General features: G+C 48.0%; 2 protein-coding genes across 2 annotated transcripts; both read right to left on the bottom strand.

Moving 5' to 3' along the window:
• Positions 1-32119: 32119 nt before the first annotated feature.
• Positions 32120-62248, bottom strand: LOC144173190 (uncharacterized). The gene is made up of 4 exons (XM_077701699.1): positions 62117-62248; positions 44178-44255; positions 37574-37868; positions 32120-32481 (listed from the first exon to the last, which is right to left on the bottom strand). Exons 3-4 carry the CDS (start codon positions 37806-37808, stop codon positions 32333-32335), a joined length of 384 nt encoding a protein of 127 aa, XP_077557825.1. The 5' UTR covers positions 37809-37868; positions 44178-44255; positions 62117-62248; the 3' UTR covers positions 32120-32332.
• Positions 48764-50065, bottom strand: LOC144173817 (vacuolar protein sorting-associated protein 4-like). The gene has a single exon (XM_077702073.1). It carries the CDS (start codon positions 50063-50065, stop codon positions 48764-48766), a length of 1302 nt encoding a protein of 433 aa, XP_077558199.1.
• Positions 62249-71887: the final 9639 nt, after the last annotated feature.

Here is a 71887-nt window from a genome sequence, read left to right as displayed (position 1 = left end):
CGTTGAATATATTGATGGAGAGGGGAAATGTACACAAGATGTTATTTTTTCAAAGCATTCATGAATGATTCGACCGTCCTACATTCTACAACGTCAGCTTTAAGCCGATTCCACTCGCGTACACTACGAGGGAAGATCGAATTTTTAAAGTTGTCGGTTTTGCATGAAAATTCGTTCAATTTCTTTGAGTGCAGTGAACGAGTGGAACGCCTAATCACGGGTTCAATATAACCATCCCTACTAATCCCTAGTTTGTCATGGTACAGCAGGTACATGTATTTCTGTCTTTCATAGTATCTTCTTTGCTCTAATTTGGTTAACTGTGCTTTTTCCAAAAGTACACTAGGTGAAATACGCCAACTGTAGCTAGCATACACGAAGCGAATAGCTTTCCTCTGAATGTTTTCTAATTTAGTAATGTTCAACTTAGTATAAGGGTCCCAAACTATAGACGCGTACTCAAGTATGGGCCTAACGTAAGTTTTATAGGCTAACAATTTTATTTCCTGCGTGGATTTTCGTAAAGTTCTCCTCAGGTACCCAAGGCTGCGCATGGCTTTCTTTTGAATGTAAGCAATATGTTGGTTCCACTTCAAATCGGAGGAAATAATAACGCCTAAATACTTGAATTGATCCACACTTGTAAGCACATGATCTTTGATGCAGTAGGTAAATTTTAAAGGCTCCCGTTTTCGCGTAATGGTCATTGCTACAGTTTTTAGGATGTTAATTTTCATTTGCCATGTTTCACACCACTGAAATATACTTTCGAGTGATGCGTTTAAAAGGGCCTGGTCAGCAGGGCTGTGAACTTCTTGATACAGCACGCAATCGTCTGCGAATAGACGTACCTTTACGGGCAGGGCATCTGCTATATCATTGATAAAGATTAAGAAAAATAATGGCCCTAGGACGGACCCTTGCGGAATACCGGACTGTACTGGTTGGGGACTTGAGCGGACATCTTCAATATCTACACTTTGGCACCGGTGTGAAAGATAAGCCTCTACCCAAGACAGCAATAAATCGTTTTTTAGAATAGACTGAAGTTTCAGGAGTAGCTTTTGGTGAGATACGCGATCAAACGCTTTTTCGAAATGCAGGAATATAATGTCAGTCTGCCCCTGTTTATCTAATACTGCAGCGAAGTCGTGAACAGTTTCCAGTAGTTGCGTGGTTGTTGACAGGCCTTTCCGGAAACCATGCTGACATGCACTAATTATCTTATGGTTTTCCAAGAAAAGCGAAATGTGTTTGAAAATGATGTGCTCAAAAATTTTTGCGCAAGTGCACAATAAGGAAATAGGCCTGTAGCAAGGAATTGAGGATGTGTTATTAGTTTTAGGTATGGGGACTATTTTTGAAAATTTCCAATCTATTGGAAGTTCGGATACAGTAAGAGATTTATTAAATATAATGCAGAGGTATTTGGAACACCATTCCGCATACCTCACAAGAAATGTATTCGGTATGCTATCTAATCCAGGAGTTTTCTTAACGTCAATTTTCAATAATAGTGCCAATATGCCTTGCTCAGATATTTCGATTCCGCCAATGGGAGGTATGCTGTCCAAAACATCAAAACGAGGTTTCTTGCCGTCATCTCTTGTAAAAACGGAAGTAAAGAAAGTATTGAAAGACTCGGCAATGGTTGTCTTGTCTGTAATTGTTTCATTGTTAATATCAACACTGAACAAGGTGCTTTTTCTTTTAGAGAAATGACACCAGAATTTCGCAGGAGAAGATAACAAAAAATTTTTCATTGACACACCATAGTAATACTCTTTGGCCCTTTGGATACTGTCGCTAAGCTGCGCGCGCAGATCAGCAAGTCTACTTATATTTTCCGCGGAAGGGCATTGCGTGTACCGCTTCCTTATCTTTTTCGCCTTGCGTCTGAGGCGGACTACTTCCCGTGTTGTCCACGCGTTTTCAGCTTTTGTTACTTTAAGCCGCGTTGTACATAGCCTTTCATACACTTGAAGACAAGGTTCTTGAAAAAACGCCATAGGTCATCTACTGAGCACATGCCCGTCTCAGAAAGAAAAATAAATTCAGAAGACGACTCGTCAAGAACATCGAGTATGTCAACGTCACTAGCTTGTGTGAACACGGGAACCAGACACGATTTTTTTGTAGATTTCGTTCTCTGATCTAGTGGTATGGCCAAAGATATCATATTATGGTCAGATATGCCGTCAAGAACGTGCACCTCAGGATCCCGAATACGAACGCCATTGCTCACGAGGAACAAATCTAAAATTGACTTAGTATCACCATGGACGCGCGTAGGTTCCTTGACCAGTTGAGTAAGGTCGTGAAAAAGAAGCACGTCAACAAAACGCTCGGCATCTGTACTAAGTGGTTCAGGAAAATCGGTGCACCAGTTAATTGAGGGGATATTGAAATCACCCGTAAGTATCAAGTTCCTAGAATTGGCTTTGCATGCACACAAGAATTCATTGAGTTTATCGCAAAAGTCGGGTTTCGCACTAGGTGGGCGGTAAAAACCACCTATAAGTAAACTTAGCTCATCTAGCTGTAATTTTATAATGACGCATTCTATTCCCGGAATATCTGCCAACCTGGTTACGTGGAAATATTCACGGTAAATAATCGCAACACCACCACCCCGCGAGTCCCTGTCCTTGCGATAGATTCCAGAACCTCTAGGTGTCACTTCTTCATCGTTAACGTCGGACTGTAGCCAGGTTTCTGTTATTACGAGTACATCGGGTTTGTAAGTTACTATGACACTTTCGAAGTCCGATGATTTTTTTAGAATGCTGCGTGCATTCAAGTGTGCGCATTGTAGGGATTTTGCTTTCCTGATTTCCGGTCATTTGGTTGGGGTTTGCTTCCTTGGTTGGGGTTTGGTTGGGGTTTGCTTCCTACCTCTACTACTGATAGGGACCAGCTTACTCGAACAGTCATCCCATTGAAAAAGCTCGTCGTCAATTTTGACCTTGTCGTGAACCAGTTTCACCTTGCGGTCAGACTTTCTAAGCTCAGATGTGCTGTCCCAAAGCTTCTTTCGTTTTATCCGCGTGGTCAAGGAAAAGTCCTCCGAGATGAATCTGTCGCTACCCTTAAGCTTGGAACAGTTAACGAGTATATTAATCTTTTCACGATGATCGATGAGCTTTAAAATGACGGGCCGAGGCCGGTCACTGCTGGGCTGCTTCCGTCCAATCCTATGCAGTCGCTCAACGGAGGATATATGTACACCCAGTATTTTTGTAAACACGTCCTGAATTATGCTTTCCCTAAGATCATCAACCATTTCTTCGTCTTTTTCAGGAATACCAAACACTAGAAGATTATTCCTTCTACTCCGATCCTCTAGGTCAACTACAGTATCCCTCAAACTTTGCACAGTTTTTTCAAGATCAGACACCTTTTTACCGACATCTTTCAGAGCCAGTGTTGATGCTTCAATATTCTTGATCTTTAATTCAATATCATTCAGCCTTTGCTGGATGTTGTTTTGGCCTTCGAGCAACTGCGCTAGCAATTGCTCGGTGGTGGGCCCTGGATTGGACTCAATGTCACCACAAAGCATCAGCAAAGACAGCAAGCTATTCCGCACTGTCATGCATGCTGTACAAAGACGCTGTGGGCACGCCAGCTGGATGAAACAACGATCGCTTGTTCTCACAGTAGAAACATTAGAACCAACCTGCGCGAAAAAGACCAGGGCATTTGACATGGTGCTGACACGAGGCCAGCCGGCGCGCCCACTGAATATGCTGGAGGGTGGCTGGGGCTTTATACGCTGTACCGTTGACGTCATCGAAGCCGGTCGCGCTGACACCCAGCGGTCGTCGTAGAGCATGGAAGCATGGACCCATGTGCGCAGTCTCCGAAGAAAATTGGCCCAGGGGTGACGAAGCTTGCTGTGTCGAGTCTTGCCGTATCTTGTAAGAAGCTGGCACTCGTCGTCGCGCAGAAAAGAATCTGCACGAAAAAGACCAGGGGATTTGACATGGTGCTGACACGAGGCCAGCCGGCGCGCCCACTGAATTTTGTCTTTGTTGGCTCAGTAAAGTTTACTTCTTTTCCTTCTCCTGAAGCTCGCAAGTGGGAATCGCCGGAAGCATGCGTAAGCCACTCTGCTTACTGTCTACACTGAGCACCTTTAAAGTCGGCTTCATTTTTGTACACAAATGAATGCAGGGAAGACATTTTGAAATGGCAATATGATATTAGAGTATGAAGGCCATCAAACGTACGCGCCCCATGTATCACCGTTACACATTACATGACTGCATTGATGGGAAGACATTTCTTTTTAGGGGCTTAATACCAGAACTGATGCGACAATTTGAAAGCGCAATGTTCTTTCATTATTAGAATTTTTGTAACATATCGAGAAAGAAGTGCGAGAGAACACAAGACGAACGGGAGAACTGCACCAGACGAGGGCCATGTGGATACCGTATTTTCGCGCATATAACCCGTCCCTGCATATAACCCGCACCTCTACTTTCCTTCGACAAATAAAAAATATATATATCCGCGCGTATTGCCCGCATATTTTATACATAAAAGGATGGATCAAAGCTACTACTCAAGCAACATTACACATTTGTTTATCCAAAAGAACTTACCTAGCTGGCTACGTAACTAGGTGACTTGCCGCCCACTTTTTTTTTAGCTTGGTATATTGTTGAGCTGTGAGTGCAAAATAAGCACTGTAAATGGGATAGCAGTGGCTTAGTAGCTACAGTCAAACCCGTTTATAGCGAATTGCAATATGCACCGCGATTAGTTCGATATATCCAATAGTTCGATATAGCCGAACCCGCCTATAACAAACTTATAGTTACAAGTTCGCAATCCGCGGGAGCCCCCCTCCCTCTCCTCAACTCCACCATCCCCGCATGCAAAAACGAACAAAGTAAAGTAGCCGTTACCATACCCAAAATAATCCGTTTATTGCAAGTATTAAAGCTCCGCCTGAACTTCCTACTTTGCAAAGGAAAAAGCGGTGATTTTTGTGTTCACTTTCGTTTTGGCGGCTTCAACTAGCATGGCATTTTCTACACGAAACATTATTTGCATCAGTTCGAGTACGTGTCCTCCAAAATCTAAGAAGCATTGGCGGAGCACATTGACTGCCGAAAGCGCTTCATTATAAGCGTCGGATGGCTTTCACTCGCGACATCATCGGGAATGGGGGGGGGGGGGGGGGGGAGCTTTTCCCACAGTTCACCGATGCTGCTGTCTTGGTCCGGACTCGCTGACTGCGCGGGTTCTGTCGTAAGTCCCGCGCGTCGGAAACAGTTACGGAAAGTATCGGGCGTCATGTCGCTCCGTGCGAGGCGCAATGTCTAAGTCGCAACTCTTGCTCCGTGGTCGCGGCCAATCCACATCTCAATCGCCGCTCCGAGACCATGCATTTCGGCGGCCATTCTAGGCGCGCAGAGTTCGATATATCGGATTGAACTTCGTTATAAGGAATATGTTTCCCATGTATTTCTGTAACTGAATTATTTTTGTTCGATATATAGCATAATTCGCTCTATCCGGGTTCGTTATAGCCGGGTTTGACTGTATTACTGCTGTAAGGGCATCACGGCCCAACGCGCATCGCTATGAGGCTGCACCAAGGGAAATACCTCGTGTATAACCCGCACATCTACTTTCGCGAGTGTAACCCTGAAAGTTTTACATTTTTGGTGCGGGTTACCCTCGCGAAAATACGGCATGTAATCTTTATATTTCACAATGTTTTCTGACCAACCTGTTCCTCTGACATTGCTTCTGCAGGTAGCATCTTCGTTTGCGGCGACAAAGTGACACATCAAGCATTATAGACGGGCAGACGGGTCTCCTCGTTAAGTCCACATAGAAATCCTTCAGCATCTGAAAAATGAAATGTCGCCTGGAATATATTTTCCGGAATTTTATTTAGGGGTCTCTACAGGAATATAGTTGCAATTGCTGAAAGTACACCCCATGTACGTCGTGCATACGTACGAATATTTGTTCGCAGGCAGAACATTAGAGGCATCCATCCACTACGATTACGAATCCTCTGCATTCTCTGCATCCTCTACACCGGCCCCCATAGCAAGAAAACAAGGATGACCTAAACGCGCTTTCAAAGAACGCTCACAAGGCGGAACGTATGGTTAAGCATAGCCAGGAGGAACAGTATTCATAACGGGGCATGCCAAATTTGCTTTCACGTCTGGCTTTCCTTCAGCTTTTTTTTTTTTCTTTTTTCCATATAAGCCGCCAGTGATAATCCCGAAGTTAGCTCCTTCGATTGGCGGACGCGGAAGCCTCTAGCCTCCTTGCACACCACTTCGTGAGGTCTTTGAAGCCACCCATACTGCGAAGAAAGCCCCCAAAGGAGAGTATAGCGGGGGGGAAGGGGGGGAGGGGATGCTCTACCAATACGACATCGACCGTGGCACAAACTCCGAGATGGTCGGACATTAGTGCTTCCTTCATCAAAGGAAACTGTGTGGGGTTCGTTAAAATGAACGCACATGAAAAAAAAAAAAAAAAAGCAGGTCGGAAGGGGTATTTCCCGTGTTAAGCCAACAAAGTCGAGTTTTACAATGCGTCTTAAGGTCTGCTTTTATGTCGAAGATGAGGCTCATTCCTAGATTGGAATATCACGCGGCCGTGTTCTCGATACGTGCCAGCGACACAAAAACAGCACACGCTTCATTCCAATGTGCGAACGTTTAGCGCGCAAAGAGACGGGAGGTGGGGCGGTATAGGCGGCCGAGCGAAAAGGGAGCATCCAGTGCTCCGTAAAAGCGGCGGGGAAGCAGCAGTCGAAGATGCGCTAAATAGAGCAGCCATGTCGCGACCGTATCGCACTTATCCGCTCCATCCGTGTTTATACACAGCCCGTACCGAACGACGGGTACAGAAGACGCGCGCGCTTGCCCGCACACCGCGCTCGCTGCGCTGCTTGCGCTCGCATAAGCGGCGTCCGTTCACCAAAATTGAGCGCCGAGCAGGCTGAAAGGCCGTCGGAAGAAAAATGATGCGGCAGATGGCTCGGAGTGCCTCGGCAGCCACGCCCCCTACACCCGTCCTCCTCTTGGAAACCCCCTTCTTCTCCCATCGCTGCGAAGAAAAGACAGCGATCTGACTCGGCTTGCTCGCACGCCCCTTAGTGCCATCTTTTCTTCGTCTTCGTTTTTTCACCATCGGCATCCCGGACGGCACCTGCTCGCCAGCGCCGAACCATTTGCTGCAGATGTCTCTCTTTCATCTCCTTCGCAGTCAGTCAACCGCCGAGCAACGAGGAGCCGATAATCGCGCCCGATATGCATATTGTATGGAGCGCGCCGGGCTCTCGGCGAGTATCGAGCGCCGAGCGGCTTACACGAGATGGATCTACGCGCGCCGCACACCGGTTCAAACACAGACTGGCTTTGTACGGGCTGCGACCCTTATACGCACTGAATGCTACACTTGCCGTTCTTTTGACTCTTAGCAAAATAAGAATCATACAGGAGTTCTCTCTCTCTCTCTCTCTCTCTCTCTCTCTCTCTCTCTCTCTCTCTCTCTCTCTCTCTCTCTCTCTCTCTCTCTCTCTCTCTCTCTGCCAAGTGGCGTCACTGTAGTTTGCGTTTGGCTTCGTTTTTTCTTGCCATAAGGACAAATTCAAGTACAAGTATAGGACACTGCGACATCCTTACGTATCGTTTCACTTCCTTCAGTCACATACGAAACGGAGGAACATACGTATCTATACGTATGTATTAAAAAAAATCAATTTCCAAAAGACCCTGCCGTGGTGGCTCAGTGGCTAAGGCGTTGTGCTGCTGAGTACGAAGACGCGGGTTCGATTCCCGGCCGCGGTGGCCGCTTGTCTGATGGAGGCGAAAAGCGAAAACGCCCGTCTGTTCGAGACTTCGGCGCATGTAAAAGATCCCAAGGTGGTCAAAACTAATCCGGAACCTTCCACTACGGCGCGCCTCATCGCCTGTGTCTCGTCGGCGCGTTAAAACGTCATAACCGACCATAATTTCCTGAGGATCTTATCGAAAACCCGAGTGATTTCTGCTTCGCAGCAATGGAAATGGTCCCGGGGTTTCAGCTGGGGACGCAAATGCGAAGCTCATCCCGGCCCGGCTGAGCACTGGCTACTACATGTCATGAGTTGTCGCTTCGAACAACCAATATTATTCTTCGAATATAAGGGTACACACGAAGGATTCACGTTTGTTGCGCTAGCCTCACTACAGCTTAAGCCCCAATTCTAGCCACCGCATGATTTAGTTCAATGTGTGCATTCGTAACTTGGCTCTCTCTGTGGCAAAAATGTCAGCCCAAAATTTGAGGCGTCCTGAATGCAGTCTTTCTTAGGAGACTTAAAGCCAGAAATTTTGGTCTGTCTGTCTGTCTGTCTGTCTGTCTGTCTGTCTGTCTGTCCGTCTGTCTGTGACTCGATTCAGCCACCCGGCCAAAGTGAAACAAAATCTGCGCAATAGTCTTATATATTCATAGCCAAATCTAAACGTCTAAGTCCGGTTTTAATGTTCATACTTGTCAGCGTTGTTAAACAAGAAAAATACATTACGCAAATATGACAGAAAATTAGTACATGAGTGATATTTGCAGTATTCCTTTAAAAAATTAATACAGGATTAATTTTTGCGAAATGAAATACTACATCCACTGAAGAAAAAAAAATTCCCTCCGTCGCCTGCCGTCGCCCGCGCCACTATAGCTTCTGGTGGCAGTTTAAGAAATCAAGGGGCAACAGTTACGAAAGGTTCCACTAGATAGTTTTTACGTTCAGCTTGGAACACATAGTTCTATGAACATTGAAGTAGGGCGCCTCGATTCATGCGCGTCTCCACCGTGCCACAGCGCTGGCATCGAGGCACCCGCCTCGGAGCAGTGGAACGCGGTTAATTTAAATTTACTTGAGCAAAAACCTTTAGCATGCTTACCTCGGGGGAAGCGCGACGGACTGAGAGGAACAGCACCAGAGGTGAGCGGGAAAGCGAAAGGATGCATTTACTTGGCAAATGTCGACACAGACTATCGTCTTTTGTGTCGGCATTCGCAGCGAAAGGAGCAGATACGCGGCCAATTTTTTCGTCTCAAATAAAGAAGGAGAGAGGAGAGAACCAAATAAGTGCTTAGTATCAGCGGCTGAGACATCAAAGAGTGCGTTCTGGCGCCTAGGCATCAAAACGCTAGATTGAGAAATGTAGGCTGTGCCACAAGAGTGAACTTGCAACGACAAAAGGCCATAGAAATGCGACTCATTACGCAACGTTTTATTTCAATCGCCACTTACTAATTATTAATGACATGTGCCAATAAGGCATAGAATGAGATTTCTTGAAAAGTTTCGTCATGACGAAATTGCCGCATTCATCGGTCCAGACAGGAACGATGTCGAGACCATTTATTTCCTTTTCGTTATCAACGAGCGATTCTGCTAAAGCGCGCTTTCACTTTGCTCAATCTCCGCATCAGAACCAGCGAGCCTCGCGAGATAAATGGAGCAATAACGGCCTTACATCAGCTACTGATTGCCTCACATACTGCTTCTCTTCTCTGTAATATCGTCTTTCGTAGTCTCCTAAGGCTCAGTAAGTTGCTCGAAAACCAGAAACATGGAATTATTAACGACATATTTCGATTATGCCTCGCATACAAAACGATACGATTTGTCCAGAACAACCCCTGCAAGTTTAGAAATATGTGGCCTCAGGCTTATAGCTGAGAACGTAGAAGCGAAATAAAATAGCGTTTTGCGGAACAGGTACAGCATGAAAACTTGAAGGAGGAGTCGCACAAATAGTAACAAAAACTTTCACCACACGCCGGTATGATCTCGCAATTATAAAATTTTGATTTGATTGATTGATTGTGGGGTTTAACGCGCCGACGCAACGCAGGCGATGAAGCGCGCCGTAGTGGAGGGCTCCGGATTAATTTTGACCACCTGGGGATCTTTATCGTGCGCCGAAATCTCGTACGCACGGGCGTTTTTGCTTTTCGCCTCCATCAGAAAAGCGGCCGCCGCGGCCGGGAATCGAACCCGCGACCTCGTGCTCAGCAGCGCAACGCCTTAGCCACTGAGCCACCGCGGCGGGTAATTATAAAATTTTCTTCACGTCGACTGCACGTCATCCCTGCAAAGGCATTTGTAATTCGTTATGCTCAACTTCAGTTCCACTGAATGCAGACAGTCGCAAACGAGCAAAAAAAAAAAAATGTCAGAAATGAGCAATAAATTGAGCACAAAAAGTGTACTTGGCCTATGCAAGGGCCTTTGAAACAGATAAAAAAGATAAGTGCGGAGTAAATGTGTTTTTTACCGGAAAAGAGGGGAGGGGAATGCTTATTTTGACATGGAACAGAAATCTGACGTGTGCGGTTATTCGGTAAGAATAACTGCACAGTACGGGAGGACAGTCAATTTGTTGGACGAGAAATTTTCATGACCTACGGGGTCGACTGTGACACTAACAGGTGGATCCGCAAATATCATGTACAGTGTCTGTGCAGTTTCACGGGAAGACCCGATACAACATCGAGGAAAACTCGGAAAATATTTTTTACGTTTATAGGCACAAAGATGGATGCGCTAGTCACCAACCCATCGCCATTTCAGGGGAAGAGATTTGCAATTTACATCGAGACAACGTGCGTGTTCTATCCGTGCTCGAGTTGAATTCTTTTAAATCCGTAGGGTATGTAGGGTATCGCAGCATATTTAGATGTGTGTTTTTTCAGTAAAATAAATTATTTGCTTTACGTTTCTTTTATGTTTCTTTTATGTTTCTTTTTAATGGTTCTTTTTACTTTCTTTTTAAGCTGATTCCAAGGCTTCGTTGTTGTTTTTTTTTTTCGAAACAAAAAGCACGTATACAGGGGGCAAAACCGACATTGGTTTAACATGAACTCGACCGCTCGATAATATTATTGCACGCATGAAACTTTGCTAGGCAGAAGACTTAGATAGCTCGCCTAAGCGTGCGGTACTGTCTTTGCTGTACATATTTAAAGGAATTTTCAAGCATAAAAGTCGGGACCAATTTAAAAATGTTTTTTTAGAAACTGGCCAGCGCATTTTTTTTGTTTTATAGCAGTGTTCTTTTTCAGGTTAATTCTTTCCGTTTACTCTAAAAGTGGGGAAGAAATTACAACCACGGCAATCATAACTGTTTTTGACGGACTGCGTATTCGGTTGTATCGCAGTTATACATGAATCTGGAGGCAATAACGCCTTGAAGGGTGGAAGCTGTTACTGTATGCGAGTACAAATTGGGAGTGAGGTGCAGGGGCCCCTAAATGAAACAGAACGACGCAGTGAAATTTCTTCCACACTTTTCCTGAGATATTAACCTGACACACAGAATTTAGTACGCATTTAGCATATCCCTTTTACGCGTAAAGCCTTTTGTATTGATTGTTTCAGTGCCGTATAAGATTAGAGGGGAGTTTCAATGGGAGTATTTGAACGGGCACAGATTAAATAATTATTTGCGTATGCTGTAGCACACTGCTCTCCCCACCTGTGTACAGCCAAGTAAAAAAATGTGGTTGATTTCTCGGTTATAGGAATCGGTAAAACACGAAATGGAAATGTCTAGCAAAAGCTGCAGCTGAGCATGATTTGCGGGTTGGCGGCTGTCTTGTGGGGGGTCTTGGTGAGCGACGTCTTGCTGGCGGCGTCGCTTCGGCAAAGGTGTGCTGGCGTCCTTTCCGTGACGGATGTGACGTCAGTGAAATCTTGGTGCATCCCGGCATAAAACACTTTCGTGTGAAACCCGAAAACGAACAACCCCAAGTAACACGTACTCTCTAGTACTAAAAGTTGCTTCGCCGCAAGAAGACCCTTTGTGCAGGGGTGCAGCACTTACAGGCCGCTTGCCTCGTTGTACCGGCGTCACTTCCGTGACGGATATGACGTCAGCGGAATCTTGGTGTATCCGGGAATAAAACACTTTCGTGTTAAAAAGTAGATGGTACACAAACAGCGCAGCTGGAAGAAACAGAAGCCCTCTACTTGGACTGCAATTGACTCTTTTAACGGAAATTTGTAGCCTCCGTCATTGCAATGAAGTCATCGCCCCACGCGCGCCTAAATGCACCTCCGTGAAGCCGAAGACAAGACAAATACAATTGTGCATTAAAGCGAGGGATCCACAGTGCCTGCGGCAGGAGCTACGACGTCCCTCCCTCCTTTTCCCCTCCATTGTCCTCTACGAGCTCCAGCTTTGCTTTTCTGATAAGTGCCACCTCCCTTCCCGTCCCAGACGGCTGCCGTATTGCATCGCCTGATTAAGATTGTTCGAGAGCGGCTTAATGTCACGCGACCGACTCCACCCGCGCTCGCACTCGAACACCAACATATTGATGTCCGAATGTTAGCCTTCCTCTTCCCTTCCCCCTCCTTGCGTCATTCACGCGCCCCCACCGTTCTCTTTCCCTGTCGACTACATTAACCCCGGCTCCGCTCTCATCCTTGAGAGCTGCCTCGGGCCAGGTTCGACCAACCCCGTCTGCGACGTTCCCGTCCTCGTCCCTAGAAAGCTTTCGGGATTTGTCGCTTTGTTCCCCGTTTTTCTTGCTTCTTCTCCCAGTGCGGTTGCTATGTCGACGCTTCGGACTTTGTTCGCCCCGTTACCACATCCTTTTGTCCCGTTCTCGCTTCCCCGTCTCCTCCCTTGCGCGTTCCTGCCGTCTCATTCCCTTTTCCTGCTCCTTCCGGCTGTACCCGAATTGGCCCTCTCTCGCTCCGTGTTTGCTTCTCGTGGCGGCAAGATGAAGTGTGTCGTTACAAGAACGTCTACGCGTTCCCCTTTTTCGCGTGCATTATTTTACTTCCCGCCGCCTTGAACTAAGCCCGCGGAGCCAATGGCGTTTACTTTTTTCCGAGTAAACACTGCGTGATGTGGATCTGCATTCTTAATGCGTACATCTCCACTACATTAGCGACTTGGACGTGTTTGCTGGACGTGGCTAAAAATGGAACTAGCGCCGCTTAAACGAGGACCACAGGGAGGCGAGACGCATGCACGTTCGTTCTTGTGTGTGTCTGGTCTCCTTGAGCAGGTTTTCTTCCCTTAAGTACTTCCAAGGCGGGGACGGAAACCAGTGTCGCATGCTTTCTGCTTGATTACAAGTCATTTCTTAAGGACGACTAGTACGTATTTACAACTCAAGGCCTAAATTAGGTGATACGGCAGGAACGCAGTCAGAAAGACATGAGTATTATAGCGCGGCTGATAGAGGGCCGGGGGGACAGCTGTTTGACATCACGGCCTTCGGGTTATAAACGTTGCCAATTAGAGGCAAGCACATGTCGATACTTTTCCTTTTATGTCGCCGAAAGGCCATATGACGTAAATACCTTAGACAATAAAAAGCAACAACTGAACTAAAAAAGCACGAGAAGTGCGCGTCCCCATGTACCCGTGCACAAAACCTGTCATGAAAATTCCCTATAGCCGGAAACCTCTGATCAGAATTTCCATTGGGAGCGAATGCACGTATGCGCGTCGCCCCGACGTCCCCATTGGCTGCTGCCAGCAGAGGCTCGTGACCGATTCATCAATCCACGCTGGCAGCGACGACAGCCTCCCCACTCATTCTTAAAAATGCTGCCACAATTCAACGAAGAATGATGAACACGCATCCTCGCACCGTAAGAGGAAGCTTACGTCTGCGCTCCTCGCACTCGACGTGGGTGAGCAGCGTCTTCGAGCGGGACATCTTGGCGGGGATCAAACTGCTACACAGACATAGGGGGCAGGTTTATGTTGAGACACATCAACTTCAACCTTTATTTTCCTCCACCTTCCACACCTCTGTGTTTTTCATATCACCTCCAACGTTCCAGCCCCTTCCCCAGCAGCCAATGTTTTTAGTGCGCAAGCACTTTAGCGGCCGATACTGGGGTTTGGCGATGGCAACGGCGTTGTAACCGAGCGACGTTGTAACAGATACTGTGGCGAAAGTGTAAGGGGAGAGGGCAGTATGCTGAGCCTGCACGAGACGCTCGTCGGAGCTCGTGGCGAAAGTGTCAGGGAGAGGGCAGCACGCGCTGCTATGGTGTCATCTCTCCCACTGCCTCCCCCTCACACTTTCGCCAGACGCTGCTAGAGTGTGCTAAAAGATCCAGACCACGTGACATTTGCGCGGGAGGTTCAAATACGATTTGCAACAGCATGCTCGCCGGCTGCGGCGACTCGCTGCGATATGAATAGCGTACGCCGCCATGAGTTCGCTGATCACGCGATCATTTTCTGAGATGCTGCAGATATGCGCCGTAACCGAGAAGACTGCAGTTCGCCCTACGCACAAATTTGGCATTAAGGACTATATTAATCGTCAGCGCTTTTTTTCAGCTTCCTCGTTACAAGTTCAAACCTTCCCTCCCCGTTCCCACAGTCCCACCCTCCCGACGTACTTCCATTTCACCTGGGTTGCAGCGTGATGTTGCTTCTTAAAGTGCTTTTGCTTAGTTCGGCAACTGAATGGTAGCGTTCGTTGTGTGTTGCCAAAAAAAATGAAGTAAGCTCACACTAACGCGTAAGACTTGAAGGTACCGAAGTTGTACGAAACTTTCACGACCATCACAAAGGTTGAAGTTTATGATTGCAGCCGATTTGCTTCTTCTTCGCTCTCGCGACGACCTTTACCCCATCATTGTTGCTGTCAGTGTGAGCTTCTTTTATTTTTCTGGAAGTGATAGTCATTGGCCATCACCCTAAAGGGGGGGGGGGGGGGGGGGTACGCCGTAACGTGTCTTTCTCGTTCCTAGCAAGTGTTGCAACGATTACGGCGAACGCTGGAGTTTTTGGCAATCTTGGCCGATCTCCTTAAGTTGATAAGCTTGGCTTTGCAAACATGCGCCGGGGACGCTGGGCGATCGCCGCGAGGCCCGCGCTCACGTACGTGCTCTCAGCAATTTCTTGGTATTTTTAATCGCGGACACGAAAAATTACGATTTGCTAAACAGCTTCGCTGTCAAAAAAACTGTATTCATCATCGCGGGTGCCCAGATTTGATGTTCTATCCTAAATATTTTTGGTCTTGTTAAGAAGTAATTTGCCTTTGCTTCTTTTTATAGCCTACCGTGTTCCTGGACCCAACAATAGCCTTGCGTAGTATGTTTATTTAGGGGACTGCCGCGTAGTCTGCTCATTTGGTTCTTTTTACAGAACAGGGTTCTAAAGATGTTTTTTCTGGGCGTAAAGCAGTCCCCCCCCCCCCCATTCCTATGTAATTTCCCGGGCCCTTAAAATAAGTATGTAAATCAATTAATTAAATAATCATAAGCTATAAAGCGAAATAGGTAAATAAAAAGAAAGAAAGGAAAAAAAGGTCAATTTGCGATCCCCGGCTCCCCTCCATCCTCGGCTGCAGCGCGAAAACGATTGCAAGCACCTCGGAATCGTGGTGAAGTCGAGAAGTACGCTTCGCGTTGAAAAACGAGTTTTCTTTTCGTTTCGTCGTAACCTTTTTCGGGCCACACGTGACACCTTGGCTCTGGCTGGCCCTACAGTGTCCTGGCCGCGTTGGATTGAGCCACCCGACAAAGCGGGCCCATATGCCACCCCACAATGCATCGAGGACGCGTCGGTCGAGACGAGGAAGGCGCTTATGCAGGCAGCTGGTAGGCATTCAGTGGGCGCGCGGAGGATGTATCCGAGAAGAGCCGGAGGGGCACGCGATAGCATACGTACTCACTCGGACGCAAATGCGTCCTCCCGGCGAATCGGTCATCGACGTGTTTTCGCAGACAGCACCCGCGGGCGTTTCTGCGTACGCATGTCTGAGAATCTCGAAAGCCTGAGAGGGAGGCGATAAGTGAAGAAAAAATACAAGGATAGCGGCATGTCGACGAACTGGTGTCGCGAACCGTTAGCAGCCCGGTTCCTAGCTCCAGGCTCGCCGGGTCCGATGTGCACTCCTCGCGTTTGTATATATCGCCTCGAGGCGAGACGGCTCTGCGCTCGATCGGCACAGCCCTGTAGATAGCTAATCGACGTGGAGTGGAAGCACGTTTGTTTCAACAATACCATTTGAATGATAGTGCATTTAAAAATAAAATTAGCAGTGGCTTAGCTCGACTATGCCTGGATATACGAAGTGTGAGCTAAGGTTTAGCTGGTGATTCTTAGCTTTCCTGGTTGTCTAGGATTAGCTTGATTATCACGCTTACTGCTACTTCAATGACACAAACACGGCATACGTATTATGTGCCACATGTATATTTATCAAGCGGCCCGGGCGCAGCGTCACCAATCACCCCAGAGCTAAGCTGGTTCCACAGGCGCACGCTGGTGTTGCTGCGACGCACGAGCCATCGGTTCCACACCCGGCCACCCCTCGCATGATCGTGAAGTGGACCGGAGGCCGGCGAAGACGCTGGGCGCGTGGGGTGTGTGAGAGACGCCGGGCAGCGAGCAACGTTCTGTATGGCGTGTGGCGTCACTGCTCCTCGCGCATGCGCAGAACGGCTCTCCAGGAGGCACGCGAAACTGCTCAACCTCGGCCCACGCTACAAAATGGCTGATTTTTTTCCCTTCTGAGCAATATGAACACACAATGACGGGACAGTAGACGCAATTGAGCTTAAGCAAAATTCACCTTTGCAAGTGTTCTAAATACGTTTTTATGTATATTGACTGGAAACGTGCCCTTCGCCCAATCCGCATAGTCACTGTAATGATAAGTAGCCCTCCAAAATGAAGAGAAAGCTTAGGGGTTCCCCACAGCAAATCATAAATACCAGAATAATTACTGAAGACTAGCATCCGCCGAGGGAAAAAAAATGTTCCGAAAACACCGAGGCACTTTTTATGGATTGCGAGGGGAAGTGCGTTACGTCCAAGTGAACGCCTGAGACGCTTTGTCTCCGCATCGCATTGTTCACGGGCTTTGTCAGTGCACCGCTTGAGAGGTATTGCTTTCGTGATTTGGCTCCGCCTTAACGCTTTCGAATGGCTTCAATCTGTGTATAATATGTGATATCTGTGAAAAATATCAGACTCCTCATAGAAAAAATTGCTGCAACAGAAATTTTAATATTTTGAAAAACATGTATCGCCGCACGTTTCTCTATGTAGCACCCATGACAGGACATGCGATTGAGCCAACATCTTGTTCGCATTTCTTGAGCGATCCTCCGAAGGATTTTTTTAGCACCCGAGGTGTTGCTACTGCCCGTACGTTCGCCGTTGCAGGAAAAAATACCAAGAAAATCTCCAGCACCCGTGAGCACGTGCCTCGCAGCGACCGCCGAGGGTGTCCCAAGCATGCGCAGTAGCCTCAGCAAAAAATAATAATTTATTTATTTTATTTATTCATAATACCCGTAAAGGCCCTCGTGAGAGGTTATTACATAGGGGGGGGGGGGGGGGTTACATGAGCAAAAGTACAAACAGTGAACGTCAAAAACGAAAAACAAAAACAAAACAGGATAAAATTTCAAATTAAATACAGACTAGGGTTGAGGTATATGTTATAACAAGTAATTGGTAAAGACATCAAAAATATAGAAAAGGATAGGCAACAAATCGTTCGAATACAGACAAGTACACAGTGAACTACCTATGAAAAGGGAAGAAAAAATAATCAATGCACTTAATGATAAAAAGGAAACAAATAAAGCATACACTAAAAAACGAATAAAAAATATACACTCACTCATCACACCGCAAATAAGCTGAATCAAGGTAAATAGTAGTACACATTTGCTCTGCACATTCCGGAAAAGAGGGGAAAAAAACAAGTAAAAGAGCAAAAGTTCCATGGTGTCAGTATTTTGAATTAGTTCTTGAAATTTCGTGACATCTTTTTCGTGACATTGTTCCGGAAATTTCGTGACATAAAGGCAATGTGTGATGGTAGAATAATAATAATAATAACAATGTGTGATGGTAATAATAATAATAATAATGAAGGAAAAAGCTGCAGCGCTGTTGTTAAGTGCTACCGTGCATGTAAGAAAAATCTCCAACACTAACGCTAAGGATGAAAAGGCACCCTGCTTGGGGGAGGTCACCGCGGCTGCCGTATTCTGTAGAAGCCACTATGGATGCTTGGAGGACATGGCTGTGAGTGTGCCACTCCTTCCCGAGACGACTTGCAGATCCCGCCACCGCTGCCTCGAGTCGATGACGAAGAGCTGGCGGAAGTATGCAGTGCTGAGGATGACTTTGCATCCACCGCTCGCCGCGAAGAAGGCGACGACCTCTTCGATGCATATATCGACGATTACTACCACTGCAACTACGCAAATAAGCAATGATACTGAAACTTGACCATGTATCCGGCAATGCTCACCCACAACAGCGTCCCCACTCAAGTCTTGCGCGTGAGTGCAAGGTGTTTATTAATCCTCGTTGTTTCACGCTTTGTGCTCACCGAGGGCCCTCCCGTCCAAACAGTAAGGAGAGCTCCAACGTGACTGCCGGGAGATGCAGAAGTGACGGATGACGGCGGGCGCAGCCGCTAGCGGGTCGAGAGCTGCCGAGGACGCCGCATGACGTGTCTCTCCTTCGGATCCCTGGCACCGCCGCTGACAGGAGGGGACTCGTGACGTTCCCTCTCTCCCCCACGCTTCTTCCCTGTTCGTGATCGAGCAGCGGCCCTTCCGCGAGTTGGCTGTGGCCCCGGGGGTCAAGCAGGCCAGGGGGCAATGTCTAAAAACCCCCGTAACCTCCCACCTTCCCTCCCTCCCTTTTTATCCCCCCCATCTGCAGCGCCAGGATGACTTTACCGTTTCTTCTTCCGCTACCGGGGAACAGAGGGCCTTTATTTTTGCCTATTACCCGCTGCTTGTCATCGGCCGTTATATCTGAACACCCACCCACCGGCACTCGGGACTCTTTTTGATCCCCGCGGCCGGGGCTGGCATCGTTCAATTAATCTCCGCCGTTATGCAGCGCATCAAGGTTCATTCAAGCGGGTCACGAGCCTCACGCTCGGGGGGTGGGTGGGGCTGTGTTTGTTTTCTTTTTGGTTGTTTCATTATTTTTCGTTTTTCCGCCTATACGCTGTGCCCCAATATTCCCTCGCGCATTCATATTGCACATCCTTGTCCAAGTCGCGTCACGACTTGTTCGGGTTCTGCTGTTTGCTTTTCCCTGCGTGTTCTGCGGGGTGGGCCTTTGTTCCCGTGATATGGCGTAGCGTTATTTCAAAGAGCGGCCCTCCTCGCACGGGCGACTTTATCGTCGTTATTGTCTTCTGTGTTGGCTCTAGCTAACAATCCAGGCGGTAACATGCAGGGGTAAAAGACGAGTGGTTAATCTTGCGTTCGTGCCCTCGTATCTCTGTAGATCGATTCGTCTATTGTTTTTTATTCTCATTCCAGGATTTTTTGTTCACCGGTAAAGTTGTTTGTGCTTCAGTGTGCACTTTGGTTTTCGGCTTCAGTGATTTTGTGCTGTTCGCGAGGGAAATGTGGGCTCCTTGATACTAAAGTTTGGCGTAATAAAAAGTATGCGTGTAATTCGACTGCTGGAATTCTAGTGATCACACTGCGACTACATTTCGGTCCCTACTTTATACTGCAGCCAAGCCAAGCCGACTCAAAGAAAGCCTAGGGCTATCGTAACGTTTTTACCGAATGATCTGCCTCTAGAAATAAATTTACATCGTTCTTAGATATATTTTTTTACGAGCGACATGAAAAAAACATGTCTGTACTATGCTGCACATGCGCAGCGAAAGTTCTAAAACGCTGAAAGGTTTTACCCACGAAAGGCATCATTGCGCATTAGGACTCACGAGCAGTGCGAGGCCACCTTGCTCAGCTGTCACCCCGACTCACAGCAACTACTCGTCCGACGAGCGGCATCTGCCGCCAGTTGGCAACTGGCGGAAGATGCCGCTAGACCAACAGGCTTATGGCTGCCATCTAACGGGGATGGCCAGGTGATTTCCTTTCTCTCGCCCCTTCCTTCTAGTTTGAGCTTAAATAAAGTACACACTCTCTCTCTCTCTCTCTCTCTCTCTCTCTCTCTCTCTCTCTCTCTCTCTCTCTCTCTCTCTCTCTCTCTCTCTCTCTCTCTCTCTCTCTCTCTCTCTCTCTCTCACACACACACACACACACACACACACACACACACACACACACACACACACACACACACACACACACACACACACACACACACACACACACACACACGAACACGAACACACAAAAACGACGTTACGCATCCGAGGAGTACGAGTAAATTCGCGCAACGTCACAACAAAAATGGGTTAGGGAGTGGCGCCATCAAGACGCATGAATTGAATTGAGAAATTTCGCCAAAATTTTTAATAATGACCGCGCTCAATCCATAATACAAATTTAGAGGGATATAAACACAGAAAAAAAAAACTATTCGAAGTAGTCTAATGTTCTCTTCGATAAACAATGTAAGGCTTTGCGAACACACACACAAACACAAGCACACACACCCACCCCGTACATTGAATCAGGAGTGCTGAGTTGAATTTGCAAACTTAATACCAGGACTAAGAGACTGTAGATCCATGGATATGTAGCACATTGCTCTTTGCGCCGCAAATTCGTGTTTTGTTTGTTGTGAACGATGAGCTAGCTATAAACTTCAAAAATAGTGCCGTGACACTTGCCAGCTTCTGCCAGAGCGTTTGTCACTGACGTAGTCGGTATTTATTCCGAAATCTGAATGGAATAAAAAAAAATGTGGTTTATCCCTCTTTCATGGGTATCGGTAAAGCACGAAAGTAAAATGTGCCTTCGCAGGATCAGCTGAATGTTTATTCTGCACCGATATGAACTTGCACATCGCTATTTATATTTCGTCTGTAAGACACCGTCAGACGCATCAACATTAGACGCTGGATTGCACGCGCCGGAGCACTGCGTAAACCCCAATGAAACCACACGCGCTCGCAAACCATGCGAACGAAACCGAACGGGTTGCAGCGAATTGTTTGGTGAACTCACGGTCCGCTGCAGCCAAAGAGCATGATTTGCGGGGCGGTCTTGTGAGTGTGCTTGGCGAGCGACGACCTGCTGGTGCGTTGCTTTGGCAAATATGCGACCACTGCGTTCCTGCTCCGTGTAGTGTACGACAGACAGTTGCGTTGCGACGAACTGGTTGCGTTGCATTGCAACGAGCTCAGCTGGTGCCACCTGTCGGTGCTCGTAAGCATCGTGATGCACTACTTCGCTTCACCTGTCGTAGACGGCAGCACCATCTAAATGAAGGATGTTATAGGAAGGATATATGGCGCGTTCATACAGCTGCATGCACTTCAGCTCATGGCGCAGTTGGTAAAGCGTTCAGCACCTCCCGTTGCGGCGACGCAGAACCCGGCCCGAATCCTGGCGCCGCCGCGTTAATGGAACTTTTAGGGGCGGGGCAAAGCTCCTTAAGGCGTGGGTCTGTCCATCCTCGACGTATGTATGTAGCCACCTCTAGTTTAGTTCGTGGATTGTTTACTAGATGGCGTGGCTACCTCTAGTTTAGTTCTTGGATTGTTTACTAGATGGCGGGGAGCGTTGTAATAAAATCCGTTCGCTGTTGGCGCGCGCTCGGAGTCGCCCGATGGAAAAGGCTGCAGATGTGCGAGCCCGCGAGGCAGACGCGCTCCGTGAAGCTGCGCGACGCTGCCACCAAGATCCTGCCGTACGAGAGCGGGAGGCCGAAGCGTGTCGTCTGGCTGCGCGACGCCGCCGCCAAGATCCCAGCGTTCGAGAACGAGAGGCCCAAGCGTCACGGCAACGGCGCGAGGACCCTGCCGTACGCGAAGCGGCACAGCTGCGGCGCGAAGAGGATCTCCAAAACGTCAGAGAACGGGAAGCGGCGAGAAAGCGCGCGTATCGGCAGGCAGACCCCGATGCAGTGAGAGCTCGTGAGGCGTCTGCAAAACGAATCAGGCGAGCTCAGCCCCAAGGTGTCGACGCACGGTTTAAGCGAGACTTTCTAGACGTTACGTTCGGACACAGATGTAGTGGGCGAACTTTCACTGAAGAGTCACGGTTTTACCGATGATTTCCCCTCAGGAGCTTCGCCCACTCATCATCATTCACCCCCTGGATATGCTGTGAATTTTTTTCTGCCCATGTCATTTCCGTGACGGATATGATGTCATTCAGATCGTTGTGGATCCCGGCATAAAAAACTTTCGTGTTAAAAAACTCCGAGAGGAATTCTTGTTTGTAAACAAACTTGTCGTGCCTTCCTTGCCCCAGCAGAGCCGCTTTACACTCGTCTGCTTCAATGGACTTCCGAGTGTTGCATTGTGCGAGCACAGTTGACGGATGAGGGAAGGCGCGAATTGTATTGAAATTGGACGGAGGCCGTACGGTAAGAAATACACGAGACTTCGTAGCGGTCACGGCGTAATTAATCGTTAACCAGAAAAAAGGGACAAACAACAGCGAAAACCCACAATCATTTTGGGATGTAAAATACGGTCCGCCAAAATGTTCGTTTTCGAACAGTTGTTTTACTTCTCTTATTTGTATATCTTCCGCCTTTGGCCATTACATTCGAGCTCCTTCTTTTATGTCATCGTTTACTCCACGTTTCTTCCCAATCCAAAAGCAAATTGTTGACAAAAGAACCACCAGTGTAGGACAGCTGATACGTTAATTTCCCTTCTTTTCTCATTTTAGTTCTGTTGTTCACTCGTGTTTGACCAGAAGGCTGGTTTTTGAGAAAGGAGGCTGCACCTATAGTGGAAAGTATTAGTGCACCGGCTGATTTCACTCTCTCTCTCGTATTTCAGAAAAAGAAAAGACATGAGAGAAAAGGAGGCATATAGACGGTAATATGAGGACCCATGCCCAGAGCGTGCCCCCTTCCGTGTTCGCTCGCTGACTCTATTGCGAGGGTCCGTGCTCCAATCTCGGCAGCGCCCTATCCGCACGAGAAGCCCAGGAGCAGGGCAGCTAGATCGCCTGGCCTTTGCTTCTAACGTCCTTCCCCGTTCGCTATTCTCCACGGATACAGCCGTGGTAAAAGCAAAACGCGGTAGTAAAAAAAAAATAAATTACCGTAATAGAACATAAAAAGGAGAAGAAGAAGACCGTAGCCCTCCTCTCTCCTTGGTTTTGATTGCTCGTCCTCCCGCGGGTATCGCCGGGAGCAGGGCCGGCATTGCAAAGGCATGTCTCGGGGTTATCTCCGGTGGGGTGCGACCACCGTGTGCGCGGGTTTGTGTACCTTCCTGTGCGGCCGCACACACACAGCCGAGAGAAGAGGAAAAGCCATCCTTTTCACTTCGTCTTCCCGCCCTTATCTCTCGTCAACTGCGCCGCGCTTCTCTCTTATCGTTTTTATTTCTCCCTTGCTGGACGGTTTAGCCGGACAGTCTCTGTCTTTATCTTCCTCAGGAGGTCCTGCGTTGTTAATTTTTTTGTCACCCTAGGTCCTTTTCGCTACCATCGCACTCGCGTTCATGTTAGACGGATTCTTCCTTTCCTAACTCTTTTTTTTCCCACACACGATAGATATTTCCTTTTAGCTTCTATGCCTCTTTTTTTGTTCATTTCGCTCGCGGGGGTCTCAGGTTTTCGTCCGCTCACGGTGGCTGATTTCCGCCTCAACTCTGGTGTCTGGCCTTTTAATATCCGCCAGCGTTCTTCGCTGTGCTTTATTCGGTACCAATATAGGTCACTATATCTTTCCTTTCCCTTCTATGTAGAGGTCACCCGGCCGCCTTGGGAACAAATCCCACCATTTAGCTTCCCTCTTGCTTTATTCCTGCACACTTCTTCCGGTGTGCTTGTCTCCTTGGGCCCCACTGTGCTCATATACGTCACCTCCTCCTTCCCCTTTTAATTAGGGCCCGAGTCCCTGCCTCATACTTATCTTGCATTTAACTACGAAGATAGGGATGCCGCGGTTTGCGTCCTTGATGAAGACTACGTGCACGAGGAGAGCGTAACGGGTATTGGTAAAAGCCGCCTGTTTGCGATGTAACGCAAACACAGGCGCGCACTGCTTATTTGGCTATCAGCATTCACGGCCGCTGATTGGGCTCAGCGGTGCTGTTCCGGTGCAGCCCTTCCGGAGCTCCTGTGTACCCGCTTTATGGTCCGAACTGACACCGAAGCCCGCAAAGTAGTCGCACGTGGAAGACGGGGAGAAAGCCATGGAGACTAAGCAATCAAACGCAGGAAGATGAGGTGACTGCTGCGATGTGAGCCGTCAAACAGAAAAGAATATCCCTCTGCGGAGTGGTAAACAGCTTAGAGTTTTGTGGAGAGAAAAAAAACACTGTGGAGGTGGAGAGAAGGGGGGGGGGGGCAGTGAGGCATTGCCCTAGTTACTGATAATGATGAATGCGCTAGAGGTCACGACAGTACTGAAGGCAAACGGCATAGGGCGTCTTGTTAAACAATACGCACTGCTCCTGTATTACCTTGATGTTGCTATTCGGAACTTACAGCTTTAACGCGGAGTAAGTAGTCCCAATCTTATTTACTTACAATCTTATTTCATTAGAATATATATGTGTAATCGCACACGCATATACTTGCAAAGCATAGTTGGGAGTACTGAACATACTCTAGTACTAATCTTTGACGTCCACTGTGGCCAGTGCTGCTTTACCTACTAGCTTTCCAGGTTTCCCGTCTGGTAATTTATTTTACCTCTTTCGTCGCAGTGCTTGTCGTGACTGCGTATAGCGTCTTGTAACCACGACAAGACATTCACATAGATACAATAAATTACCAGACGGGAGACCTGGAAAGCTAGTACGTAAAGCAGCGCTGGCCACAGTGGACGTTCAGCTCTCAGCCGTCCAGCAGGTCCTAACGGCTCTCGAACGGCAGCACCGGAGAGAAAGCTGCGGGCCGACGCCCTCCCTTCGGGGACAAGGGGGTCCATCCCCACAGTGAGTAGCGAAAGTGTTGCTTAGTAGAATGCCACCAGGATCGACGAGTGGCTATGTCCGGGCGTAGTGGAGACATTGCGTCTGTTGCCGGCGATCAATAGAGTCTATTTCACTTCACTTTACTTACCTATGTGAAAAGTAAGATGCTCAAGAGCCAATGCTCCAGTATCCCAAGAATTTCCTTCAAACGAATAAACATGCCAAGGCGTTCCCTGCTCTGTTCCTTACCACCTAAACAATCAGGAAAATTTGCCAATGCATCCTCATTCACTTGGTCCAATGATGCCTCAGAGTGCATTGAAGCTCGCGTGAACAGACTCGCACTAGTCATATCATGCCATCCTTTCACCCCAAGAGAAAGCGATCATTCACTGCGAATACTGTTACGCAATTGCTTAAAAATATTCTTCGCATCGCCGGAGGAAGCCTATGATTAAACACTCATATTTCTTTCTCCACTTTTTTTCTCATATTTGTGAGTTTATTTTGTTCTTGGTGGCGCGTATACATTCTTATTTAGTGCTTGTGCGCTCCATAGCGTATTGGCGTCAGTGTTTATGTGTTGTAAGAAGCTTCTTTCTCCCGTCTGCGGTATTATAAGAGAAAGATGGAAACGTTGATATCTTTGGGAAATAACTCCCTTGTTCGCATCAAAAATAAAGATCCGCTACTTGTGCGTTACAATTTGAAAAAAAAAAAAAATTCCTTGCCGGCTGTCATTACTTTGAAGCCAGGAAGGTGTTGACGACGTTTTACTGCTCTCAAACGAGGTTTCACTGTGCCAGAAAAGTTATTTTGGAATGGTCTCTGCCTCGCGCGCAGCCCTTTAGAAGGCGGGAGGAATCGAACAGGCGTGAATTTGTCCTTAACCTCCGTTACGAAAAACAGAACAAAGAAAACAAAAAAGAAAGAAATATGGAGACGTGAAGAGAATTCCTTTATTTCGTTTCTTGAAATTGTTCAAGAAATCAGCCTTTTACCCGAAGTAGGCGAAAACAGCAAGAGATGAGATTTCCCCTATTGCAGAAAGGCTGTCGAGTGTGAAGCGACACAATTCGGTAAGGACTCAATCCCGCTGATGCGCTCTCGGGGAAAAGGGGAGGCGATAAAGGAAAGCATTGGGTTGGGCCGCGATCTCCGTCCAATCACTGCGGGTGCCGGGTAGTGAGGCTTACCCGATATATTTCCTTCGCAATCGCGAGAGAACTGTTACTGCCTTCAGCGGAAAGTTCTGACCAACATGCAGCCTCGTAGTGAGGAATGCCGAACCGGTTGAAATGCTTATTAGGGGTGTCCTTTTCGCTCCCGGAATTTTCGACATTGAATAGGACGGGGGAAACCCTGTGCGGCACCTTTTTCGATCCCGGCTGCACCGTGGAGTTTCATGGGGTGAGGCGACCGACGGTGATGGCGGCGCTCCGAGGCCTTGTGTTATAATGCGGTGGCGTCCTGAGACCCCGCTTCTCGTGATGCCGAATCCTGGGGGAAATTGCTGATTGCCCTTCTGTGAGCCCGTTCTAGGCGATGGCCAATCGACGGGGAACGTAAGGGAACGCCATGACTGCCAATCGAATGTTTGCGGGCCTAAAACGGCCGCAGGACCAGCCGTTTCCCGCGTAGTAGCGTTTCCCTCTAGGCCGAGCAACTCATAGCGCGGCCTGCTTGTTGATATCGCTGATTAGGGCCTATATCACCGCGCCATTTGCCCTCTGCGGGGCTCCCATCTGGAAGGCTTACAGCTAGCGGCTTGACAACTTGGATGCAAGGGCATCGCCTCGTCGGGAGAGTGGGTTTGGCTGCTTGGTTGTGCTGTTCGCTACTACAGATCACGCTTCCTTCCTGCTTGCCTCGTTTGCTTTCATTTAATTATTATGGTGTGTATTGTGCATGACTGTCATACTGTTGTCACTTATATAGAAAGTCATATCTTTATCATGGCGAACCGCATCAGAATTCCTTGAACGCTTTCTCCTCCTCTTACACCGTTCACGGCTAGCTCCGCTAGTCATCGGCTTTGTTCGGACTTTCTTTTTTTCTTTCTTTCTTCCTTTCTTTCTGTCTTTTTCTTTCTTTCCTTCCTTCCTTCCTTCCTTCCTTCCTTCCTTCCTTCCTTCCTTCCTTCCTTCCTTCCTTCTCTCTTTCTTTCTTTCCTTCTTTCTTTCCTTCCTTCTTTCTCTCTTGCTTTCCTTGCTTCTTTCTTTCCTTCCTTCTTTCCTTCCTTCTTTCGTTATTTCTTTCCTTCTTTCCTTCCTTCCTTTCTTTCTTCCTTTCTTTCTTTCTTCCTTTTCTTTCTTTCTCTCTTTTTCTTTCTTTCCTTATTCCTTTCTCTTCTTTCTTTCTTTACGAAAACTCGGTTATTTATCCTAACCGCTTTAAAACGAAGCGCCTAATTGATTCATTAAAATGAGCGGGGATGGACACGAACAACAAGAATTGAGATCGTTCATGTGCTCTTTGCTCGGGTGATCGGTGTGATTTCTGGAGAATATCTAAAAACAGCTGTCGGCCTATCTGTGAATAAACTGACGGCAGTCACCGAGGAAGCGGTTCATTTCGGGAGTCGAAGTGAAAACCGCCGCCTCCCAATTACTTACTGACTCGGCGGCGTTCAATATGCATGCCACTCGAGCTTCGATTTGTTCGCACATTTATATGGTAATATTAGAATGCTAAATTGAGAGAGCGATCGGTACAATAGCTTAATGGGTACCTAGTAAGCGGTAAATGAACTACGGCTGCTCAGCTGCCAGTGCTCGACAATTTCCTGAGGTTCTGGGAGAAACATTGCTCCACATAGCCAGCTTAAAGGGGACTCGCCTCTTAATTCATCATTCCCTATGGGGATGACAACTCCCTGACCCAAGGGCTTAAAAACCATCGTGCACCAATGCGAAAAGTTTAACAAATACACAGAAATGTGCACAACGGCCTGGTTGGCTTATTTTATGAATGTATCACTTCTGTGCTGAAATAATAAAAAACTCACGCATGGTAGACCGTTAGCGCCATCTAATGACAGCTAGATGAACAAAAATGCGTTTCTTGGTTATTTTTTTTTGTTTTAGTAGAGATTTGCTATATTTGTCTAAGACGTAAACTTCGCCGTTAGAAACATTTCCATGGATTTGTAAAACTATTCGTATTAGTATACGAAGCTTTCTAAGCCAGTGGGTCCCAAATTAGTAAACGCCACAGGAGTGCGATCAGGCGGGCTCCCCACAAGCCTTATTCCGCTATTGAGGAGGTATTTTCAAAGGTAATTTATTATTAACGTACGCGTTCTCATTGTGATAAATATTCGGAGACAAAATCACGATGGAATACACGACCTTTTTGTTACCCCTCACCCTGGACTCACACTCGCACGCACCCCTTCTCTTCGTAGGGAGAGAGAGAGAGAGATAAATAGAGAGATAAAACTTTATTTGTAGCGGCCTATGTCCGGGCTGCCGAAAATTGGGTTCTGGTGGACCGGAAATGTGCTTAGACGGTTACTCCGCCGGAGACATGGGTCCCACACGTGAGCAATGTGCGGGGCGAGGCGAGGCGGAGAAAGATCCGGCGGAGGAGCGGCCGAGCTTTACATTATGGGTACTCGACCATTGCCAGTACTATTGCATCTTAACTCAAGAAAAAGAACCGCTTAAGGGCTTTGGTGTAGCGGGGCCTTTGTGTTTATGTAAAAAAACTGCCCATAGTGACCTGCTGAAGTCTCCATTTGCTAAATTTTTCTAACGTTCAGACACTGAATCTGTGGAGCGAATGTCATTATCATCATCATCATCATCATCATCATCATCATCAACAACAACAACAACAACAACAACAGCCTTTTTAGGTCCTGAGGTCGCGGATTCGATTCCCGGCCGCGGCGCCGCGGCCCCTTTCCTGTTGACGGCGAAAAGCAAAAACGCCCGTGTGTACGAAATTTCGGCGCACGTTAAAGAACCCCAGGTGGTCAAAATTAATCCGGAGCCCTCCCCTACAACGCGTTTCATTGGCTGCGTTGCGTTGGCGCTTTAAACCCTACAATCAACCGATAAGCCTATTCAGGTCCACTGCAGGACGAAGGCCTCTCCTACTGACCTTCACCCGCTTCTGTGTTGCGCTGTCCTAGTCCTTTCTTCGCCTCCGAATTTTCTTATTTCGTCTCTCCATCGAGACGAAATAAGCCTTCCTCTCCTTCTAGCCCCGTTTCCCGGTGCCTATTTTGTTTCCCTTGTGGTCCTCCTGTTCTCAGTTCATCGTATACTACATGGCCAGCTCAAGTCCATGTCTTATTCTTGACTGGAACTATGATGTGTTCTGTTCGAGTTTAATACAGGTTGCTCATTTCCTGTCCCTGAGGGTTACTCCTAACATCATTCGTTCCATGGCGCGTTGAGTGTACCTAAGCTTGCTTTCTAGTTGCTTAGTAAGGCCCCACGCTTCCGCTCCGTATGTCATCACCGGCAGGATGCAATGGTTGAACACTATTCTTTTTAGGGATCGAGGTAGCTTCCTTTTCATAAGCTGCGAGTGCTTGCCGAATGCACCCCAACCCATTCCTATTCTGCGCCGGATTTCTTCCTAGCGGCTGGGATCAGCACTAACCATCTGGCCAATGTAGTTATATTATCCTACTTGTTGCAGTATTTCGTTAGTTTTGTTGAAAAAGACGCGTTCAGCATGTTTATTTATCACTACTTTAGATGTATTCATTTTTATATTTAGCCCCACAGCAAAGCTGTCTGATTGTAGCTCTTCAATCATTTGTAAGCAAATTTAGAGTTAATTTACTTCTCCATTACTTTGAAGGAACCTTTCCTGGCAATGAATCCCACGGGGCGTCACGCCGATACACCCGAGGCGTTGTGCTCTGGAATAAGTATCGGAACTTCTTTGCACCGTTGTAGATGCATTCTTGGACGAGATGCAATTGTTGTACAAGCGTTATAAGTAGTAGTATCAGAATTTCCCTCAAGCGAAAAGCTACAGCCGTGACAGTAGGGGCTTATTTGCGATATCGCTTGCCAGAATACTACCCTAAATAGTGTACGGCTTTATTTTAAACACCTGGTTTATTCCGAAGTTTCACTTTAAACAAGAAAAAGGGAAGTTAATGTAACTCTTTCATTAAAGGGAAAACGTATTACCAGGGGCCGGACACTTCGGCTAGTTTCGGTATCGCAAAATAAAAGTGCCACCATGACGCTGGTAGCCAAGCGAAAATTCATCAACTTTTGCATATGTGGCTTTATCTTTTCAACATAAGCATCAATAAAGTAAAGTGATTCCGTTATGTGTAGGAATAAAATGTGTTCTTGGCTGTTTCATTTTTATGGCACCCTGTTTATTTATTTAGTCGCTCATTCGTTGCGCCGACGGGCGGCGCTTTCGCTCTTGTCTCTTCTGCCGCCATCCTACCCGTCTGCTCCTGTCGCTTTCACTGTGACGCTCGTGTATAAATTTTGTAGTATGCCTTGAAGGTGAAAATATTGGTCTGCGAGTGCGAAACTGTCAGAGAAACTGAGAAAAGGACACAACGCGTGCTTCGATGCCGTGCGGTGCGACAGCTCGGGAAGGAATAGCACAGCGAAATTTTTCCGCTTCCCAGCGGACGGCAGGTCAGCACACTTTTTATTCTGTTAAAGTTATGAAGAATCAAGCGCTAATCTTATCAAGAAAGCTGCAGGGCGAACCGACATATCTTCTTCTGTTGCTTTACAGTGAATTTTTTTGTTTGGTACAAGGCATTTTTCAGTAATGTAAGCATGTGAAGCTACTTGTCGACAGTTTCTAATGAGCCGATTGATGCCAACGGACACGCAGACGGAAATTTCTCTTCGATGTCGGTTTGGTGAGCGGTTGCTCTTCAATTTCTTTCCACCAGAGAAAAGCTTAGAAATTATGTTCGCCTAATGTGCTTACATGCTTCTTCGACGAACTGGTTTGACTTTAGAGCATTCCGACAATCAGTTTCTTATAGTGACATTACCACCATTGAATGCTTGTTAAAACGAAAAAAGCCCCCACAATTATTTACGTGGGAGCTGACCGCTTGAATTCTACGTTACGAGAAGTTCGAGTTACATGCGCGACGGCCGAGCTGCGCTCCGCTTTTCAACCTGTGCTAGGACACATGTTTTTGTGCTTTGTTTGCGCTCTCAATATATGTTTCGCTTTTACGTGTTGTTTATTGATATCCGAGGTGGTATTTCTTCCATTTTCTAGGCGTGACGTATGGCGAGCTTACGTAGAAAATTCGCTAGCTGTAAAAGGTTTTTTGGGGTAGCAAGTTTACGAGAATAAGAATATGGAGCGGTTGTTAATCGGTGCGAAATGAGCTGGTCATCTCACATCATAATAATTTTATTATTCACAAACGCGTGTTTTTATGAAACATCGTTTCTGTGGGATTGTATTCTGTACAGCAAATGAACGTGGTGACCTCTGCAGCAATTTTCTGTATACGATGATTTGTGTAACCGGCCCAGAATGCGGACATTTGTACTTACTATACGATATACACAGCTCTCTGCTATTGTGGCATGTATTGAACTTCGCTTGCGATAAGTTGCTAATAAAATCAGTGAATAAACCACATTTTCCGCCTACTGCTTTTTCTGCCCCGAACAACATTGTCACGCTTCAGGGCGTGCTGGATCACGCGTATTCAACTAAGAAAGATATCCAAACAAATGTTTTATTCACGTGCTGAGAGTGCAAGCAAATTAGCAACTGAACGCTGTCGAAAACAAGATGTGCAGCAGCAACACAATCTGAAAAGCAAAATGCAAGTGGTGTTTGTTGGCGCTTGCGGCACACAAAGATAGTCGCGCTCGTTCAGCCCATAGCAGACGATAAGCTGCACGGCGTTTCCTCCTCGCACAACAACGAAAGCGTTGTCATAGCAGCATCAGTGATTTTTTGGTGTTTTTTGCTTTGACAGTCTGACCTACCAAGCACCAGGAGACAAATTGGCGCTAGTGGCACAATTATCGGTTACCTGGGGGGTATACCAGCTGACTTAGCCGGGGTATTACGGCTGCTTCCCCTTCCCCTAGAGGTATTATTAACGCTCCCGCGCACATTAAGGAGGACTCAACTGATCACGTTCCTATAAGACTTCGTAATTCATGATTCACGGGCTTAGTAAGCAACGTGTACCGACACGAAAAGTTTTACAAATTTATACAAGTGTTCCTAACGGCTTAGTTGTCTTCTTTTAGAAATATATCACTTCTTTACAGATAAAAACATGACAAAAACGCACTTTGGTTTATTGGTTTTCCCAGTTTTCACTTAACATAGGTCACGCCAGCAGCGTAAGTTAAAATCCTCGCATGTTTTTTAACGTTTGAGTTCAGTGAAGACGCGTTTCATAATTTGTGTGTCAGATTATGCTTTACTGATCACGAACATTGGATGCCAGAAGAATTTTGTTATGAACCGGGCATCGCAACTTCCTTTTCAAATTTAGCATCCTTTTACGTGGTACGACTCGCTAGGCGTCCTCTTCGTGAACGTCCTTAATATTCATGTCTGTGCGCAGACTCCTCTGACCTCGGGGCAGGTCGTCAATGTAGGCTGATCGCTTTTCGTCGTCGTTCCACGACCACCGCCCATCTCTTGACGGAGGCGGCTGAAGATTATCTGCAAAAAACACGGTGACAGTGAAAGTCGGGACGCGGAATGGAGGTGCGCGGACGCTCATAAGTATAGTTTTCGTTCAGCCTCTTTGTCGACTGGTTTAGAAAGAACTCAGCGTAATCGAGGGTTTCCCGGCATACACTCTGGTTAGAAAACATGCTTGACTGGCCACTCACTGACCAAAGTCAAAATATACAAATGACGTTTCTGGAGCGCTACGGCTAGCTCCCTTGTTCACACTGAGCAACCAGCTGGACGTCCCTGGTTTATGTAGCACTCAGCAGCGCTTTCAAGTGATCGTGCTCTAAACATAGGGATGAAAAGATTCGAAATTGAACTGCAGAGAAACGGCTATCCACTTTGGTTGAGGCAGAATACCAAAAAAAGATTGACACCAACGAAGGCGCCTTCTTCCGAGGAAAGCGGAGACACCGAAAAAATGAAAACGAAGCGAGCTCCTGTCTCGTATTCACCGGGAATCAGCGGAGCACTTGCGCGCCTTTACCGCAAATACGGCGTCAATATATTGCGCATGTCCCTATGAGCAAGCCCTATTGAAAAGTACTGTACAAAGTCAAGCAAGTTCGTACCGGACCTGTTTGTCCGGACCTGTTTGACCTGTTTAAAATAGACCCGTTTGAGGATTATGCAGGATCAAACAGGCCCTGTCTGACGATCATACAGGTCTAACGGGGCGCTGTTTGTACCCATATACAGGTGCAAACCAGACCTGTTCGACCGCAAACACGTCTGGTTAGGCAAACGGGTCAGGATCAATGGCCATACCGGGGTCAGAGCAGACCCGTTTGAGCTCATACAGGACCGCAATTGGGCGCTTCTGTACTGTGTCGGACTGCACTGGGGAGAAACACAACTGCAGGTGGCGCTTAAGATATAGACTCGGCTTGTAAACGGAAAGACCATGGCCCGCTTGCTCGAAGCCAAATAAGACAGTCTTATTCGCAGTCTAATCTTATTGGCAGTCTTATTCGGGGTCTTATGTTCCCTAGGCTATAAGGCGCTTTCTGGAAACTTATAAGACAGCGAACAAGACTCTAAATAAGAACGCAATAAGACTGTGAATAAGCCTGCTCCGAGCAGTCTTATTCATAGTCTTATGCTGACGTGGTCGGTAGTTTCATCATAAAGATCGACCTCCATACCGTGAAAAACGAGTGCAGTAGCCGTACAAGTGGCGAACGATACCAAGCGGCGGCCGTTCGACCGTCTGCTTGGAACAAATAAATGCCTGTTCCGAGGAGATCGACGCCGTTGGAAACGCCGTCGGGAGAGAGGGTGGAAAGCGACAGACAACGCCGGCGCCGGAAGCCACACGGCCTACCTACTTTGAAGTGGCACCGATGGCTGCAGCCAACCACCGTTTTCAAATTTCGCTGTGCGTTATGGGCGTGTGCTTGTTTTTCCCGGGTAGCGCGGCTTTTTTTCTCCCCCAGGTCAAACAAAGATGGACACGAGTGATAGTCTGCGGCCCGATATTAGTCCCGAGCAGACATCGGGCGGCCAAGCGCGCGGTATGAATGTGTGATCGTCTGCTATGTCGGCTGTCACCACAGTAGCTACGAAAAGGTGGCACGCAAAGGACGGAACAAACGTATTGTCTTATAAAATCATGCCCATTAACCCAGGAACAACAAATAGGCGTTCACAATAGAACTACAATGTGACAACAAAATTACACACATCAAAACGCTAGCAGCCGGTAGTACCTCTGCCCGTGAGCGTCAAATAAAATCACGTTTTCAACGAGAAGATGAGCAAACTCGCGTCTTTCTATCCTTCTCTTCGAAAATGGCGGTTACCATAGAGTTTCATACTAATGTATATTAGTATGAAACTGTATGGCGGTTACGAAGCGCATTCTGCTTGGGCAAATGGGATCCGGAGGCGACACGTAAAAGCAGCATGCATAATACCAACATTCGGCTATATTCTACAGCGCGATTGTTAACATCGGCAGCCCTCGCTAACGTGCTGCCGGCTAGGCAGCGGGTTGTTGCGATCGTGTGACGTGTCGCCGTTCCAGGCGGCGTGAGCCGCTGGAGTGCTCGTTGCATCCGAGTCTACGACGATGAACCGAAGCCAATTCGCAAGTTTCTAATTTACGGTGAGATGAAACGCACGACTCGTGTTGCGACAACGTCAGACAACGTCGCTGCTTTTTGCGTCAGCCCAGTGGGTTTCTCGCGCCCACGCTTCGAGCAGACGATCTTTGTTTTACGCGGCCGGGCGACCGAGGCCCGGCCGCGTGAGTTGGCGTACCAAGGATGGCGGATCATTGTAACGCATGTGTCACAAGGACCAAATACGGCGTCTGATGGTCAGCATTTCTTGAATTTATCCAATCATGGTTGAAAATAAACGCTTGCCCAACGCCGGCGACGGCAACAAGCAGTTTTGCGGCGTATTCCCCGCTTTTCCCTAGGGGCCTCTCTCGTGCTCATCTAGGTACCCGCTGTCCCTATAGTCTTCAATAAGACCGCTCTGTAGACTGGCCCGAGTGCTTTCTAGGAAGCGCACTAGCCCGAATCTTATTCGTGGTCTCATTGAAGTCCGTGAATAAGACTAGACTGTGAATAAGACTGCCAATAAGAACGTGTGTTCGTGCAAGCGGGCCCAGCTTCCTCGCGAAATGTTTCCGGGCGTTGTTTATTAAATTTCCTGCGTCGAGTGTTCATCAGTGTATATAGGCGAAACGAAGGACTTCTCAAGACGCCTGAAATAACACCAGAATGACGTACGGAAGGGAAAGGTATTAACAAACGCGATCGCCGAGCATGCGAAGAAAACAGGCCATCAGATTAACTGGAACGACCCAAAGATAACGACAACGGAAAAGAATATATCGACCCGTCAAAACTTTGAGTTACTAATCCAGACAACGTCCAACACGCTAAACAGGAACGATGGCACTTTGAATCCTATCTATGTAAAATCACTGAAAACGCTGCTGAGTACTACATAAACCAGGAATGTCCAGCCGGTTACTTCAGTGCGAACAAGGGAGCAGTAGCACTCCCGAAACGTCATTTGTATATTTTGACTTTGGTCAGTGACCAGTAGAAGCCCTTAAGAGTCAGCGATTGGTGCGCATGCGCGAGGGCGAATGGGAACAACAGTGCTTTCTTCTGTGGGTGGTAACCCTTATTAGACGCAGCAGGGCAACATGCACCCACGTATGTATCGGCCGGGTATTGTGTGAATAAACGGACGCCGATGGAGCCACGTTCTGTAAAAGCCTCTGTCCACAACGAGGATGTGCCTCTAAAGTCAATTTACAAAACCCTTGGATGTCATTTTGCCCGCGTGTACACATGAAGGTTGGCTGGGTTTCCTTGCATTCGGCGTGAGCCGGTTTTAGATCTGCAATTTTTTGTTTGGTAAGTGGTCCTAGTTATCCGAAACCTACGAAGCCTAAGATCGTCTTTCCAGCGCTCAACAATATGTAATATTTATTTATTACCGATATTCCCTGAGATACGTTACCGTGTCGCACCTTTCGCTTATTCTGCGCGAAAAAAAAAAAAAGAGCACTGCAGGACATCGAAAAGAAAATCGTGTGTGTAGCGATGCAAGGATATATCCATCAATGTTAACTTTAGCGTTGTTTGGGGTGCTTCAAAGGACTGGACTCGCCGCGCTTTTGATCGCACTGTCCTCGAAGCTAAATCAATCGTCATGGCATAACTTTTTTATTCAGCATTGAGGTACTATACTTATGGAAGGGTACAATCTATTGTTATGCGAAATAACACCGCATCACGTATGTTATCTAGGGGACTTTCGGGCGGAGTTGCCGTCACTTAAAGGGGTCATACACACAAAACACAAGTTTGGTTCATTCGAAAGATTGCTTCGTTAGGATCATGCTGACACCATTATTAACGCATACTTCGCTCAAATAAACTATATAATTAGCAAAAAAGAGAATGGCCATGGGATCCACTAGCTCATTTCCCGCAACAGAACCTATGATGTCATATGTGGCAGCCCTGCAATTGGCTGTGGCCGGCAAAAGCAAATGTAAATTAGGCAGGGCTTATTAGCTTGCCGAGCGAGCTATTTGCGCTTAAATGTAATGCATATTCATTTTACAGCAGTAAAAATGGTGCGGTAAACAATGAAGTTGCTAAAATACACGTAAGCACAGAAGTACCGCTGCGCACTGCTGTTGGTACTGGGCGCACTATGCTTGTTTTAGCTGCACAGCAGTCCGCCGCTTTGGAGTTGTCTCACATGACACTGGCCGATTGGCGTAAGCTACGTTTTCTTACGTGACCCTGTTTGTCGAGGATACCCCATTTTCCACGAAACGATTACTTTCTACAGCAATATAAGGACAAGCCAGGTGCAAATACGGTCAAAAACAAAGCAACGGTGGGCAATGGTCCGTGGCTGAGTGCGGTAGCGCCATCTGGGAGGACTGACGGCAAGCAAGGCTGCAGAGCCGAATGACGCAGTGGAAGTTTGTTTGAATACGCGCACTTAAGACTTTACGGCAGACGTCACGAAAACACACGATTTGGCGGAAGAATGAAAATTTTAACCTACATTGATTCATTTCTCAGTGAAGACGGCATCATTTGCTGCCGGATAAACACTGGGGGCACTATTAAACACGACGTCTTTCGAATAAAACAAACTTTTATTTTGTCTGCATGGCCCCTATAAGCCTTTCTTATGTCTTGGTTTGAACACTGCGAAAAATTTTTGATATGCGCACCGCATGTTATCACTATAGTTGAGAGCACTCAAGCCCTGTGCTCTTGGAGGCTGCCAGTGCGGAGGATGGTTCAATTAGTGAGTCACTTGCCTCAGGCAATGTTCACAGTGACACGCACTGGATTGAGTTAACTTTGCCCTGGTGTTGTTTTGAAGCGCATTACCAACAGCTAGCAGCGACTGCGTAGTAGATGTTAATTAGTAGCGACACTTCCCAAAAGCATTCAACGCTAGATCAGAGCCGAGTGTGCGGCAGTCGGACGTAAACGCCACCTGCACGCTCTGAGACACGTTGAGCGCCACTCGTAAAACGTGTAAAGACGGGTGATCATACCGAGGCCACGCTGCAGCTCACCCATTTCCCTGATGTCCCTCGCGATGTTGACGTAGCAGCCCACGATGAGTGACGCCATAAAAGCTCCAGTCGCCGCTACCAGGCTCCTGCGCATCACGCGCGGAGGCCGCTCGATCCACATGTGCAGCGTCCCAGTCATGGCGCTCACGGCCAGCGATGGCAGGACCACGTCCGAGGATGTCCACGCTGGATTTTCAGCGGACCCTCGGCGCCGCTCTTCCCGAAACAGGATCATGGTGTGGGCTGGCCTCCCTTCCTGACGCTCCTTCTATTCCGCAGCCACTGGCTAGCCTGCCTACGAACACGGAATGCTGGTTAAACCGCGTCCTGCTTGTGAGAACACTAACTGATTCTGCCTGGCGACTGCACACATTCACGGCAAAAATGACCAATACAAGTTGTGTACAGGGCTTCTTTGAGGACTAGAAAAAAATGGGTCTGGTTTAACACTTCTAAACCTTGTTATCACAGGCGAAAGGTCCGTTTGGCTTGATTTCTGAACAACAGCGCGAAAAAAGACGTGGTCGAAGGGAACGCACAGGACGAGCGCTGACTCACAACTAGTTCATTCATGGGATGAGTGCGGACAGGGCTGCCAACCTGCGAAGCCACTTTTCCCCTAGCTCAGATGAAAAAAATACCTAGATTGCCCTACATTTTTGCTGAATGCGGTTATCAGATGTTTTCTCTCAGATATTGGATTCTAGTTATGCGATATGACTGCCGAATTTACTTTTAAGGCGTAATTATGAATTCTTTGAAACCATTTTTGAAGTGACGGAGATGAAGGTGAAAAAAATGTTGGAGCAAAATTTGTAATGCTTTAAATATTTTTTTATGAAACCACAAAAGCAATAGAGGGTCATTACTTGGGGGGGGGGGGGGGCATGTAATAGTGAATAATACATATAAAAGTTACCTAGAAAGTAAAACCAATCGCTCGGCGCACGCACAACGATACGACATTCCAAGAAGCACTACGTCTTACAGCGCCTTGTATATAAGCCGAAGACGTGTTAAATTATAAAAATAACATGGTCAAGAACACCGCAATTCAATGAAAACGCAAAAATTTTGTACTACGACCACGGAGCAAGAATATATAGGAGGCGAAACGGCCCATTGCAACAAGCGCGGGCGAGCGAACAGATAGTGTAACATTGAAAACCAAGGTGGACTGCAAAGCTTCGTAGCTGCGACGACGAAGGAGAGGGTATACACCTGGTGGACGAAGTGATAGCGGCCTCGCCTATTCCGGGGCTAAGCAGTGATAGCATCCAAGCATATAAGAAAGAAGGATAATAGGAGCGAGCACGGACGATGCGCAGCGAATGAGATATTCGAGCGAGCAAGTTTATGAACTTCATCAATCATGTTCTTTTGCTAATTAAACCAGCAGTGTCAAACGTGGGAGCGGTAGCTTTTAATGGGAAATAGATATCTGCGCTTCATCGAGAAACTGAAATGCATAGGTACATAAAAAATAATAAATGTTAAACTTAACAGAGGACACCATTACACGTCTGAAGGCATAAGTCTATGTGGACCCAAAAAGTTCCCTAGATTTTGACAAATTTCGCTTTTTCCCTAAAGACAACCCAAATCCCCTAGACCTAGGGAAATTTCCCTAGAGTTGGCAGCCCTGGGTGCGGAAAATAAACGTTTACAACAGAAGAGAGAGAGAGAGAGAGAGAGAGAGAGAGAGAGAGAGAGAGAGAGAGAGAGAGAGAGAGAGAGAGAGAGAGAGAGAGAGAGCATTCAAATCAAACACACTCCCTCGTACCCCGTCCCCCCCACATACCTAGCACCCAAACCTTAACGTGAAAGTTATGAAGAATGAACTAAGGGCCGCACCCGGGCTGATAACTGGGACACAAAACGTCGGAACATCAATCAAGATTGACGGCACGTGCTAACTAAGTACGCATATTCTTTGTCACACAGCGCTATCGACGTTCGGCTTACACAATCAGCTCCAAATTTCCTGATGTGAAACACTTCAATAATTTTCCGGCCTGTCTGCCTGGCGTGTCTGCAAAGAACGGTTGTTTCTTTCAGCAAAGGATAGCAGCCGTGGTCTGCTGGCCGGGAGTAGGTGGTCGCTTTTAGCGACATTCTATGCTCACCGAGGTGAGTATTGACGCATATGCTACTCTGACCCACGTAGCTCTTGCCACAAGACAGAGGAAGCCGATAAACTCATAGAGGTTCTTACAGTATACTTACTAAGAAACTCTATGGATAACCTATACGCCTCGAGATTCGCGATCGCTACGCCGCCTGCCGCCGCGTTTCCGCGGCGTTTGCGGGATTAGCGCTGCGTGGCTGATAGGTGGTCATGCACTGTTTTTGTTCTCTTTCGCTTCTCTTTGCCTTTCCGCGCACTAAACAACTTGTTATGGTGACGTCTGTAAGCTAACTTCACGTTTAGGGCACTTAAAAAAACAGCTGAGTCTTGTAGAGCGCCCTAACGTCATCAAGAGCTACCCGGGGAGGCGGTTCTGCGCGCTTCTTGGCCGCTCTTGCGGGTGTCGGCGACGGCAGCAGCATATCACCGCTGTCACCTTCGAACACATCAGCACAAGTGAATTCTATTTATTGTCGTCCCGTTTAGACCTGATATTGGCACCGTAAGAGGTTGGTTCGTTTTGCAGCGCAGACAACAAATGCGGCTTTGCTTCGAATATGTACGTCATAGAAAAATATGTTTCGGGGTTGTGATAACCCAATAGCTGACAAAAACTTGTGCCTTTTATGGGAATATAAGCCACGCGAAAATTTTAAGTACACTCAACGGCTGTGCATTGTCAGATATGTGCCCACTCATGCCTTATAGTAAGAACCAAGGTATATGTTAATGAAACCACGGGAAAATGAATGGTCTGCAAGTCAGGAATAAATAGAGTAGTCGTACGGGAATGAAAAAAAAACTGAGTGCAGCTTCTGAAATGCTAAAGACGTTTGTTTGAGCAAGGTAGTATTCACCAGACCAACTAGATGCTAAATGCACTGATATTTCGCTAGACATGGGGGGGGGGGGGGGGGGGGGGCTGAGGAGGAGGACGCTCAACTATCGTTGTTCACAAATGCGGAGCGGAATCAACGAATGAACGTTTTAGTAATCACACACACAAGCTGCGTGTTCACTTTTCGTTTGTTTTTCGCCTTCAACGAACGGCTGATCACTCGGCGGACGCATTTTTTGAAGAATACAGGGTAGGCAGTTCACAAGCGATACGAGGTGTCGTTGGAAGAGTTGATTGATTGATTGATTGATTGCAGGGTTTAACGCGCCGACGCAACGGAGACGATGAGGCACGCCGTAGTGGAGGGCTCCGCATTAATTTTGACCACCTGGAGATCCTTAACGTGCGCCGAAATCTCGTACACGCGGGCTCGTTGGAACAGTGTCGTATCTGATAACGGTCTCTGATTTCGGTTAATGCTAGATTCTGCAGTCTCCCTGTGTCATACGACGATGTTTCGAAGAAGAGTTTGGTCACGGACGCGGATTACTCTATGAGCCCATCTTCGTGCTTCTCGTGGAGGATAAATGTAACAGATGAATCTTTGCGAGCGCTCACCTCTGGACAAGACGACCCAGCATTAAATTTGTCGTCGTGTGCGGACTCCGGAGTGTAATTTTGCATTATCCATCGTACTTCTTTGGTACAATGTTTGTGAAATTTATGTAGCATTGGCTTTTTCATGGTACTGATCAATATCTGATATGTGATATTGGCATGCGTAACTTGCGTGCTGTCAGGTATGAGTGCTCCGCTGGATTTTGTAAGTGCACAAAGTCGATTTACATCATAGTGTGTATGACCGCAACATGACCATTGGAGGAAACACTGCTTAAGGAGACACTGCCACTAAATTTCAGGGCAGTGGAATTGCAATCAGCTGCATGCAAATGCTGGCTTCGGAACGCCGGCCTGTGACACACGCCCGGCGCTCATATAGATCTCACTAAGATCGCGTCATAAACGTTTATACTCTCATGAACACACCACGCTTGCAAACAGAGTGCCTGTTCCACGTTATTCGGTATTTTGAACGCGCACTAACGGTAAATCGCTGTCTTGAACGAGCCCCAAAAGCAACGGCGACAGGTGGGAGTGGGCCGAGGACTCCCGCGCCTGCTTTCGAAACGGGCCGCTAGGGGGATTTCAGTGGCGCCCCTACAGGCCGCGCTCGAGGCGTATACCCGTCTTGCAAGGGACAAACCTTGGTTTGTGTTGCAGACCACAGCTACCCACTGTGCGTTTGCGCTCTGCGCGGCTGCGCACTTGAGCACACATCTCTGCGCGCTTTTGTGGCGCAAAAAAAAACCACATCGACACCATAGCGCTGCGCTACGTTCTTCAGCCCATGGGACGGCCTAGTGCGTATGGTGCAACAGCAAACCGTTCAGGCTTCACTGCAGTGCCCAGAGCGTAGGCCAAGCCCGATGCAGGGAGGCGCTTAATCAATTTTTTTTTTGTTAGCGCCTCCCGGTTATTCAGTTAATCAGCGCCTCCCTGCATCGGGCTTGGCCTACGCTCTGGGCACTGCAGTGAAGCCTGAACGGTTTGCTGTTGCACCATACGCACTAGGCCGTCCCATGGGCTGAAGAACGTAGCGCAGCGCTATGGTGTCGATGTGGTTTTTTTTTGCGCCACAAAAGCGCGCAGAGATGTGTGCTCAAGTGCGCAGCCACGCAGAGGGCAAACGCACAGAGGGTAGCTGTGGTGTGCAACACAAACCAAGGTTTGTCCCGTGCAAGACGGGTATAGTTTATCGGCTTCCTCTGTCTTGCGGCAAGCGCTACGTGGGTCAGAGTGGCCGATGCGTCAATACTCGCCTAGGTGAGCAAAGAAGGTCGCTAAAAGCGACCACCTACTCCCGGCCAGCAGACCAATGCCGCGCATGCGGCTGCTATCCTTGGCTAAAAGAAACAACCGTTCCTTCCAGGCACGCCAGTCAGACGGGCCGGGAAATTATTGAAGTGTTTCACATCAGGATATTGGGAGCTGATTGCGCAAGCCAAACGTCGATAGCGCTGTGGGACAAAGAATATGCCTCCAATCTTCATGCTCAGATGTTTTGTATCCCAGTTATCAGCCCGGGTACGGCACTTTGTTCATTCTTCATGAGTTTCACGTTAAGGTTTTGAGTGCTATGTGGGGGAGTGGGTATGAGGGTGTGGGCTTGATCTGAATGCTTTGTTTCTCTCTTTCTCTATCTCTCACTCTTCTGTTGTAAACGTTTATGTTTCGCACCCATCCGTGAATAAACTAGTTGTGAGTCAGCGCTCGACCTGTCCGTTCCGTTCCCTTCGTGCACGTCTTTTTTCGCGCTGTTGTCCAGAATGACGCCCTACCAACTTGCCCAGCTCACCACTCTGTTACTGATTGATTGATTGATTGATTGATTGATTGATTGATTGATTGATTGATTGATTGATTGATTGATTGATTGATTGATTGATTGATTGATTGATTGATTGATTGATTGATGTGTTTAATGCGCCGACGCAACGCAGGCGATGAGGCGCGCCGTAGTGGAAGGCTCCAAATTAATTTCGACCACCTGGGGATCTTTAACGTGCGCCGAAATCTCGCACACACGGGCGTTTTTGCTTTTCGCCTCCATCAGAAAAGCGGCCGCCGCGGCCGGGAATCGAACCCGCGACCTCGTGCTCCACTCTGTTACTGTTTGGTTTGATTTTGCGAATACTATGCACACTGTGTTTTATGAAAGTTAGGCTACTTGATGATTGCATTAATTAATCTGTCGCTTACGCTGAAGCGAGCGCACAGACGGCTCAGCTGCTGCGCCATCCATGGCGTGATAGGGCGACCAAGCGCCGTCGAAGCAGCCGTTAAACCCTCGCCTAGACACGTGGTACCGCATCGGCGATGCTCCGACCGAGCGCAGCTACCTGAGTTGCCTCTCCGCCGCGGATCACGTTGCGTAACGTCACACCTGTTACCCTTGCGCTCCGGCGACTGAAGGTTATCGCTACGCGATGAATGACCTTGCGAGGCATGGCGCTGTAGGGCTTTCGCTCTAAAACGGCTCCTCAGAACAAGGCCTTGAAAGAAAAAGCTCGGTAAGGCTCGAGGAGACATGTGTTGAGTGTGAATGTTCGTTTCTCTCTACCCCGCTCTTTGCTCCTTCGACAAATAGACATTCCTGGGCCATCGCTAATCTTTACTGTCGTGCCTTCTGTTCGACCAGCCATCATGCAGACAAAATGGGTCTATAAGGTCTTTGCAAGAGTAACACATTCGTCATTAAACCTATTCAAATGAAAGCAAAGAAAACAGAAATCCACGTGACTTCAATTGCGTGCGTAGTTTAAATGAACGTTCCACCACCTCAGTTTTCCTCTGAAAAATGCTAACGCAGAATACGGTAAAAACCCTGTTGACCACGGGGTGCTTTGGCTCACTGTGACCTTCCAGCAACATTTCTTTTTATTTTTCTTGTTTCGACAGTAGGGCAGACTGTTATTGAAAGCGCGTTAATCACGAAGGCTGAATGGCCGCCGTTGCCACCTGTGGTCACTAGAGGCATTTTTATATGGCGCGCATGCAGTAAACAAGCGAATGCTTACAGGTGGCCCAGGCTTTTTGCTCACCATCTTCGTGGCAGCGGGGAGCGCAGCCCCGGTCGTTGTGGCATCGCCGTTCAGCTGAAAGACATTATGATGATGGTGATGATGATGCACCCCATCAAAGAACACATACCCATACAGGGGATACAGCAGCGGTAGCAGCTTCAATGTTCAGGCGTGCGTATATCTCGTTTTACACCTGCAAAGTCAAACCTGTCCCAAGTCTTTAGGCAAAAATGGATGTTGCTGTGGCTGATTTCACCTCTGTTTGGTACACTACTCCTCTGTTTGCTACATTACTGAGGGCTTACACACAGATAAGTGCCACTAATACCAGCCGACGGAGATGCCAAGTGCAGGCCTAAAGGAACGATTATAGTAAAACCTAATCAATCAACTTAAATTCACCAATAAAGTCGTCTCTCTCTCTCTCTATAAGCTAAACCACACTGCAAGCAAAGCATCAAAAACCGAGCCAAAGAAAACCGAGACAAATTCCTAGACGTCGTTGATTATGAGCCTCATAAGGATCGTCGAAGGGGGGGGGGGAGGGGGCGCAAATATATTTTTGCCAAAGTGTGTAAAATGAGATTCGTAGGTTGCAAGTTTATTAGGCAATCTGCAAGCACACAGAGACAGATGGGCGGAGGAGAAAATAGATACTTGAAAGTCGTAAATAGCAAAGCCGTGTCGAGAGTGCCGTCCGACCGTATTATATGCACTCCACTATATCGACGTCCACCAGCGTTTTGTAACAAAATTGTCGCGTCTGGCATTACAACGCTCTAGATAACGTAAAGTTAGGCAACTGAACCTATGCATAACATAACATGATTTAACGCATACGAAGAAATCATTTAAAACACCAAAACTAACCTAAGCCATAACAACTAAAGTTCAATTTGAAGATGAAAAAAGAATACATTCGAGGCTTAAAAGCCTGTCTAGAACCACCATCCTTGGGATCAAGAACCTAAGACGGATCCTCTACACTACAGCGACATACGCTTCGGCCGTTGTTAGCCTATTCTTAAATGTTAGAATACCGTCGGGCGGCACTCTAGCCATGCCTGCAGACATAGTTTCAAACATGCCCCTAGATGGCGCCATGCATCGCTTGGCTGTGCTCACTAGGAAACGCATATACGCTGCCTGCGTCGATCAGCTAGAGTCGCTAGAGTGCCGTCGGACGGCACTCTAGACACTGCGAAATAGAAAACGGACTGGTAGTTTGGGTAGTGCTGGTTAAATACAATCGCCGACAGAGCATAGAATGACACTACTGAGTATATTATAAGTCGCTCGAGAAACTGGGCACTATCACTGGGGGAATGGAAATACGTTCCCTGTCCATTAAGTATAGAAGAGAAAGAAGAGCGTATTCAAGGTTCTTCCGCACACGAGAGCGCGTGGTTACCGTCGCAGCGAAGTTCCGGGCGCTGTATTCCTGGCATGTCAAAGTGGCTATACGCAGCGAGCGCTGGCTTTACTCAGCGGAAAAGGCAGCTGCGCTTGTTGTGACTCGGCAACCGTTCTAGTCTTGAAATATTACTGCCTGGGCTCTTCAGAGCTGGCGCTGAAAAACAAAGCGAGGTTTCTTCCAGTCTTGTCATCGCCTTCTTGCCTTACCTTCCGCAGAATGCTTTAGAGTTCGTACAATCATACTCAGTCCTGTGTCGCCAATACTCCCTGGAATCTGAGCAGGTTTTCGTTGAGGCTCTGCGCTCCCGTGCTCTGCAGTCACTGGCTCTACCTCCCGCGTCTGCCGCAGACTCGCAGTGAGCGGCTTTGCCGCATAGCTCGTGCACAGGCGCGTTCGCGGGGAAGATGTTCCGCCGGCGTGCGATGTATGCGCATTCGAAATGCCCGCCGCCGATGCAAATGGAGCAGTCGCGAAAGGGACTTGGACACGGCAAGACGAAGACGACATGGCGACTTCCACGGGGACTCCCCCCTGCCCCGTTCCCCTGCCTTTGTAGGCTGTCTCGGCGTACAGTACTTGCTCCTTTTTGGTGCAAGGCCGGAAGGAGAAACGTCTGTCAGAGTTTTGCCGGCTAAGCGACCGCGATGAGTGCATAGAAAGTTATGGACTGCTTACCACTACTGAAAGCGGAGGATTTCTCTTTTTTCTCATCGAGATGCACGCATCGTTCGATAGCATGACCCAGTTTCTTACAAATGGGGTGCTTCTTGAAGGCGGAATGCCAGTATTAAACTTTTGGGTCTGTTTTGCTTTTGCCAAACATCCCGCAGTGCTGTTGAAAACACACGAGGAACTTGTACTCCACCCGTCGCGGTGGCGCAGTGGTTAAGGCGTGGTGCTGCTCAGCCCAATGACGGAAGTTCGATCCCGGTTGCGGTGGCTGCTTTTCATATGAAGGCGAGGAGCGAAAATGCCCGCGTTTCGAGATTTCAGTGCACGTTGAAGATCCCCATGTGATCAAAATTAACACGACACCCTTCACTACGGTGCACCTCACAAGAAGCTGCAGCTTGGGCACATGAAACCCCCAGTATTTTTTTTTACAACTTCTTCAAAAACTTCCAACTTCTCCAAGCACACACTTGAGTATTTCACGAGAAGTGGCAGAAGCAACCTGTGCAACGTCCTGCACATGTGCGCATATTCCAAATTGCACGTCTCAATGTCGCCTCCACTCTGGCGACATTGAGACCATTGTACAAAAATATGAATCCATGAGGGGGTTCCATTAGACGGAAAATCCGCCATGACGAAAACAAAAAAAAAAAGTTCCTGCATTTTTGCAGCCGCCCCTTTCCATGTGGGCGATTTCCCGTGCAAGCCGGGTGAACTTCCCAAGCGTTGCAGTCCTACACAAGGGCCGAGTGCCAGGCCGGGGAGTCGCTTGGACCTATTTTACCCGTAGGTGCCCGGCCCCACCAAGGCACACAAATGCACATGGTGCCTTCCACAGCCACGGTGGACGCTCAACTCGCAACCGCCTGTGGCAGGACAGGCCGCCTAGACTCTTTCACCCCCCGACAATGCAGTGTTGTAGTAAACGGGGGGGGGGGGGGGGGGGGGGGGGGGCGTCAGATGGACAAGGGTCAGAGGCCCCTCACAAGGGTAAAAGCAGCTTTCCAGGCATGAATCCGCACTCTGCCAGGGACACCCGTACCCATTAAAGAAACCGGGGGGTGCCCGGCGGTACCAGGATTCAAACCCGGTACCTGCCGCATACGGGGCGAGTGCTGTACCTCCGATCCATCGCTGTGGTCCTAAATACATCCGGCTCCTAAATTCGCATTGGCTGTGACGTGATCGTTTATGACAACGGGTAGTCACAGTTCTTACAGCTGAGTCTCGACTAAAACACGTTAATTCCTTCATGTTCAACTGCTTTCGTATTTTTAACTACTCTTTAGTTTTTATGCTTCCGCGCTTATTTATGTGGCAAGTCAAAAAAGGAAGGTGTGGTTTTTCTTTTTTCCGTTCAGTTTTTATTTATGAGGTCTGCGTTTTTCTTGCTTATTGGTGCCTGTTGCTAGGCGGTTCCCCCTCTGGTTTTTACTTAAACCAGTCTTCCGTAAATCATTAGTTGACGACTCTTGGCCTGGATCATTATCAGCACTGACCGGCCGCGCCGACCATGTAACCTGTCTAGTTATGCACACTGGCCAGTGCATTAATGCTGGTACCACGATCACACCCTCCATCGATGTCGTGGAGGAAATAGGCACTGCCATAGCCGCCACTTACCGCCCTGAGCAGTGGCTATTCTTGCCGATTGGCCGCATTTCTTTGTCGGTTCTACAAATATTAATTTACCTTTAGACACCCCCTCCCCACCACCCAAATCCCTTCCCTGCCCCCGAATCGTCTGGGCGTTTCACGCGAACAACCACTACGCCGTTTCTCGCGACATGGTGCACCGAGCCCTTTCCCACGACGGCCAATATATACCCGCCATCAACATCAACACCGCCTGACTGGCTACGCATAGATGCTTGCGCGTTATGCGGTAAACCCACTGCGGCCTCCCACCACCAAACTGGCTTGGCTCCCCCTACAGTACAGCAAACAACTTTAAATTTGGAAATTTAGTCCACAATTGCATATGCACGGCTGTATGCCCGGTCCTCTGACCCGCAGAAGCATTTATTGTTAAACACAACCAATCCGGGTCGTCCTTCGCCTGAAGCAGGAAACATTTAAACCAGCGCAATCTCGGAAGGTGGCACTTCTGGTGAACTGCTGGTTATAATAGTAATCACGCACACTGTTCAATATGTGAGCCGAAGTTGGGCCTATCAGGCAAAAAGGAAGCAGCAGTAAAAGTCAACGTAGTGCGGCATCTTTCGTCAATATGCAGTATAGTTGGGGAGGATATATTTATAGAAAGAGCATAGATTCACGCCAAAGAGAACACCACATTCACGCCTCCAGCCTGCGTATTTATGCCGCAACAGTAAGCGCATAGGCTGTTTTCAATTAAATAGGCGCGAGAGGACATCGTTTTATGGCTCGCAATGTACTTTGTGGGGCAGAAGAGAGAACTTTTTTTGTGGGTGTGAGAATGAGTCCCAACCACTGCCACCTAAATTTTGCCATGACGGTGGAAGAACTATATGGCTGGGTCCATTGTGTCGGGGTTGAAAATGTCGTACATGAAGGGTTGGCTGTCCATCGATGAGCTTTCGGCCATGTCGGGAGCCCCGAGCAGTGTCTTTGCGACAGTATCCTGAGTCGGCAATTCGGCACCGAAGCGAACCGTGTGAGTTGTAGAGCGTGGCTTAGCCGGTCGACCTGTCGCGAATTCGAAATACTTGTCCACGTCTTCTCTGGGAATGTCGGGCAGCAGGATGTCTGAAACAGCCTGGATGTCGCCTTTCGTGACGTGGTCGGCTCTGTCAGCGTCGTCTTGCAGGGTGATGGCCTCCAGCGTGTCGAAATTGCGAGCCAGGGCCAGCCGGAAGATGTTCATCATTTGGTAGCACGAGTAGCGCTCGGTTTTCGCCGACAGGTTGTGGATGTCGCTCTCCGTGAAGGAGGGGCAACGCACTTTCCTCAACTCGCGCTTGATGAGCGCAGTTCGCTCCTCGGGGGACGGCGTGGGAATACCCAGTTTCACGTGGAACGCGTCCAGCAAGTCCTTCTGCAGGACCCACGGCTTCCTTGCAGTAGCTACAACGACCTCGCGATGCCCCCTCATCTGGCTCATCGCTTTCAAGAAGTTCAATATTACCTCCCTAGTGGCGACTATGTCAGAGCGGGGATGTTCCGACGGGCCCGCTGAGTAGAGGTAGTCGATGTCCTCCAGCACCAGCACGGCGGTTCTATGCCTCTTAAAATTGCGGATCATTACTGTGGCCATCCTAGCGCCTTCGTACTTACTGGCGCCCGCCGCGATGAAGGCTTCTAGGTTGACGACAAACACGGGCTTGTCGGGGTACTTTGACGAAATCGCCCTCGATAGAAAGCTCTTGCCGCTCCCGGCGGGGCCGTAGAGCAGGATGAGCGACGACGACGCTTTCGACCTGGGGTTCTTGAGCAACTGGCTGAACCTATCTTTCACCGGGTCGATTCCGACGACGTCGTTCGTGTAGCAGATCCTCCTCCTGGCGCTGACGGTGACAGCCCCGTGGCTCCAGGGAGGCAAGAGGAGGCTCAGAAGAGGCAGCTGGTGGATACGCCTCATGTCCGGCAGATCGACGTCGTACTCTTCGAATGCCTGTGCCTTCTTGATGAGCGGAGCGCACTCCTTTCCGAGCACGCAAGTGGCGTTGAGGTAGCATTCGGCTGCCCTGATGTAGAGCCGGATGGCTTTCCCGTGCTGCCTCTTGGCGTCTTCGTCGGTTGCCTTCTTTGATAGCTCCAGGCCCGACTTGATCTCGCTCATGGCGGCGCCTGCTTCGGAGGAGGCCATTGCTGCCGCTGATTGTCAGTTGCCGTCGTCGGACTTCTGAAAACGCTGCTGTACGCTTCGTTCGCTTCTTCTTCAAGAAGGTTCAGGCAAGCAACCATACTGCATATGGGTGTGATGCTGATTATTGTGGTGATCTCATCACAGGCTGTGTAACAAACAGATTTTCAAGGCTCATTAGTTATTTTCACCTCACCAGAAATATGAATTAAGTGAAAATACTATATTCAATACCAATAACAAGATAGAAAAAAGTTGAATGTACTACTGAAACCTGGACGTGCCGTGTAGGGCATGTGAACAGCCCAGAACTTCCTGTGCAATGCATATTGTTAATTAAACGTTGTGATAGGCTGCGCGCGACATTTAAAAGATACCAAATCACTGTTATTTGCAAAAAAAAATGCGTCTTATCGATCTGTGAAAAAATAGCTAGAATGAAATACCCTGGGACTGGACAAAAACCAGCTAAAATTGCTGGGGCCACAGGGGTCGGGCAGTTTGCTTTTAAAGCGAAGCTACGCCTAAGTGACAGGAAAAAACGCTTAAGGTGGCCGGAATTACTATTATTATAATTCTATAAGGGGGGAGCCAGAGTCTAGTCAGGGATGGGGATGGCGGTAAAGGATGTAAGAGCGTTTACATCCTCTTGTGTATCCTCATGGTACTAGCGAAAGTCCACAGGGACATAACAGTCTCTCTTGTGTGGGAACCGGCCCAGAGGAGGCGATACGCACTCCTGGAGGGTCTTGATGTACGGCGGAAGATGGGCTCTTCTCTCCGCCGCGAGCCCCGAGCACTCCCACAGCATGTGCTGCATTGTGGGCCTCGTGATACGAGGAGCAGGTCACGATGGTCGTCTCCCTGGAGTTCTCGGGGGGCTCTTCCAAGTGTCTTGAGCGTCGGGGAACGTATGCCCGCCACTTTGCGAGCACGTCCTCCGTAAGAGCAGCCCCGGCTCTTATTTTGTGTACCAGGACTTGGCCCCCCCTGGAAGCCCTCCTGGCAGTGGTCGTGGGCCATGGGGGGGGGGGGGGGTAGGGGTAGCGGCACGGAGCTTTGCCCTGCTCTCTTGTTTGGCAGCGACTCTTCGTCCGCAGGGTCTGGGTCGTGCCGTGCTGGGGGAACAGGGTGTTAATCAAACCTGGGTTCGTCACGTTATGAATCTGGCCTATATCCGACTTCTCCATTTCGACATCGTCGAAGCGGCTTGAAAAACTTAGACGACAACCAAGCCAAGGAACCCGTCACGAGAAAGCTTCGCGTTCAACCATCGTCGTCGTTTGACGGAGGGGTGCGTAATTTTTTTTTGGCAGTTGCCCAATACAAAAGCTAAAATATTCAAAGCGAACCAGTAGATTGCCCAAATGTACGCAGGAAGCGAAGGTTTGCGCCTGCATGACTAGGGAATGTCGCAGCTAGGGCCTGTTTTTGTAGACCTGTTTGCAGTTTGCGCGACCTATAAGCATCCACTAGGTGATATTGTAGCACATCACAAGCGTCGTTCACCGACTAGATTTTTCCGTGATCACCATCACCCCGTGTAATCGTTTATGCCACCCAAAAAGCTCTCTCGTCGGTTTGCGATCTAATAATTTTGAAAGATCGTTTTCGTAACACACGGTGGCGTAAAAGCTCCTCGTGAATTGAGATTTGTCATTTTCGAGATTTTCTTCTCTAGTTATACGTCACTGTATGAAAACGATGCCATCCTTATACCCCCTTGGAGTGTATATAGGGCTGGGGCACAATAGAACCAGAACTGTCGCGGGTTCACTTCCCAGAATATTGGGCACTCAGTTAACTAACATCACGGGAAAAGATAGCTAAAAGGAAAACATTGATTGATTGATTGATTGATTGATTGATTGATTGATTGATTGATTGATTGATTGATTGATTGATTGATTGATTGATTGATTGATTGATTGATTGATTGATTGATTGATTGATTGATTGATTGATTGATTGATTGATTGATTGATTGATTGATTTAACGCGCCGACGCAACGCAGGCGATTAGGCGCGCCGTAGTTGTGGGCTCCGGATTAATTTTGACCACCTGAGGATCTTGGACGTGCGCCGAAATCTCGAACACACGGGAGTTTTCGCTTTTCGCCTCCATCAGAAAGGCGGCCGCCGCGGCCGAGAATCAAACCCGCGACCTCGTGCTCAGCAGCGCAACGCCTTAGCCACAGAGCCACCGCGGCGGGTCTAAAAGGGAAAGAAAGCCTGCGCACATGTTACTACAAAATTAAATGAAGTGTTTGTCTTTATTCTTTTTCTATTTTCATACAAGTGCGTCATAAAGGAAAGCGCTACTTAAACATGCTTTATGCTGTTGTAGCTCACTCATAATAAAAAAGAATAGAATAAAATAAGATAGTGTGAGAGAGAAAAGAGAATGTAAAGTAATTCCACGAGCAAGCTCGGGGCCTGAGAAAAAAAGCCTTTGCCGCCAAGCACATGTACTTTGCTAAGAAACTACGCAGGCGAGAGAAGCAGGCTCCGTGTCGCAAAACGGACTCACAACCATATGAACCTCCGCAACGCACGATCCAAACCGAAGGTGGTAACAGGCACAAAGGCGTGGAATGCGACTTCTCGCGTCCGCTCTTTGCCTGTCTTTTCTTCCTTGTACTGTCTGTTAGGTCTTTTTTTAACTCTCTCTCTCTCTCTCTCTCTCTCTCTCTCTCTCTCTCTCTCTCTCTCTCTCTCTCTCTCTCTCTCTCTCTCTCTGTATTTTGTAGTTTATTCTCATGCTCTTGCCGTAGCGGCTTGCTGCTGTTACACCACCCAAGTCGTTTGCGCGACAGAACATCTTTTTGTCCCTGTAGTTTTTTTTTTCGTTGTTTTTGTTTTCTGGGTACTGCATGCGCTAGCAGAAAAATAAAACGAACTCGTTCCCTATAACTATTTGCAGCAGTAGCCAAGCTAAGAGCGACTGCTGCAGTTCGCACAAAGAAGTGGGCCCGCCCTCGAAAAGAATTCTATTCACGCGATGCGTATGCGCTTTTTAAAGGCAGGTAAAAAGCTAAGTCGGCGACGAAGGAGAAGACACGGGCGTCGCTGTTAGCTTCGGTACAAGCGGCATGCAAGATAGAATTTGCCCGACAAAGGGACAAGGGCTGGAGCGAAGAAGCGGTGTTTCTTATCCTTGCTTTTTTTTTCACAGCGCTTCTTTTTTTTTTAATTTGGTACAACGGAATGTGTGGGCAGCAATAAAAAGATAATGTAAGAATGAAACAAAGTATGCCGCAGAAAATATCCATACAATGACCAAGCACTGTAGGGAAGTAACTTTCCGAACTTGAATTAAGGCCCAAACTACACGAGAGCTTTTCTGTTGAGTATTGTTTTTATGTTGAGAAAATTTTATATTACTGTCATAAGGAGGTTTTTATATGCGTAAAGATGCTCCCGATTCTTGTAGGGATTGGAGTTTTTTTTAAAAAACCTGCGTCCCGCTCCGCAGATCCATGACCAGATGCCTTGCTGAGGTGTGGAGTGTGGAAGTTGTGGGCGTGCGCGGTGTTCAAAGTGGCTCCAGACTAAGCGTCAGAGCCCGTGGTCTGCTCCACCGTAGCGAAAAGAGAAGTGCAGGTTGGGTTTAATGGAGCACATTACCGACGAGGCTAGAGCCTTGTCCGCCTCCAGGGCCTGAAGTTGGAAATGTGATGAAAATAAAGCCCTACACCCAACTGCCCTTCCTACCCATCGGTACGACACCTTTACTGGGAATGCCATCCACCAGACCTACCACCACACCTGCGTTCCCGCATCGCTTCCTGGGAGCACTGGTTGTACCCGCGTCCTGGTGTGAATGTCCAGTCGACGCCAGAACTCCTGGCGGCCCACTGCCTCCGTGTTAGTGAGGACCTTTGGGAGTTCTACGGACCGCTGCTGAGCACGAGGTCGCGGGTTCGATTCCCGGCCGCGGCGGCCGCTTTTCTGATGGAGGCGAAAAGCGAGAACGCCCGTGTGTACTAGATTTCGGCGCACGTTAAAGATCCCCACTTGGTCAAAATTAATCCGGAGTCCTCCACTACGGCGCGCCTCATCGCCTGCGTTGCATCGGTGCGTTAAACCCTACAATCAATCAGTTCTACGACCAGCCATCGGCTAATGAAGAGGCTGTGGCACGACTGCCCTGACTAGAACTGTTAGGAGAAGTAAGTCTCTCTCTCTCTCTCTCTCTCTCTCTCTCTCTCTCTCTCTCTCTCTCTCTCTCTTTCAAGCCCGCTTGCTTATCGAAGAGTACAGTAAACCTTCTCTATAAAGAATAAAGAAACGAAGCACCGCTTATAACAAAGTCGGTAGCCTCTTCCGGGGAATTCGTTACAATGAAGGTGTACTGTAGTTCGAGCTCGCCCTTCTTGGTTGGTTGTGGCGTTCAACGCGCTGACGCTACACAGGCGATGAGGCGCGCCGTAGTGGAGGGCTCCGGATTAATCCTGACCACCTAGGGATCTTTAACGTGCGCCGAAAACTCCAACGCACGGGCGTTTTTGCTTTTCGCCTCCATCAGAAAAGTGGCCGCCGCGGCCGGGAATTGAACCCGCGTCCTGGTGCTCAGCAGCACAACGCCATAGTCACTGAGCCACCGCGGCGGGTGAGCTCGCCCGTTTTATGCCTGAAGCTTACCTCGGTGAACACCGGCAGACTTTCTGGCGTTCATTTTTTGAAGTCGTTTAGCCGGAGAACGTATGTCGTTGAAAAAAAAACGCATTTATGTGATAACAAAGGGACCCCTACACTAATCACAACATCCGTAAAATAGAAAGAATTCAGAGAAAAGCTGTAAGGTTTATTTACTCTAAATACTCCCGCACTGATTCTCCCTCACAAATAATGCCTACTAAAAATATCCCAAGCCTTGAATCTAGGAGAAAGTGCTTCCGCTTTGATTTCCTTTCTTCACTAAGCAAAGGTGCACTGTCAATTGACCCATCACAGTTCTTGTCACCGTTGTCAACAAGACCTACTAGGCATCACAACCCGAACGCTTTCGCCCCATATTTTGCTGCGACTGACACCTTCAAATATCCTTTTTTTTTCCGCGTACGATACAAGAGTGGAATGAATTACCCCCTGTATAAGTGCCTTGTTTGCTTGTATTGTTTGTATTTTTCTGCATTTTATCTTCTTGTGCCCCCCTGCTTGGACCTAGCCATGGTCTGCAGTATGTATTAAATAAATAAATAAATAAATAAATAACCAGCAAGTTAATATATAGGTAGGACCTTTTCCAAACTACACCCGCCGTGGTGGCTCAGTGGCTAAGGCGTTGTGCTGCTGAGCGCGAGGTCGCGGGATCGATTCCCGGCCGCGGCAGCCGCTATTTTGATGGAGGCGAAAAGCAAAAATTCCTGTGTGTTCGAGTTTCCGGCGCACGTTAAAGATCCCCAGGTAGTCAAAATTAATTCGGATACCTCTACTACGGCGCGCCTCATCGCCTGCGTACCGTCGGCACGTTGAACCTCGTAATCGAATCGAACCTTTCCATACTACTACCATTGGTTGCATGGTTTAGACATTCTTTAGCGCAAAGTTAGCGTTAGTCAAATGTGAGTTCTAACATTAGTACATAACCGGGAATACCGCCGTTCTTTTAATTAAGCGATACCCGCTAAATTAGGTATTACGAAAACAACTGATAAATAAAGAAATACGGGTTAAAAACGGGGTAGGAAAGTAGCAAGATCAAAGCGCAACAGTAGAAAAAATATCGTAGACCAATCCACTGCGCGAAGGTGGATGACTAGTCAAGCTTTTTAGCACATGACAGAGAGATGACATAGAACTTAGGTGAAAGATAAATGGCAGCATCTCCATTCCGTGGATGATGGCGAGGGTGTAGAGTACAGGGACTCGAAATGGCATCCAAGTTGCGCCCCGAGGGACATCCGATTTGCGCCCCGACCGTCATTCGATTTGAACCGTGAGTTGCACCTTGATTATTCCCTAAATGAAACTGCAACTCACGGCTCAAATCGAATTTCGCCTGATTTTCGCTTGATGGTGGTGCGCGCCGGATGGGCGCGGACGAATATTGGGAGGTCCTAAGGTACTCCGCACCGTTACAGGCGAGGGAGTAAGCCGTTTGACTCCCGGGTACTGACTCACGGTCGTAGTGCAATGGGCAAGACGACTGACGCTAACTCTGTCTGGTCTACCAGACGCAGGCTGGCATCCTTCCGGTGCCTGTGTGATTTTTTGCGATTTTAAATTCCATGCGCACAGACGCGGACGGACATTGTGCGGTCATAAGGTACTCCGCACCTAAAAAGTATTTCTTTTGAGCGTTGACAGTGGTCATCCCTAAGAAAGACGCATGCACACTTACACTGGACTGACCTTGAAAAGGGTGGCTATTGATAACTTATATACTCGAGATGCATATGCAAGTGACAAATCAAATAAGCTTGAGGATCATATCATGCTTTGAACGGCGTGGGGCTTTGGAGCTGACCGCAATGTAATAAAGAGTTAAAGCAGAGAGCGCAGAAGCGGTACCCGGTACAGTACTGCAGTATACCGGCATAACAGCGCGCGCTCGGTAGGTCCAAAGCCGGTTTTGCGCAAGGGCAACCGGAGTGATGGAGTAGCAAACCCGACGTCGCGGTGCATTTTCTCACGTATACGGTCAGACATTTGATTTTCTTTTGCACTTTGGCGGACCGTTGCCTTCTTTAAGTTGGTCAAGTGCGTCGCAGAACTTAAAGAGGTGATCAGGCTTCAAGAAGCCCACTTAACACTTCAAAGCCTCTCAATTGCTGTTTCTCCTTAATTTTAACTCGACCATAACCAGCTGAAAATTAAGGTTGAAGCTAATAAGGATGACTCGTGTATTGTCTTCCCGCGCGACATTTTTTTCCCCTGTGAGGCTGTGTCGTGGTGCTTCCGCCCTTGATGTGCCTCTCTTCGAAGCATTCTTGGCGCGGGAAACATGCAGACAGGCCGGAACACATTTCTTTGTGAAAACAAAAGCCAGCGGCCTGGACGCGCGTCTTTGAGTAGCTTACGGATCGTTAAGCATGGCACTTGGCACACTTTGCTTAGATATCTTGTCACGTGCAGCCGCGCTTGGTGGAGCAGTATATTCAATTGTTTTTCTTTTTTATTCTTCATTGTGTCAACTATCCGGGACTCTTTGTTCACGAGACCGCAAGACACATGTGCGCCTGATGCTCACAGGCAAATCCGACACGCTCATTATTTTTACTTTCAATGCTCGCGCGCTCTCGTCTTTTTCTTCTTCTCCCTTCACAGCTAAAAAACGCCTTTGTCTCATTCACGCCAGTCTGAAGGCGCCGCTTTACAAAGAGGCGGCCTTCTGGCTTCAATTTTGTTCGCCTTTTAGCGCGGAGCCACGTCGCGAAAATATTTTTATTTCGCCATATTATGTGGTTGCTTCACCGCCAGCGTGAACGTGTCTCTCCGGCCTTTTTGTTGCCGATCTTTTTTTTTTTTTTATGCTCCTCGCTTTTGCTATTTCGCTGCGTCGGAGCCGGGACGTGACAAACACGACGTGAGAATTCGAAGAGAGAGATTTCGATTCACTGCGCAGACCAGAATGATGTTGACGGTGCCAAGAGGCGGGCAAAATGTGAAAAAGTTTCGCACGTCTCGTCCCCGTTTTCTTTGTTCCGCCCGAGTCGCACGTGGTACTTTTTCGTCCCCATTTCATTCCTCTGGGTGGCGGTGGCGGCGGCCTTCTTTCTTTCTTTCTTTCTCTCTTTCCCTCTCGTTCACTGCGGCCTGAATGATGAGCAGTTCTTCTGGTATGCCGCCCAAGTTGCGGTCGCTTTTTGGGATGAAAGACAGACAACCGCTTTTCGGGCCTTTTTGCGTTTAATTGGTTTCGTCGCGCCGACATGGTTGACTTTAATGCAAAGGCTGCTAAACTTTGAATTCCGCCGCTGTGGAAGTCAACCGTAAAATGCGAGAAAAAGAGTGAGAGAGGGAAAGAATAGAAAAGAACGAACTATGACGCGTTTTAGTATCTCTGTCGCCGGAGCGCGCCAGAAGTTCTTCCCTTTCAATGCGCCTGCCCCAACGCATCTGGAGTGGGTTTTTTTATATAATTTTATTTACATTTAGATCATTACGAAGAGTACTGTTTGTTAGAAGCCGTTGTCGAATGAGGCTATTTTCATCTACTTTTGTACTAATTTATGCTGTCTTGGCATTAAAAATTTAAGTATGGGGCTTCGGAGCGCAATATCATCATTTTAAAATCGTAAAGTGCTGCGATTATCTTGAAAATCAGCTATCATCTTTGATTTAATCTTCGTTTATCTTGATACACGGCTACTTCTAGGCGTAGCGTTTGTCTCTTGTTTCACCTCATTGATGGCGGAGGGAGAAAAAAGGCTGCACGGGTGACAGTGCCTTCTCTTTATTTTATTTCCAGCAACGCTGACTGAATACGGGGAGTGCATGACAAACAGCCTGTCGTGTCGGTGAGTTTCAGTAATGAACTGAATCTTAGCCTTTGGCTTTAGCTTTGTTTTTGTTTTTTTCCCAATCGTATCCCCAAATCAACGTGCTCCTCCCACTTGGAAACTATAGGGGCCTTGCTGTATTTCTTTTTTGTAACTCTGGGATCCATTCTTTACACGTGTCTTTGTTCAAGTTCCAAGTTGGCCACACATTGTACAAACTCGAGCCGCTAATGGTTCCAGGGCATGCTGGCTATGGAAAAGTCTGTTGTTGTCTGACTCCTTCTTCTCAAAACACCCTACTCAAGATGCCCTGGGAAAGACATTTCTTTCGGAGGGCGAGAACTTCCTCCCCTGAGAAAGAACCCCGAACTATGAAACTTTCTGTCACGAAAGTTGTTGGCGGAAATTTTCCAAACATGTGCATCTATATTGGGCATAGTTCGTGCCTCCATCAACTATTTAAGAAAAAAGTGTAGCATCCGAAAAAAAAAACTGTGACGGGCCACATACTTTTCTGGCAGCCGTAAACACTACGAATGCTTTGTACGCATGTCGGCCTAATGTGCCCCTTAAGAAACAGCTCCGTAAGCATTGTTCGGTTCTAGAGCTTCACTTAGTTGCAACTTTGGAACAACGGTAAACCGGGCTGTAAACATCGCTTTGCAAGCTCGTAGAAAGCAGCGGAGCGTTTAGGGGACAGGCTTTCATCCTTTCCTTGGTTCCTTTTCTTTTCATTCTTGAAGATGTTCACTCGACACAAAGCGACAGCAGCATCTGTTCGCTTCCTAAACGTTGGCTTCACGTTCTTTATTTATTTTTTTTTTCGGTATTCATGCTGCACAACTGACTTGAATACTCGAGCGTCGCAAAATCGGACGTCTCTTCCAACGCGTGACTTAAAGATTGCACAAGCGGAATACATAGAAGAATGGCCCCGAGCGCGAACAACCGTCATGAAGAAAAGAAAAGCAGTGGTTTCGGCATTCCCATTTCGAATTTAAGTTTGCTTGGACATACTTTCGTTTAAAAAGAAGTGAGAGCTAACGACAAATGAACTGAAAAGTCAGCTCTAAAGATATCTTATACAAAAAAAAATTAGATCCTGCTTTACAACATATTCGTTGGAACATCATCCCAGATTTGGTCGTTCATAATATTTTGAAGTCAAAAAGCACGGGTTGCACAAAAAATATGCCTTGCGTTGCCATGTAACTGAAAGAAAATACATTAAAAAAGCTCCGAGGACACTTAGGAACATTTATCAGCTGTGAATCCGAGAGCATTAATGTCCCACTGAATGCCACTGAGTTCCCCTTCCACTTAAGCGTTGCAAGTAACACTGTCGGCATCGCCGCTGTGCTATGTAAACGACATGTGTGCTTGATATGCTGCCGAACACTGCACTGCTTTTTAATTGCGCCGCTTTGCCACAGGAACGGAAAGATACGTGCTCAAGTTGGCATGTATGTATAAAGACGAAGAAACTGAATAGAGAGAAACAGTGATGGGATGCAGGCGGCTTCATGTTCTAGAAAATATTGTGTAGGCCAGTCTGACCAAGAAAGTACAACAGCTGCTTGTAGAGAGGACCATGCGCCCAGCGATGAATGCCGGTAGTTTGGCCTGGGCGATGTCCGGTGGCTACCATGGGCCCATGGGCCGAGTTCGGTCTGGTGGGAGTCCTGGACGTGTCCCCAGGAAAGGGTCCAATGTCGCTTCCGCAGCTGAAGCAGGGAACCCAAGGCCACAGTTTCAATTCCCCGCTTTGCACATGGCCTTGAGAATGGCAACAATGCCTATAGCAGCGCCATCATTTACTCGCGCTTTTATTGATTCAAACGAAGCTCGTTCTATGGAACCCCTCGTAGTCGCATAGGTACCGTTTTCTCGGCTTCCAACGCCGACGCCATATTTTTCACTCAATGGGTTATTTAATGCTTTAGCGTAATGCTTTAGCATAAAAAATTCTTATATAGAGACTCGAAAGCACGAATTTTGGGGATTTATCCGTAATGATTTGCTATACAAGTTTTCAAAAGTCAGCTTCACCACTGTACATAGTGCATTGCTGTGAAAATATTTTATAGAGAAATTATGGGAGTCTGCCGTCAAAGCATAGCGGCCCCTGCACTTTTATTAAATACCTCATTAAGATATCACGTGTCCATATATGCAGCACTATACTACGCGCCCCTTCAAAATCAGCTTCATTTTTAGTCACAAATGGATTTCTTAAAAATCATTTGCATAGGCAATCTGATTTAAACGGCCTATAGGGAAACCGTTAAAGCCCAGGGCCTCATATAATGGCATTTTCGTATTCGTCGAAAGTGTGACACAACAAGCGTTACAGACGAACAGACGAGTTTTCTCATCGCTGAGTCCACATATAAATGCTTGATCATCAAACATGTTTGTTACAGCTAAAATGATCCCTGTGTAAAATATGACCGACGACAATAATTTCTCTTCGACCGCTGACACTCCCGTGGAATGTTAAATTTCTCCACGAAACCCCTCATTGCGACATAATGTCCCCGTCTTGCGCCGTGTTGCACACGCCGCCAGCCATCATAAATGTCGCATTATCAAACCGGAGCTCCACATGAAGCTGCGCACTCGTGGTCACGGGGTGAAAGAGGGGCGTGTCTGCGTCCGTCGGCGGACGGAGAGGGGACCGCGAGGCAGGGATAATTGCACATCTCGACACCGGGCTACGCTTCGCAGCTGCGACGGTTCTTTCAGCCGCGTAATGATGACCCTTAATTCTCTCCTCCCCGGCCCGTCTTTCACGCCGAACGACACAACGAGCGTTCCCGGACCGTTTACTCAGTGCGTTGGAATCTTCGGGATTCGTACGAACCTCCCACGTTTCGGCGCGCTTTAGTTGAGTACCGGAAAAGATCGGTTCCCGTTCGTCTTAAACGTTTACTGGGAATGCTTTTAAATCGCCCAGCATCGGCTTCTAGTCGAGGCTGAAAGGAGGGCAAAATAAGAGAGTGGGAGCGTTGTTACGTGAAGGGCGAGAAAAGAAAGCAGTCACGAAGAAGCTAGTTAGAGGAACGACTCGTTTCCAGAAGCCCTACTCGTATTTCGCTTTCTTCTCGCACTTCTCAATTTCGATTCCACATGGAGGGTACCTCCCCTCGTTTACCCTTGGTGCGTGAACTTTGATCTTGAACTCGACCATTCCTTCGCTGCCGTTGTCTGCGCCAATGAAGGTCTTGAGAAAAAAAGAAGAAAAATAAAGGTGCACCTAAACAAAGCGCGCGGTCTCGGTGCACAGGTGCAAAAACGAACGAGCCCTGACCTCGCGGTTGTATATATGTATACGTATGGTATAGCGCACGCTCTGCGAGTCCGTCTCGCTTTCGCTTCGGACTTTTCTCGGCTTCTCTCTTGCGTGCCGTCTGTCTGCGTGAAAGTGGGCGTCCCTTAAATGACCCTTAATTGCCTAACGAGCTTCCGAGAGCCCCTCCCACTGTCGCTCAACGCTCGGCGTTCCTCCCATGACGCTTCCGAGAAGACGCAGACACCGGGACCAGAAACAACACGCGACTTGCTCGCACCACAGGCAACGCGGGTGCATTATACACAGGAATCTTACCTCTGTCGAACAACAAAAAAGTAGTATCAGGTTCACGGATCCGTCTCCTCCCACCGATCCGTCCTGCGCTCTTTTTCTAAAAGTGAAGCCTACGGTTGCTGTAACCTGGGATACGCGCGAGCTTTGAGTTGTTTCTTGTTTCCACTGCCTGTTGCCTGCCTCCTTGCTGCCTGCACCACCTTTAATTGCCGGGTAGTTGCCGTTCTTGCCGGGAAGGAGCAGTTAGGCGGCTGGAAACCGTCTTCCGCGAAATCCCGCTCCCTGAAGGCGCATCTGACGCGAGCGCACGCAAGACGGATACGCCCCCTCCCTGCTCGCATCCTGCCGTTTCGGGTGCATTTTAATCGCGAGGTCGCATCTCTCCAAATACCGACACGAAGCGAAGTCGCTTATGTGTCGCCGGTGGCGGCGGCACCCATCGCGAGTTGGTGGAAAACGTAGAAAACAAGCCGTAAGAAAGAGCGGCAACCGCCTGGAAAAAAAAAAAAAAAAAAGAATCCGTAATGTAAAAATACAGTTGGCGCAGGATTTATGGCTCGCCTTTTGTTCTAGGCGTTTTTCTAGCCCTTGTTTTTTGCTAATACGTTTTGTAGGTGTGGGTGTTAGCTGGTGTACGGACGTCAAAACGAGAGCGAACAAGAGCAACAACAACAAAAAAAAAAAACGAGGAGAAACAGGATAGACAAGAGAACACAGCGTCTGTTTGCCTGTTAATCTTCGTTTGCGCCTTTTAATGAATTGCCTGTTTTCTTTTTTTTTTTTTTAGTTTGTTGAGTTTCGTTATCATTATTATTCCAGTTTTCATACTACGCTGGCAACTTCAGAGCTGGCGCCCGTCAGCCGTTGCGCGCACAGCAGGACAGCGCACAGTTTTTTTTTTTTTCCCCACGGGAGCAGCCGGCTTGGACTTCCGCTTGCGTATAGGTGCGGCCCTTTCTCCGAACGCGTGTGGCGGGCACGCAACCGGGCTACGTGGCCTGCCGGTTCCAGCGGCCGTAATTGATTGGGGTGTCCGGTTTCCAAAGGGACCCTCCTTCCCGCCGCCTTTTGTCCTGCGCCGTTTTGTCTTTCGTTTATTCCCTTTGTTGCTTCAATTGCCGGCAAATCGCACGTGTTTTTGTTGCGTGTGCGTGTCATTCGTCGCTGGACGCTGCTTTTGTTCGTTATGTATAGGAAATTGTCCGCGTTCCCTTACATAGCTCGCCATTATGGTGAAGATATCCGGCGAGCATTGTCTCCTCCTCTATCATAACCCCCTCATATGTTTAATTGCCCGATTTGGCTGGTACTGACAAGTTGCGCGTGAAATATTGCGCGCCTCTTCCGCCTGAAAGCAGCCATGGTTGCGTTGCTGGGGCCGGACTCGCGGCTGCATCTTCACTTGTCAACTTAAAGCGACCCTGCAACCCTTTTGATAAACGCTTTCACTCTTTTCTTCGCGTATGGAAGCACTGCGAAATCTACAGTTATCGCCACCACGATGCGGCACTGCGTGATTGGCTCGTCGCACCAGATACGCCGTCCGTTTCTGCTTTGTTTTTGTGGCTTTATTTTAAAGTTGCTATCCAGAAGCGTTCATTGCTGCAACAGAAAAGAAACCGACCAACAGCCGCTACATGGCCTCAGTGATGTAATTTGGGCCGTCGAAGAACGTCAAGACCGGGGTAGAGAGAAAAATCTTTTGAGCGAGTTTACAAGTTATCTGATGAGCATAGAGCAGTAATTTTTGGCTGAGGTACTCTGCGGCGATCAAATCTAGGTACTGGGTGTGTTGGGTGACTACATTCTGCAAGCATTTCAGATTTAAAAAAGACTTGAAAAAAGTGTTACAGGGTCCCTTTAAAAGAAAGTCAGCTCGGCTGGTTCCTTCAACCTGAGCCCTACGACACGGGAACAGGCGTGCGAAAACTTCCGGCTCAAAATAAAAGAGAACATTTGAATACTACGTCAAGAATAAAGAAACGGGATGCGCTGATATGTGAAAACTAAGCAATAAGCGCTGTGTACAAATCAGTTTCCCGTTCGTGTAAGCGGTCTTCCGACCACTCGATTCCCGTAATGTGAAACTCAATGAAGCTCGTTTTCGCGTTTTGTTGAAGGGAAAGATGTTTTTTTTTTTTTTTAGCAGGAAGCATCTTTTTATAGCAGTGCTCTTAAAGGTGAACAATATTTTCTTCGAACCAGCGTTTCAAGGTTCGTCTTAATGGCCTGGGGATAAGTTTAGCCGCCGGGTGCTGCAATAACACACCGTCATCCCGAGCACTCGGGGTTGCGAGCGTATCCGCACCAAGGAAGACATAGGTTTAGTGTGCGCTATCATACCAGGGGCGGTATTCTCGAGTTTTGTCCCTTTTGCGTCCGTTTCAAAAGTGTCCCTTTTGGCGAGCCCTGATTGGCTAAAAGCAAACAACCGGAAGTGACGTAACGCAAGCGCAACAAACCTACTGCAAACGCCCACTGCTTAACCGGAAGTACGTCACGATGAAAGGGACTCAAAAGGGACGTTTTTAAAAGGGACAGTTACGAGAATACCGCCCCAGACCGAATTCCCGAAAAAGGCGCAAGTGCTGCACGGAAGTTTTCTCTTCGGTTAGGAAGTGTAGTTCGTACAGAACTCCATCGCCATGTGCGTGTTCCGCAGCAAAGCTGTAAGTGACACTTTCGCCGGCATGGTTCATGACAATTGTCCGCCTCAACACAAACGAAAAAAAAAAAAAACAGCAACAGACACTCCACTTCACGTTAGTGCGGAGCCGTGGCTACGGCCTCGTATTTCTGTATAGAGGAGCAGTTGCCGTTCTTCACCTCAATAGGAGATGAGGTACAAGGTTAGCCAGAGGATTGGAATGACCATCGTTACTATTTGCCAAATTAATTCCGGCCTGCTTGCAATAATTAATTAATTAATTACTATGATTACACTCTGTACTCATGAGCCTCGAATTACTAAAACAATTACGACCGAAATGTTTTAATTTCATTAAAATATGCTAAAACATCAAATGGTAATTAGCAATAGCGGCTTTAAAACACATAGGGAATGGCGAAATTATTACAAGAAAGGAATTTAGACAATACATCAAATAATTACTTTGTGTGTGCAACATTGACACTTTTCACTGACCCCCAGGCCCACCTTAGGCCCTCAGCGCAATTTGTTAGAGCCTGCTGCATCTGTCAAAGTCGCTGCTGAGGAAAATTCTGTTCTCAAGCGATAACTCCTTCCCTGACGAGCCCGACAATATTTCCGTTAGGCCCGTTGAATGCGGGTCTGATGCAACTGCATCCGGTCGCTCAAACATTGTTAACGTTCGCTGTGAAGGGCGTGTTTATGGGGGGTTTCGAGCTTCCTTTGGCCAAAGAGCGCGCTGCACCTGCTGTAGCTTTGTCTCATGCCAGCGGATCGATCTCGCCATGAAAACGCGGCGCCAGCCATGGCCCATGACGGGTCATTCCCACGAGCAACGAAAACGTAATCGACGCCTCTGCATACGATTGAGTGAGTGTCGGAATGTTCTGACAGCTTCTCAATGCACTTCTTCCTGCCGGCCCTTAATACGTCAGACGCGTCAAAAGCCTCGGGAGCAACTTACGTCCATGCATTTACGTGACTGATGCCTATCACCTTTTCGCTGCAATGGTCAGATGCAGCTCGGGTATTTGCATGTCTCTCCTCGGATCAAGTGGCGCCATCTGTATTCACTGGTTTCTTACTAGAGATTTTGCGGTTGTGGTCTGGATGTCAAAATTGCCGTATGTCGATCGTGACGCTCTGTCTGCAGGCGCGGTAATGCACGAAAGACACCGCCCAGAACACATCATTGGTAGCATTTTCTTTTTTATCGGCAATGTGAAATGACATACTTGAGTATTCTTGTGGTGTAAGGCCTATAATGTGTATGGCTCGAGTATTTGCATGTCTGGATCCTCGAATCAAGTGGCGCCATCTGTATTCGCTGGTTTCTTACTAGAGATTTTGCGGTGATTGTCTGCATGTCAACGTTGGCCCATTTGAACAGTGATGAGCTATATGCAGGCACGGTAATGTTCGTAAGACACCGCCTAGAACACACCTTCGTAGCATTTGCTCTTTTTTATCGGCAATGTGAAACGACATACTTGAGTATTCTGGTGGTATAAGGCTTATTATGTTTGGCGTGGCGCCAAGCGCATTCTTTCCGAACGGTGGCGTTCGCTCGAATTCTGCAAGAAGCCGCTATCATATTGCTGCTTTTAGTTCTACCCGAAGGCACACATGGCTTCCTTGTCTCTTTTTTGTAACCATCCCACTTTTTCAGCAATGCTCTTAGCGCACGCAACAGAATCACGAGGGAATCTTCCTTCAAAGGCTTCGCATCATGGCGCTCTATAAAGTAAGGCGGCAGAATTGAATCAATGCAAACCACGTTTCGTTTTTGTGGCGCAAACAATTCACGATGAAATGGAGTTTCTGCAGTTGAAACAACGCAGAGCTGCTTGAAAAACGAGAACGAACTCCGCGGAACAAATGTGAGTACAGAAAAACTAAATCGACGACGATCTTGTTTCACAAGGCTTTTTTTTTTTTTAATCTTACTTTGCGTGGTATTCGCGTCATCGATCTCTGTACCGCGCATGGAAAGCGTTGCATAGGCCACCTTTTTATTTGCTTAGACGCTGGCGGGGAAGTTTATCAGGCAGCTATACACCGCGCATACGATCGATACGACATAGTAGCACCAGAGATATCTACGCCAACCCCGAGGCGCTTTCTTTTGGTTCAGGGGCAGTAATTCATATTACTCCAGTGGTGATACCGCTGACGTCTGGGTTAACCAACAATACAGCGAAATTCAAACAACAACAAAAAAAAAACGAAAAATGAAAAAAATGCTTTTAAAATATATTTTAGCGAAGCAGAAATGAGAGAAAAACAGAATCATAAACAACAATAAAGGAAACGGCTCTTATTACACTAGAGAAAAATGCTGCACAACAAACCCTTACCTTAATACCCACCATGAGATTACCACGTCATATTCCCATCCACGCGTATTACCGATTTTTTTACCTGTTTCCTAACTTTGTTTCTTCACATCATCGAACTGGCTGCCGCATGATCGCTCAAAACTACAACTTTCTCTCGACGTCGTCAGCGTTGCTCATACAGAGACAGGAGCCGCTCAAGTGAAAAGCGAGTCAGCTCGCACGAGTAAAACGTTCGGCATCACGTACATCCGAGAACGACCAAGTAAAAGAAAGAACGCAATCACGGCAGCACTCCGCGCGTATCTCGCCTGCGCGACCGTGCGAGAGTGCCGTACTTTTTCTCCAACGGAACACACGCGGGCGTATGTATTGATAGCAGCGGTCACGCCATTGGGCGATTTGTACGGCCAGTGAGCAGTACTTCGGACAGCTGCGCGGAGTAGGGGCGGCCGCTCGCTTGGCTGTGTGTGGACTGACTGCCTGTTGCGACCGTAAGAACCGCTCTCTTCTCTTTTCTCGTCTCCGTTTTCAATCTCAACGTTCGCTGTGGCTTTGATTTTCTCCGGACTGCAACACTGCGTGGCGAAAGAGCAGCACGCAACGCAGGCGACACGCGTTGCGTGCAGACGTACACACTTGCAGGACTGCGGATTTCGTTGGAAGTTCGTATACGAGTAGGCGCAGGTGGGGTGCCGGTGTGTTTGTAAACATAATAACTACTGTTCCGTAGTTCGTTCTCTTCCTCGCAGCTTCGTGTCGCCCATTTTGTAGCACGCAAACCAGCGCCTCCTGTCGTGTTAAGTAAACTTGAAAGAATTGCGCACGCGTGCGTGTGCAGATTTGTGAGCACGTGTGCGTGCATATGCGCATGCGCACGTAAGGTGTGTGTGCGTACATACGTGGGAGTTTGATGGGCGCCGAAATCTCGTACACAATATTTCTTTTCTTCGCTCATAACAAAAAAACAAAAAGCGGCCGCAGTATGGGAATCGCACTATCAACCTGTGAGCAGCAGCTGAAAGCATTAGCCACTGAGCATGGCAGCGGGCCACTACGACTGTCTGCGGGGTCTTCGAACCTCGCACTGCTAAATAAGCACTGCTTTGATCATACCTTTTCTTCTGCGTGAACTTTGGTGGAAGCACTATACATTTCGAGAGCGTAACTGAGTTCCATTTTTGAAGACCAGGAAGTCGATGTATGTTTTCGTTGAGCTAATGGGAGCAAACTCTGACGCAATGGGGTGCGCGCTTTTACGTGCGGGTTACATATGTGAGAGCAATTCGATCCAGGGCTCCCAGCGGCGATTTGCGATGCTAAGCACAGATGTCATGCGCCGCACTCGTTCCAGCGCGAAATTCAAAGCCACATTTTTTTGCACGCACTAAATGCTTCCGCGGCTTCCTTTTTTTTACGCATGCACTACATTGATGCGAAAACATTAAATGGACTACTGCGCGAAACGGCTCCTAAACTGGCCCATTGTCTAAACTGGCCGATTGTTCTAAGAGAAGAAAAGTTGGAACTAGAGGGGAATCGAACCCCGGACGTTCTGATAGCGGGTCGGGCCCGCACCCACAATGAATCAGCCGCTGTAGCTGACTAAAGGTGGACCTAGTTAACTGCGTTGTCGCCCTAAACTTGGCGAACTTGGAAAATCGTTCCACGCAGCTCGACGTACGATGAGTTTGGCGTTGCTGGGCGCGTGATTGGACTCAACGTTGGTGTAACCGCACTTTAAGGCTATGTTTAGACTACTCATGGAAAAGCCACCTCGTGATCTGTAGACGTAAAAAAAAACTGCATGTCACGCAGTTCGGTTGGCAGAGACATGAAATGACGTCATTCTTCAATTTATTACGACAGTTCCTGCAACAGTCTGAACCCCGCCCAAGGCTGGATATAAGTCTAACAACGTACCCACTCAGCTGGATTGGCCAGTGATGATGACGGCCATTTCCCCAATCGATATTTGGCTGCGCTGGCAACACACCGACTCAAAGAGGTGTGTGCGCTAACAGCTGCATGCTGTCAGAAGCTCCCGGCTGATTCGCCTATTCTTATTCGATTGCAACTTCAATATTGCCACTCGAAGGAGCATTCTGTGGGGTTCAATCGGACATTGATGCTTGCGCATTGTAATTGGGTGTATGTCAGGCAACATTGGTTGCAGCCACGCAACATACATTCAGTGTGCGCAGCCACTTAGCCCTGTCATATGTCGGTACGCGGTGTTCGCGGCACACCAGCACCCCTTTCGCTATGAGACCAGCTGGCTTTACCTTCGCGCTTCGAGCGGCTCGTCGAATGGCTCGGTGAAGTACAGTGAAGGTACGCGGAAGAACTAAAGTTTGGGGTTTGCTTTATTTGACCACAAAGCAGTGCGCACGCAGCAACACACACAATATGGCAGCAACACAACGCGGAGTGGAAAAGGGGAAATGGCCTGCGCTGATGCAGCTTGACTAAGCACCACTTCCCGGAAAAATAACAGCAAGAAACGAGGCAACAGGAAGACGATGCTAAGATTTCCCCTGAAAATGAAGAGTGCTCAGTTTTAAACAATGTGCGGCGTGCAGTACGTGTGCCGTAGTAAACACTACTCGGTTTAAGCTTTTAAGTCATGATTTGGAGAGGTAGTTAGTTGTACAGACGCCCGCAGTTTTACTTATATATGGAGCACAGCGCTTGACGACTCCGCCTGAAGTTCAGCTCTTAAAAACTAACCTGAACAACTCGGTGGGCCACCCAACAACAGGCCCATTGTTTTCTGGAGTCTGCGTCCCCCCTTCCCACGTTTAATCCCCTGAATAATGACTCAGGGCTTTTGACAAGTGCGCAGCAGTTCGACACTCCTAGAATGTCCGTTATTATATTTACTTCCCGTATTCGTACCCTGCGATGGTGCAGAGTTTACTTTTGCCCCGTTTGTTCCTTGTTTTAGTCAGCTCAGCTCTCCTCCTTTACCAGAGGCTGGGAACTAGCACTTGCAAATGCTATTTGCTGGAATCAGCTGCATCGGCAAGAGAACGCTGACGGGATTTAAGAGGCAACGAGATGCCCTGTCAATTATGTGAACGGTTGTTACATGGATCAATAATTTGGCTTTACGTATAAACTCACAGAATCCGCTTACGTACACCGCTTTACAGTACCAACCCAAAAGAACGCGTTGTGCTCCTACAAACAATTTGTTCGGATGATGAAAAGGACAAAATCGAACCTGGGGAGAAATTGAATTGAGAAAGTGAACGCGTGCGTGTTCGCTCAGAGCAAATCTTAACCGAGGAGCCCAGACGCGAAGGGGCGCATATTCGAAGGAAAGTGGCACAACGGAGAACCTGCCGATGGCGGACAAATCACACGAATGTGTCGAGGCTGCAGCGAAAGGGTGAATAAACGCTGATAAAACAGGCAGCCTTATTGCTCTCCCCTGCGAAGCCAAACGTGCACCTTTTAAACGGAAATGCCTTTTGACAGCTCACGGGAAAATAACACACGCGTTTACACGAATACAAAGTATCAAACATTCCTATCTGTACCCGTTTCAAAAGCCCTCCCCGTATTTCTTTCTTTAATCCGGTTTCTCGGCGGGCGCCCCTCGAGCTCTCCAAACCCTGTTCCGGTTCCCTCGCGCTCCTCCGAAGTGCCCTGACTGATGTGCCATCGTCCTGGAGATCCTAATCAGACTGATGAGCGGCGCAGCATCTCGAGAGGCCGCACGCGCCGGGAGACATTCGAAACCGCTTTCGACGCGACGCTAAATCACGCCCTATGCCATCCCCTTGTTTTTTACTCCGCTACGATCATCAGAGGATTTGTCAGATGCTATCACAGTATCAAGTGTGCCGACCCGGAACGATCCGCTTCCTCGGGCTTCGTAAATGATGCGTGGTTGCGGAGAAATACTAACGAGTAAAGGAAACTGTAATAAGAAGAAAGCCGGCATTGGAAATAAATATATGAATGGGGGGAAAGAGAGACAATGCTTCGTGACGCAACGCAAGAAAAGCGAATCTGGATCGCTAACGCGTGCGGCGACGGCCGGAAATTAATGGAACGTGACAACCAGAAAGGAGTTGAATGAATGCGCGAAGAAAATCGGAGAAAAGTAAAAGAAGGGCGATCCTAGCGCATGCATAGGCACCGCATGCTCATGCATCTACGGCACCTGTCACCGTCGGCCGCTTGACTATGTAGTCTCGTGGAGTCAAAACAGGCAAGACAGGACGGGGTAGTTAGAAGACCATGTTTTTGCTTCGCATCTTCTCCCCCTCTTTTTCTTTTTCTTGATTTCATCCTCTTTGCCGTTCCTAGAATTCACTGTTCTAACGCAGCCGAGACTTCATTTCCTCGAGGATATCTCGTCCGGTGCTTCCTTCTTTCTCGAGGCATTTTCGCTTCGCGTCTCCTCGCGCGAGCGCCCGTCGTGTACGGGCAGCAGTGCGAAGTGCCTTCCCGCAACGGCACTTTTCAAAGCGTACACCTCGTTAGCTCTGGCAACTCGGCCCGGATTACAAGACACCACGCTCCGCTAACTTATGCGTCGCGCATCTCGCATTCAACCTGCATTTTTGTTCTCCCTGGCCCCGACGACGAGAAAGGCACGGGAAAGTCCTGCAGAGTCAGACGGCTGCAGGTTTCCGACGAAGGCAGATTTATCGCTCGTACGAATCGTTTTTCAGTCCGCGAGCTGACCGGCGAGAGGGGAAGCTGCCGCCTTGTCGGTGCGCACGACACCCTGCTGCTTCTACCGCGCGCTCCGTTTTTGATTTCTCCCCCCACGATGCGCAGATCGCTTGC

The sequence above is a fragment of the Haemaphysalis longicornis genome, unplaced genomic scaffold (assembly GCF_048455015.1).
Source record: "Haemaphysalis longicornis isolate Haplotype H1 unplaced genomic scaffold, Haemaphysalis longicornis Haplotype H1 scaffold_3, whole genome shotgun sequence".
NCBI classification, from domain to species: domain Eukaryota; kingdom Metazoa; phylum Arthropoda; class Arachnida; order Ixodida; family Ixodidae; genus Haemaphysalis; species Haemaphysalis longicornis.
The sequence above is the reverse complement of the archived record's forward strand: the minus strand, read 5'-3'. Positions and strand labels throughout refer to the sequence as shown.

Coding starts and splice junctions, on each gene's coding strand:
- LOC144173817 (XM_077702073.1), bottom strand. CDS start 50,065: ATGGCCTCCTCCGAAGCAGGCGCCGCCATGAGCGAGATCAAGTCGGGC.
- LOC144173190 (XM_077701699.1), bottom strand. CDS start 37,808: ATGATCCTGTTTCGGGAAGAGCGGCGCCGAGGGTCCGCTGAAAATCCA. Junction 32,482..37,573: donor GAGGGACATCAGGGAAATGG/GTGAGCTGCAGC, acceptor TGTTTTTTGCAG/ATAATCTTCAGCCGCCTCCG.